Source organism: Hibiscus syriacus, unplaced genomic scaffold (genome assembly GCF_006381635.1).
Source record: "Hibiscus syriacus cultivar Baekdansim isolate YM2019G1 unplaced genomic scaffold, ASM638163v2 tig00010895_pilon, whole genome shotgun sequence".
Lineage (NCBI taxonomy): Eukaryota > Viridiplantae > Streptophyta > Magnoliopsida > Malvales > Malvaceae > Hibiscus > Hibiscus syriacus.
In genome coordinates this window covers 1-57685 of record NW_024062237.1, presented here as the reverse complement: position 1 = coordinate 57685, position 57685 = coordinate 1, and the positions used below count along the sequence as shown (strand labels likewise).

The following is a 57685-nucleotide window of genomic DNA, read 5'->3' as shown; positions in this document are numbered from 1 at the left end:
GAATAGGATTTATGCATCGATGCATAAGGAGTGCATCGATGCATCCCCATTAAATAAAACATCGAATGCATTTTATGCACCGATGCACAAGTAGTGCATCGATGAATACATTCATTGAAAGAGGAAATGAGCTTTTCTCTTAGCCTAAGAAGTGACAGTTTAGAATATATCAATTGGAATATTGATATGAATCTGTGTTGTATAGATAGAAAGTGATCCGTTTCGGGATAATTGAGGAATTAGAATCAAATCAAAGCAAAGCTAAAGTGAGTGCAATTTATTTTGTACTTATTTTATTGAATTAACATTGGCTTGTGATGAGCCAGTGATGGAGTTACTATGGTAAGAAGTAACTTCTAAATTGTTATGTGATTACCATGTATGCATTAATACATAGAAATAGATGGATGCTATGTTATATGATTTATATGCTTAAGTGAAAATGCAACATATGATATATGTTATTTGACATGACATGCATGGTTACATGAAAGAAAGCTATGTGACTACATATATGTGAAAGAAGCTATAAGCTTATGCACATGTGATATATGTGATATGAATTATATGAAATGATTTACGTGAATACTTGTATATATAATACATGTGATATGATATGAGATATATGGTTACACATACATGTGGTATGTGACAGAAGAGAAAGAACAAGTGATACGAAATGTATAAATAAATGCCCATAGTATATGATACGAGAGCTATAGGTATGTTGGCATGCCAAGAGTCGAGGGTTTACCTATGTTGAAAGGAACATATGGATAGTTACCGAGGATCTTTATGACCTCTGGATAGTTACCGGGGTTCTTTGTAACCTCTGGACAGGTCCTTCGGGACGAATATTGAACGAATGTTCGGTGCCCCATGAGGGAATTTATACGAGCTGTGGTGACAGCATTAGTGCACAACCTCAATGTACTCACATACCTCTATTCTCAATAATATACATGGGCAATGAAATTGACAGACAAATGAAAGTGAAAGTGATAAAAGAAGGTAAGTTGCATGTGTGCATGACCTGATTGTATATTGTTATCATACAATAGATTCATGCATATTGATATGTCATGATTCAATGATATGAATGCACATACATGAATTATATGATGTTATGTGTGTTTCTGGTATAGTGATATATGTTATATGATGAGTATATGGTAAGTGAAGGATTATTGATAGTGTTTGCATATGTATGTCTTTTATTTATATGAAATGATATATGGTTATATTATATTTTATATGCCTCACTAAGTCTATGACTTAGCGTGTAGTGATTTACACGTAGGTACCAAGAAACGAGAAGTGAAGAATAGAAGTGGCAAAGATAATATCACTACTAAAAGATCAGATCAGAAGTATTTGATAAAGTATGTATTTGGTTATGTATAAAGTGTTGGCATGTAATAAGTCATTAAGTACGAGCACTCTGATCAAGTCTGTATTTTGTTTTAAATAAAGTTTTAAATTTCCCGGGATTTTTCTTAAGAGTCAAGATTTGAAAAGTCAATGTGACACGTCAGACTTGTATCCGGGTCGGGTACGGGTTGGGGTGTTACAATATCGACATGTAGTCGGTGCAAGGAAAGTGGTCATACAAGGTTGACCTGTGGATCACTAGTGCCATCACAATCATCTTTTCCTCTACCAAAATATGGATCCTCATCAAAATCCAAAGCGCATATGGTGCCAAGCAAAAGGAAATCAAAATCGCAATCAAAATCAAAATCCCAATCACAACCGACTTCACCTTTTGGGATTTATTAACTTAGGTGATTTTTAAATGCAAACGTTGTATTATATGTATTTTATGTGTGAATGCATATATTTTCAGTTAGACATTCATTAGTAACTTGAGTTTGAACATTGTTATGATCTGTTCAATTGTTATCACTTATCAGATTGTTGTCTGTTATCTTTTTGAAGGTGTTTTCCTTGAATTCGCAACTCGAAAGTCAAATTCACGTTACGATTTTTTGTTGCGATTGTTGCGAAAGTCAAATTCGCATTGCGATTTTCACGTTATGATTGTTACGAAAATCAAATTCGAAACCTGAAAGTAAAATTTGCAACGCGAAAATCGCAACGCGTATTTAACTTTCGCAACCATCGCAACGCGAATTTGACTTTCGCGTTGCGAAAGTGTACCATGAACATGTCTTTTTTGCCTTCAACATAATGCAAATTGAATTTTTCTTAAACAACAAATCAACTTTTACAAATCAATTAAACAAGCAAAAAACAATTCTTATTTACACATCTAAAAAAACAAATCAACGGTTGGTTGTTTATGCACAAATACATCAATTTCACGCAGCTCACTTCAGGATCAGGATTAACATGCAGAAACCAAACATGTGCTCAAACAAACACTTTCTACACATTTAAAACAAACAAACAACAAATTATCTAGGTACTTAACTTAACATTTTCAAACCGACAAAAGGTATATATGTTAACAACACTTGCTCAAACTTACCAATTTGTGTTGTTTATGCACACTTTCAGCAAGCGGATGCAGGTAGGCAACGTCTCGCATATATCGTTCTAGCCATAAAATGCTGAAATCACAACCCTACTGCACCTCTATCTCTATCTGTGGGAGGTAGAAACTATTTACTTCCTGTCGTCAAACGTTCCAAGCACATGTATACGAGAGGACCACAATCCCCTCTGGCTCCCTCCATTTGTTGTGGCGCTGTCTTATCTCTGATCATTGTAACTTTGAACTTTTTTGGCTTTTTGTTTCCAGAATTAGTCAAACAATCAATCGCATCCAAGTATTTAGCCAAATGAGCGCTCCATCCCTTACAAATAACATCTCTCAGATCAGACAATGGTATGTAATTCAACATGCTGTCATATATTATTGTCTTTAGGGATGGGAGCTGAAGCTCGACGAGAAGCCAATGGCAACGTTCCATAATAGAGATAAACACATGCAAACATAAATAATAATTCAATTGCGCACATCAAATAAAATTTATGAACACCTTTAAAATATTCAAACATAAATATTAACCTTATCGACCTCCCACCACGCAAGATAAAGTTTAGCTTTTCCATTACCCAGCACATATGAAGCGTCTCTCTGATCCTTCAAGTGAGCTACATAAAAAGGCGAATGCATAATAATCCATCGCTTATTTTTTATTTTCTTCAATTTCCTTATTATCAGAAAACGTGACACCATGCATCAATATGTTGTTTTATAAAAAAATACATATATTAGTGAATTTAATAAATAAAGTTAAAAAACATTAATCAAAATGCAATATAAGAAGAATATAAGACTTACCCCCCATTCGAAATAGCCATTATCTTTAACCCCTAATAACACACCCCACCAAGACCGATTAAGAAACAAATGCATATCATCGTCGAGTTTGCATATTTCAGCATAACACCCCTGGCTCCGCTCATGTAGATAAAAATCAACTGCGGTCTTAGCCCAAAGGGTATTATCCAGAATTGTGTCCGGTAGTGTTCTCCTCTCCACTTCAGATACCGGAATGGTACTGACCGGTAACTCATACGAAAACCAACTCTCATCCATCATGTCGGGCATGTGAGGGGGTTTATCAATATGTCGACATATTATGTCATATGAATCGGGCTCTTGAACGGTGGGAGGGACCTCTTGAATGATGACAAAGGCCTCTTAAACAATGACAAAGGCCTCTTGAACGATGACAAGGGCCTCTTAAACGATAGGAGAGTCCTATTGAACGATGACAGGTGAATCGAGCTTCTTCTTAAAGAGTCTTGGCACTGTTGGGGGTGAATGGAGACGTAATGGCACGTGCACGACGTCTGATGTATGAATCCCATCTTGCAAGAAAAATCTGACGTAAAGCATCTACCTTATCGGGCCGCTAAAAATAAATTAATACATAAATCAATAAATAAACAAATAAATAATGCCGAAAAAAGGTTATTTGCATTTTTATTATAGTATTAAACAAACTTATCTCATTGCGTAAAATATGAACCTCATTCTACAATGATACATCAATCTCACGTAGAGCGGCTACCTTATCACGTAAAGTAGATACCTCATCACGTAAAGTAGATACCTCACCACGTAAAGCACCATTGTCATCGCGTAAAACCTCTACCTCACCACGTAAAGACCGTACCTCATCACGCCATGCACCATTGTCGTCACATAAAGTACCGACCTCCTCACGCAAAGCATTGATCTCATCACGTAACTCCCCTAACTCATCTCGTGGAGGTAGAGAACATGGAGATAAATGTCGTGGCATCTTTGTCGGTCGCCTATCATGAGGTGATGGTGGAGAAGAGGCTCGATGATGTGATGGAATAGGTGATGGCTCTCGTTGTGGAGGTGATGGCTCTGGGTGTCGAGCTGTAGAATCGAGTCGATCAAGTGATGGCTCTCGAAGTTGAGGGTGCTCATCAACCGTGCCATCAAAAAAATGCTTACTAGCTTGCCACCAATCAGTGGCAAGCTCAGCCTCTGTGGGTGTCAGCATCTGTAATGGATAGTTGGCCTCCTAACATTATAAAAGCTCAAACAAAGTTAAATGACTACTAGTAATAACTTGTTTATATATGGTAGTATTTGTGTTAACTTACATCATTCATCGTCGTATATGGTAGTAACTCTTCCCAATCCAACAACCGGATCCTCCTCTAGGAAATAGCCCTTGGAATATCATTTGAATTTTTGATTGCATATGTCTGCATGCTGGGAAAAGCCTCAAATATCCAAATCTACAAACAATATAATACACAAACATTAGTAATTGTTAAATAATTAATTATAATTTTGGAAATATTATATAGAAATTCTTACCTTAAAGGCCCAAATAAAGCCTGTCAAAGTGTATTTGGAACCATGGCCACGCAAACTTTTTCGGTCCTTAAAGGCAGACGACAACTTTTTTAAGGTAGTTTTCCATAGATATGAACCCCACAGAAACACGTTCCATGCATTTAGGTCATCTACCAATAATATTAGGTTCTCAGAAATAGGTTGTCTGGCCTCTTTGCCTAAAAAGCCGGCATGCAAAAGTAATAAAAGGCATACTCGGACAACATCGATGTCATCCATCCGAGTAAAACCATCTTTAACAAGTAATCTTTTCAAGTTGTCGACGTGTAAACTCGGCTTTGCCTTTGCCAGCTCAGGAAAAACCTGAGATAACCATAATGGGTGGGCGATATGACTAGTGTACCGACCTACTTCATCGTGTCCGAAGCGTAGACCAGTGATTAAGCAAAACTCCTCCCGCCCAAAATAAGTATACGCCGGAGGAAAATGAAATCATATCTCTTCATCACCACGTTGTATCCTCTCGGGTAGATCGTTAGTCATGGTCTGAAGGAACAAATGGGTCAACATAGCATCTCCACCTGGATGTTGTACTTTCAGCCATGGCCCGAAGCAAGTATCCTCAAACAATTTTCTTTGTACAGGTGTAAGCGTCGACGCAATTGAAGTGGCTAGGCTTAATTTATTCCTTAAGGTCAATGAAGCCGAAAAAAATTCTAAAAAAACAATAAACATACCAAGTTAGATATACCAAAAACTACAAATTATACACTATAAACAGACATGATATTAAACAGTGAAAACAAATCCAAATATGTTTCAAACTTGCACGGTATTCACCCAAGTCATTATTCTATCATAGTTCACAAAATGCATCAGATAACATTCCATAAGTAAGCACTTATATAAACATTTAAAATGACAACATATAGGTTTAGTGCAGGTTCAAGGACAACATAAAGAGTTGTGAAGTTAGTATTTGTCTTTGTTTTTTGTTTTTTGGTAAAATTAATGCAATTCATTCAAGTTTCAATTTGCAGAAGAAGAATAGTTTCTGAAACTTAAAATCGCAACGCGAAAATGAAAATCGCAACGCGAAACTAAAATCGCGTTGCGATTTTCATTTTCGTGTTGCAAATTTAAGTTTCAAATAGTCTTTTGCAAATTGAAACTTGAATGAATTGCATTACTTCAACCAAAAGACAAAACAAAGACAAATACTAACTTCACAGGGTTAAAGACTAAACAGTTTAGCAGTATTGACAACAACCAAATGAATTTACTAAGCAATCTAAGTGAAATGGTTAATCTATTATTGAAATTACCAGTAAATTTATCATCAATTTAAATATGAAAAATCTAATAATAATACAAAATTTTCAAAATAAAAATAATTAAAAAAATTAACCCTCAGTTGTTGATTTTCCATTTCTGACCGTGAATGCTTGTGAGGGTGGCTCTGAGAGATGGAGATAGACGGATTTCGCCGGAGATGGGGACGGATGTCGCCGTAGAGAGTGAGAGATGGAGATGAGATTGAGTTGTGATTTAGGGTTTTAGGTTATGATTTGTGATTATACTATTTACATTTGTATTGCGAAATTAATATTGTGTTTCGAATTCGAAAATAAACGCGTTTTGCGAATTACAAAATCGCGTTACAATTTACAGATTCGAGTTTCGATTTTGAAAATCGCGTTGCGAATTCGGAAAATCGCAATGCGATTTACATATTCGCGTTGCGAATTTGGAAACTGAGTTGCGAATTTGTTGGTCATTTTCGTAAATCCAAAAAAAGTTTGTTAAAATCGTATATTATAAGACATTTTCAGTCACTTAAATTATTTTCTCTTTTTTAAAATAGTTAAATATTAAGAATGTGAAAGGTTTTAAAGCGGGGGTTTTAGATTTAGCAAGAATATAAAATTTCTAATACAAAAAGTTTATTTAAATTAAGCTATTAAGTGTAACGTTTTTATTATTATTTTAGTCATTATAAATATATACTATTTAAACATAATTATAATATAAATATAAATAAATTAGTGAAAATATCTATGAAAATCATATAACGTCGGCTGAAGAAAAAATAATATGAATTGTTCTATTTAGAAACAATTCTTTGGCTTTCAAATCTAAATTTCACCAATAAATCATTCACATGTGAACGATTTAAAATTAAATAAATAATTTAAATTCAATCGTAATATTGACTAAACATATAAGAAAATGAGGTTTGATGTTACACGTGAGCTTATAAATTGTCGTTTTTAAGGATAAAGTTTGGAATAATTTAGGTTACAGAAAATAACCCCTTTTTTAATGGAAAAAATATTATATTGAACGCGTTGGCAATGCCTGTGAGGGTTCACGTCGGAATCCCCGTTGGAAATTGCCACGTCAATCATTATCTTATTTGCTTTTTCACTTTATAATTCTTCTTTTGGTAAACTACACATTTAATACCTAATTTATTACTTTTATTCCGTTTTTATACCTAAACTTTTTTTTTTTCAAATTCATACTTAACATTTAGTTTAAGTTTCATTTTGATATCATGCATTAAAAATTCAACGATGATGTTGACGTGTCATCAAAAGGTAATGACACATCATCATTGAAAAAAAATGACACATTGTCAATTCTATTAATTTTCTAACAACGAGATACAAAATTTAAACATAAATTAAATGTTATGTATGATTTTAAAAAAAGTAAAATTTGGGTACTAAAAAGGAATAAAAAATAGTTTAAATACTAAATATGAAATTTACCCTTCTATTTTTTATTTTCTTTATTTTATCTCGGTATTGTTGTATGGACATATACTTTGGATTAGAACTTTGACCATAAAGCTTATCGTTGACTCCCAATAGTCGCTCAATGCTTGCCTTTTCCATGCATACTTGGGGTTAACTTCATCATGCACCCTTAAACTATAGGAGAATTTTTATATTAGTCCTTTAATTTCAAAACATTCTAATTAAGCCGTCAAATTAATGTGTTCCTATCAATTTAGTTGTATCTTTACTGTTATTCGCCGATTTAAGTATGACGTGTTTAAAAATATTATGAATCTATATGTTTAAAAAAATAATCATGTCAAATTCAAACGAATTTAATGTTAAAGCTGATGGATAAACTAAAACAAATTATTATATTTTAGTTTAAAAATGCGGTATGTAACACATAATATGGGAGTGTATATATATATATTTAACCCATCAATTGACTCTAAGGGGGTGTTTGGATGGAGGAATGTGGGATTCTCATAGGAATTGAATTCACATTCCCCCGTTTGGTTAGCCCGAGAATCTCATTCCCGGTAATGTAAGATTACCAATAGTGGATTTTTTTAGGTATATTACAGGGAATGTCATTACCTCCATTTTCTTAGGTATTGTTGGATTACCAACGTTTTGGACTAAAATGTCCTTAATTTTTTTTCTTTCAAAAATATCATTCTTCTGTCATTGAATAATAAAAATTCTACGAATGTTAAATTACAAATTTATTCTTAAACTATTTTAGATTTACAAAAGAGGTCTATAATTAAAATTTTATATGAAGTTCAGGGGTTAAAAAATTTACCCTTTCATTAAATATTTTTTTATTTTCAATTTTGTAAAAAAAAATTATATAAATTTTATGAATTTAAATTTTTAAAGAAAATATATAAATATTTTTCAACTTGTTAAAAAAACAAATATATAATAAGGACAATTTGGTCAAATATACATTCCAATAATCTTTTATTCTTTTAATCAAACATGATAATCTTACATTCCTGCTAAGCCAACCAAACACAAAATACAACATTCCCGATAATGATCTTATTCCCTAGTAATCTTACATTCCCACTAGTAATTTTACATTCCGTGAACCAAACACACCCTAATTGTAAAAGGGAAAATTATTCTCCTTAGAGGTACTAAGTTCGAGCAGATGCGTTTGTAGGATATATATACATTACCAATAGATTAAAAAAATTCTGAACAAAAACTACCTTATAATTACTTCATACTATTCAAAAATAAAAACACAAACAATCCAATTGAAATTTCTAAAGTTACAAATCCAAGATGACAACCCCTGATTGGATGAGAGAAAATGTGGGCCAAAAGAAAGAAACCCCCTTAAAATTAGCTGACCCTTTTTTTCCATATGTAATGGGGTAAGGGGGAGGTATGATAGTAGGCTGCCCCCAACGCCAGGTTGAGAGCAGCTTCCGTGGAGACATCCGAATTATGAAATGCCCTCCGTAGGACTCGATCCCACGACCACAAGGTTAAGAGCCTTGTGCTCTACCAACTGAGCTGGACGGGCATTTACCCCCTTGATATATTCAATCCCAAAAAAACAAAATAAAAATTAAGAGGTCTAATTGTGGTTTTAATCTCTCTATTATGTGGACATTGACATAATTTGATATTATACTTTAATAATATTATTAGAGTTAATTATAATATATGTTCTCAAATTATGATTATCATTTTAAATTGATTTCTAAACTTTTGAATGTTTAAGTACCAAAAATCAAATTTTTAATAGCCCTCAAACTTTTGAGTATTCCAATTCCATTCTTAAACTACTAGTATATGCTAATCACATCTCATATTAATAGAATCATTATAAAAAGTGTTAATTATCATGTAAACATTGATGTGTATTATGTGATAATATGATGTGTCACAGAGGATAATTAATGTTGCATCATGTCCTCTCAAACCATTATTTAGAATGAAACTGAAAAGTTCTTTGGTTTTTGTTTTTGTTCCCTCAATATATTGTAATTCTTTATACACATCAAAGTTAAATCGACATTTTATTTAAACTTAATATTAATTATTTATCGTTAATGTCACATCATATTGTTACATGCATCAATGTTTACATGACAGTTAACCATTTGTATAACACTTTTATTAATAAGGATGTGATTAGTATATGATGTTAGTTTGAGGATAAAATTAAGATATTAAAAGTTTATGGACCAATTTAGAATGAAGGTTATAGTTTGAAGATGAAATTGAAATGTTTAAAAGTTTGGACATTAATTCAGAATGAGAGTCATAGTTTGAGGAGGATAAAATTAGAATGTTAAAAATTTTGAAGACCAATTTAGAATGAATGTCATAGTTTGGGAATGAAATTATAATATTTGAAAAATTAGAGACTAATTTATGATAAAAATCATAGTTTGAGGATGCAACTGGTATACTCAAAAGTTTCAAGACCAATTTAAAAATAATCATTGCTTAGAAATAAAATTTAAAAATTTAAAAATTTAAAAATGAATTTAAAACAAAGATCATAATTTGATTTTGTGTATCATAAATACCTTACATTATTACAAGTCCAAATTTGTAATATTATGAGTTTGTTGTCGTTAAAATTAGGGTCGTGGGCAAGGCCCTCAAACTCGTGAAATTTTATTTTGGCCCTTAAAATTCTTTAATTTTTTTAATTAGGCCCTTTCAAATATTTTGAAGTTTTTCTTATAAATATTAATTAATTAATTCGGAATACTTTTTATGGTTTATGACTTTTTTTTATTAATCTGAGATCCCTACGAATATATTGAATCTTTACAGTCCAACAGTATCATCGTGAAGCGTTGGACGTATCACAGCAGGAGGAGTAACAATAAAGTAGAAACAAGACTATTAAAACTTGCACTCTTAGCTAAAGCATCTACCATCCCGACGAATATTTCGAATCTTTACAATCCATTGACGTTGCTGGAGTTACAAAAAGTGTTCATTTGAAGATTAGTGACCTTTGTAGTCATTACCAAGGATATGAGGAGTTTCTAAGTTATCAACTTCAAGAATGATCTGCCTGAAACCAGCATCCCAAGCCATTTTGAAATCAATAATAGCACCTCAAAGTTCGGCATCGACCATCGAGTAAACACCAATGAATTTGCTGAACCCAAACTTCCAAGAACCCGAAGAGTCCCGAGCAACGCCACCATAGGAAGCGAATTCATCTGTCTCGCGACGCGCACCTTTTTTGTGGTGTCATTCAACTGGTTTTCTTCTATTTTCATTTTCAAATTCACAACTTTAATTGAAAGTTTAGAATATTTAATATTAGAATTTATTTCGATTGATTTGTTGGTGATTAAGAAGAAAAAGGCTGTGGCTTATTGAGCTTGGTGGTTGATCTTCGTCGATATAGCATTTTATTTTTTTATTATAATTTTTAATTAATAATAATCATTAACTTTTTTAATAAAAAATGAATATATCAAAATTATTTAAGAGGTTACAAATATAGGGTAGACTAACTTACGTTCTCGTTATTTTTTAAATCAATCAAAATATACAAACTAATCACTAAAGAGTATAATAAGACCATACAAGGATAGATTACAAACTCAACTAAATAACTTAAACAGATGATAGATTACAAACAAACATTAGTATCGACGATGAAAGAAAAACATCATCAACACTAACATAAAAAAACATATAACAATATGCTACATTGACAACTTTATTTTATAACAACTGAACAACCTATCTTTAGTGATTGTTAGTGCCTATCAGTAAAATAAAATCAATTTGAGTGTTTAAAGTAGGAATAGAAATAAAATATGTTACAAAATAGACAAAATTATCCATAGTGATTGTTAGTGCCTATCAGTAAAAGAAGATTAATAAGATGACATCAAATTCAACCCTGAAAAAATATAAAACATGCTATAAGAACAAACAAAAATATGTTACAAAATAGACAAAATTATCCATAGTTTCCATATAAAAAGAACACTAATAAAATAATTTAAACATGTAAAATAAAAATATATTAATGGCAAAATCTTGTGAAAGAGAGAGAAAATGTAAAATAAATCACAAAGTCCAATTTTGCATTTTATTCTACGCCAACTTTCACCTTGTCTCTGAACATATTTCTAATGTTTGTTTACCTATATGCAAAAGAATAGTAGTAGGAAGCAACACAAATAAAAGTTCATTACTGTCCATGTATTAAATAATAATTTATTATATTATAATAAATAATATTTTTAATAAAATGATTATATGTTAGATTATTGTAAAAAACATATACAGTAAGTTTAAAATTTTGAGTTTCTTTCGTATAAAGAAAGGTTCTAAACATTTGTTAATCCTTTTATCTACATATTGATAGAATTATGATTTTACAAAATCTTATTTTTATTAGTACAGTGCTTGTGTATAGCTTTTATAAAACATAATAATATATAAAATAAGTTATATTATTTTTAATAAATTAAACAAACAACAAACATATAATACGTGAACTAGTAGTTAATCAAAAACAAACGATTACATTTTAAATACACATAATGCCTAATGAACTAAACAAATAAACTTGGTTTATATGTTCTTTCGGTGTTCCATTCTAACAAGCGACAAGATCGAATGTATAATTATCTCACGTAATTTTGTTACTGTTTAAAACGATAATTTAAAGTTTTATTTTACTTTTATTCGTCATATAATTAAGGTTGCATGAAAATTGAATCAATTATATGTGTCTATTTTTTCCCTCCCGGTTCCAAGGTTTCGCCTTGATTAATCCGGACCAACCCACGTCGCACACCTGACTTTGGTGGGTGGGTCTCCTAAAAAGGATTTTATACATATACAATGACTCAAACTCGAGACATTACTTAAGGGATATCAAGCTGCTTACCACTTGAACCAACCTTTGTTGGTGAATCAATTATATTAAAATGATAATAAATTTACATGTTAATATAATATTTAAAGCTATTTAAAATTTTTCACATAATCACTTTAATATAGGAACTAACAATTTACAACTTTGGGTCTATTAGTGATATTATAAAAGTAAAAGGATTAAATTAAAATAAAAAGATTAACAGAAAGGACTAAAACCAAAATTAACCCAAATGAAATAAAAACCATAGTGAAAAGAAGATTTCTACTGTTTGATTGATCATGAAACATATTCAATGAGGTTACGTGAAACGAAACGAAATGATTCCTTATTTTTCTATAATTACTATGGCAAATTTGTTGTTTACCCGAGAGGGCATTCACGACCGAGGCACAACCTTTCTTCCACGTCAATGGATCAATCATAAAAGTCCATCCACCATTGAAGCAAAAATCTGGTTCAAACACTCATTGCTTGCTGCGTTAGTAATGATAATTAAGTGAAGGCGTTAGAATCTTTTAGAGTTCGTTGAAAGGTCGAGTTTCATTTAATAGCTCCGGTGGATAGTGAAAGCGACGCAATATTGGCAAAAGGTCCGGCGGTTCGGCAAAAAAAAAATTCCGTCATTAATGGCATCCGACCCTCTCTCTTAAAGGCTCGTGCCATCATTCACTCTTTTTCCTTTTTCTCTAGAAACAAACAACTGCCCTTTTTAGCCTGTTAGCTACTTAGCTTAATCTCGAAGATTAGCGTTTGTAAATCTTACGTCTTTGCTGTTTTTGAACTTATACACATGCAGTTCAAATTAATCTTTTTTATTGGTAAGTTATTAATTTTGGGTCGGCGGTAACAAAGGAACAACATCGAGTGCAGAATCATAGCTCGTGATTGGAGGTAAGAATTTACGAAGAGGAAGAAGAAGAAAATTCAACTTTCCCTTTTTTTCATTTGATAGTAATGGTATTGGAGAACATAGAAATCTTACAGTTCTATTTTTATTTGTATTATTTTCAGATACTTAGCCGTTAAAGTGCTTCATGAGGATTAATTAGCTTTCAAATTACCAATGGAAGCTCAAAGAAATGTGCTACCAATCTTATTTTTAGCTGTAATATTGTTCTTGCTCCAGTGCGTGTTACCTCAGAGAGTTGCGATAAGTTCCCAAATCGAACGGCGGGCATTGCTCGACCTTCGGTCGTCGTTGGGACTCCGAGAGAAAGAATGGCCGATCAAGGCTGACCCTTGCACATCTTGGCTCGGCGTCCAATGTCTAAACGGCACCGTCAGGAACATCATCGTTTCCGGTTTAAGAAGAACCAGACTCGGACGGCTGAGTCCCCGGTTCAATGTCGATTCTTTGGTTAATTTGACCCAATTAGTTTCTTTCAATGCTTCCGGGTTCCCGCTCCCCGGGTCAATACCCGATTTGTTCGGAAGTCAGTTGGCTCATCTCGAGGTTCTTGATCTCCGATCATGCAGTGTCTCTGGTTCGATCCCCGCTTCACTCGGCAACTCGAGTCGACTCGCTTCTTTGTATCTTGGTAATAACAATATCGCTGGTTCTATTCCTTTGGCACTGGGACAGTTAAGCAACTCAAAATTTCTTGATCTTTCGGGAAATTCGCTTACTGGGTCAATTCCTTCAAGTTTTGGGTCTCTTGCAAACATTGAAAGGCTTGAACTTGCTTCAAATTACTTATCTGGGTCAATTCCTCCTGGTTTAGGTTCTTTAAAAGGTCTTGAAGTCTTTAATGTCTCGGATAATAATCTCTCTGGTTCAATTCCTTCTCAACTTAGTAATCTTTCTAGGTTGCTTGAGCTTGATCTTAGTAAGAATTCTTTGTATGGGTCGTTGCCTGAGGAATTTAAGATGTTAAAAAGTTTACAAAAGATGGTGATTGAGGACAACATGCTAGATGGACCTCTGCCTATTGATTTGTTTTCAAGTCTTATCCAGTTGCAAGTTGTGGATTTGAGTGGTAATAAACTTGATGGTGTTCTTCATGGTACATTTTGGTCAATGCCTAATTTGCGCTTCTTCGATGTATCGAGCAACAATTTTACAGGTCCTGTACCTGCTCTTAGTTCTAATCACACTGTTTCTATGGCTGCTGTGTTTAATCTGTCGAATAATTTCCTTTATGGAACTTTGAAATTTTCACTTGGGAGGTTCAAATCCATTGATATAACGGGTAACTATTTTCAAGATAAGGTAGTTGACAACAGTGGAAGAAATGCCACTGTTGATAGGAATTGCCTTCAAGCACTGAACCAGAGGAGTTCGGATGATTGTAGGCTGTTTTATACAGAAAGAGGGCTAAGTTTTGATAATTTTGGGGAAGGAAACAAAATACGACCACGCGCTGCAGAAGCTCGTTTCGAGAGCCGAAAAAGATGGATATTTATTTTGGCAGGAGTATTAGGTGGAATTTGCTTCATCATAATTTTGGTATTGGTGCTAGTACTGCTCTTGAGACGGTATGATAAGGGCATTAGGAATCAAAGAGGGAGTGGCAATATAGGGCCAGTTCCAGAAGGAGATAGCCCTCAACTTCCTAAAGATTCTACAAATGTAGATGGCTCTGGAGATCCATTTACATACGAGCAGTTGCTACAAGCAACTGGTAAATTTTGTGGGACGAATCTTATTAACCATGGCCACTCGGGGGACTTATTTCGTGGTGTCTTGGAAGGTGGTATCCCTGTGGTCATCAAAAAGATCGATTTAAGCTCTTTCAAGAAAGAACTGTACATGACAGGAATGGATTTATTCAGAAAGCTTTCTCACGCAAGATTCGTCCCTCTCTTGGGGCATTGCTTGGAGCATGAAACTGACAAGCTTTTGGTCTACAAGTATATGCCAAATGGGGATTTGGCCAATTCATTTTACAGGGCTACCAACTCAGATGATGATAGTTTAAAGTCCCTGGATTGGATTACAAGGTTGAAAGTAGCTACTGGAGCTGCTGAAGGGCACTAACCCTCCCCTTGTTCACAGGTACTGGATGCTAGAAACTATAAATCTCAAAATTTGGGACTAGAATGTGAATCTATATAATAGCATTTTGAATTTGTTGCTCACTTTATCTTTCAACTAGCTTTATGGTTTCCTTTTCAATATCATTCTTTAATGCTGTATTACTTTTGTGGTTAAAGGGATGTTCAAGCAAGCAGTATCCTTCTTGATGATAAATTTGAAGTGAGACTTGGAAGCTTGAGTGAAGTTCATGTCCAGGATGGGGATACACAACAAAATGTGCTCACGAGATTGCTTTGGAAGCCACAGTATGTATTATATACAAGTCACTCTCCTTTTACCCTTTTCAAGCCATATATTTGCCAGGATGGTTTTAGTAGTTTATATATCCCTTTCTTTAGTACTTTATATATCCGTTCGTTTTTTTAAAAAATCAATTATATTTATTGTCTGTCTTTTGCCTGTGGTTTGTCTATTCTTTTTCGGTCATCTTTGTTGCAATTGCTTTTTAAATATATGGCTTTTATCTTATGATGAAAGGACCGGGTATCATATTGCTTTGCATGCTCCTTTTAACTTAGACAATTTGATACGAAAGAGCCACGGAATATGGCCTAGCGATGTGTAAACTAGCACTTTTGATGCTAAAGATGACTTTTCTTGTCAGATGGACCAGTTCCATATATGATGTTGAATAATATAATCTCACTATTTGTGCTCCCTTTCATTTGCCAGATTTAGTCTTCAACTTCGGTTTATTGTATTAGCACTGTTTAAAAATTTATATCGATGGTGATCAGCCAGTTATACTGGATAAGAATTATAAACTATAAAATCACAAATTCTTTCCAAGGGCATTGGTGTAATGGAATAGGATAACTGAGGAAAATATCTCAGCACATGGATGCAACTTTGAAATTCAATATCGATGTGACCTCATTAGATGTAAATTAATATGCATATGAGCAAGGGACAAGTTCTCTTTTCTGTTATTGTATATTTCGTTCGAAGATATAATGAAATCCCCTTTGTGATGTGCAGGACCTCTGAGCCAGGCCCCTCGGGTTCAGGTATGTAAAAGTTCGATTTCGTGGTTGTTAATATTCACTAGGCTGGGGATTCACTTCATTGATTATCATTTATGCGTATCTTTCAATCACTAAAACTACAAGCTTTTTAAAAAAAAGAAACACCAAAACAAATATATCCTTTGTTTGAAAATGATCCAATTTGCATGTGGAACTATGAGTTATCCTTGAAAATTATAGTCGGGTGTGGAGATTCTGAAATATTAAAACTGTATGTTTTAATATTGAAAGTAAATTATAATTCTTATATGATTCTTTGGAAATGGACAGGCTCTACTTCAGCTACTTGCACTTATGACGTGTATTGTTTCGGAAAGGTATTATTAGAGCTTATAACAGGGAAGCTTGGCATTAGTAAAGCAGAAGATGCATTTACGAAGGAGTGGCTAGAGCAAACCTTGCCTTGCATCAGCATATATGAAAAGGAATTGGTGACTAAGATCATTGATCCATCATTGATTGTAGATGAGGATCTATTGGAAGAGGTATGGGCAATGGCTATTGTTGCAAGGTCATGCCTTACCCCAAAGGCTTCAAAAAGACCCTCAATGAAACATATACTTAAAGCGTTGGAAAACCCTTTGAAAGTGGTAAGGGAGGAGAGTTTCAACTCTGTGAGGCTAAGAACAACTTCATCAAGGCGATCTTGGAGCTCTGCGTTCTTTGGTAGTTGGCGGCAGAGCTCATCAGAGAGTGACACCATTTCAGGCCACCAAAATATAGAGGGTTTTAGTGGTTTCAGACGGTCAGGTAGAGTAGGGTCTCATGGCAGCGGTGGTATCGAGCACTCATCTTCACGTAAAAGGTTATCAAATGAAATTTTTCCTGAACCGGTCGAAATACAAGACATTGAGAGGTTAGATGAAAACTAGTTGATAGAAATAGTGTTTGCTAGTGTGTTAATGAATTTTAAAGGGCTTATGTTAAGTGCCTGCTCGAACATTGAATCCCCATTGTTTCTAGTCAAACACCCTCAGGTTCGAAGGTATTCTTAGGAAGAAATCTTATGGGCGATCCCGTCTGGTGGAGCTGATGCCTAACCACAGCCGAAGCCGGCCATGGAGATGAGAGGGTATACTATCCAGGGAGTGAGATTTTTTTGATATTTCGGAGCTTGTTTTGTAGTTAATTTATTAAAACAACCAAGCAATTGTTCATTGTAATTGGCACCCTCTTGCAATCCGGTCATACACACGGTGTAAATTGCAGAAGATTCGTACCACATCGGTCATAAACTGGTAATATGCTGTAAGTTTCATTTTCATAAAAATGATGTCTTCTTGGCACAGCCGTTTCAGTCCATTTCTGATAATATTGTGTATAAACCAATTTCGATTAGTGCATATTTTTAATAGTTTAAATTAATTTTAAAAGAGAATGTTATTATTATAAGAGGATTCAAGTTTGAACGATGTTTGTAGGGTTAAAAAAGATTGATTTTGACAATGATTAAAAAAGATTTTGAACATATATTATATTGTAAACAAATTAGACTATCCAAATAAAAAAGTAATTTAAAAATAATTTATTTATTTTCTTATAATTACATTAAAATATTGTAATTTTAAAACTTATATCTGTATATAACATATTTATACCTATGTAATTGATGTATTATACATGAATATATAATATTGAAATTATTTGACGTAGATTTCTAGCTAGAGAAATTATTTATTACAGTTTTAGTAGAGTTTTTAGGTTTCATAAGAAACGTCTCTTTACTTTAACTAATATTTGAAAAAAAGTTAATTATACTAGACATCCTCAAACTATGACTTATATTTTAAATTATTCTTTAAACTCTAAACTATTTTAAAAAAATATCAAAATATCAATCAAGTCCTTTGGATACAATGTCATCAATTTGGGCATTACATTAGATCTATCGTGAAACATATCAATAGAATATTTAGTTCAATTGACATTGTTGTTACTGTAATACCTAAAGAGAACAAAGATTTAAATGAATTTTAGTGTGTATTATCTTTCAATTTATAGGTAAACTGGAACAAAGTTTAAATATTTTAGATGTTATATTAATATATATATTTATATTTATCCTATAAAAAATTTATTTCTAATTTTTTAAAAAGAATAAATGACACTTCAAAACTTTAATTAAGGTTGATAAATATTATTAATGAAATTGTGCAATGCATGGTATGTCTTGCTTACGAAGCTATGGTGTACAAATCACATAAAACATTCTTTTGAAGTAGTGGAAGCATATTGAAGGCCTTCACTACATCAAGGAAGTATCTTTTAAAATTAAAAATAGAATAAAAATAAATCCCATCCATGTTTTATTTGTAATTTGAGTATAATTAAAGTTAGCTAAGCCTCCACTGCGCTTAATTTGTTCTTAAAGTGCCTTTATGTAACTTCGTGAATCACGATTGTTTTTCATTTTTTCTTTATAGAAAAGGAATAAAATAAAAAGTAATAATTAAACAGTGATCAAAATAAAGAAAATTAAAACTATAGGATTAAATTGCAAAATATCTATATAAATAGTCATAATTCAAAATATTATGAAATATAAATACTATTAGTGTAATTTAACCATAATTAATAATTTGGGATCAAAATAAAAATTATTAAAATTATAGGGGCTAAATAGGTTATTTTACCTTAAATATTTACTAATAAGGCTAATGACTAAAATAAAATAAAAACAAAATTAAAATGTGCATAAATTGATTTCAGTGACCAAATTGCAAAGTTACAAAATAAGAGGGACTGCGGACATAATTTTTCCATGCTGAAAATTACACAGAGATCCCTCTCCAAAACGACGTCGTTTGGGGAGGGATTTAAATACTCCCAAACCGGCCCTAAAGGCCAAATTTTTCATTTTTTTCATTTTGGCCTCTCTTCTCTCTAGGAGAGAGAAGCTCTCCATTCTCTCTATAATTCCCTCGCCGGAGGGAAGCCGACCATCGTCCGATAGCCATCCTCAAAACAACGACAGCCGCCCACGATGTCCGAAATTTACAAACTTATCCCAAATCAAAGCCCCAGTTACCCTAAAGCCAAATCTGGGATTATCTTAGCCTAAAACCCTACCAAACTTCATAGATCTAGTTTTTTTACCTTCGATATTTCGTTTCTACGACGGCGCGGCGCGTGGATGCTCTGATGACCGTGTAGTTTCCTCGGTAAGGTTCTCTTTTTTTTCTTCTTCTTTTGTTTCGCTGTTTGGATGTTGTGTTTCTCTGTTTTTCGTTGTTGTTGTTGTTTGGGTTGTTGCTGTGTTGCTTTTTTCTTCTTGTTTTTGCAGGGGATGGCATTTTATAGGCCTCGATGATACTGCTCTTAGACCGGTCACAAGAGTAGCCCTCGGTGAGTCACCGAAGCTACGGTGGTGACTCACCATAGGGCATTGATGTGTGTGGCCGTCCTAGTGTCTTCTGGAGGCTTCGGTTGAGGCGGCAACGGCTAGATGAAGCTCTTGGAGGCGGCAGTCGGCGTAGACCCTAGGGTGTAATGAAACCCTAGGATTTCTGCTGGATCATATGTGGCTGTTAGATCTCTCCAGATCCAACTGTTGATGGTGTTAGCTACTGAAAGCTGAGATGATAAAAACCCTAATCGGGTTTGGGTCCTATTAGGTTGTCTGAGCCAGATCGGGTCTAAACCGGGTCAATTACATTTGTAAATGGGCCTCTGGGTCTACTATTGTTAATTGGGCCAGTAATGTTTATTTGTAATTATTATTATTTAATAATAATAATAATAAAAATAAAATAAAATAAAAATGGACAACAAATTAATGTATACATATTCTATGATATTTAATTATTTATAACCAAGAGTATCAATACTCTAGCTTGAGGTATCAATATTAAAATGACATACTAGAATTTCATACACTATTAGATGTTGTTATTGTCTAAGAAAATATCGATACTAAATGAACAATATTGATACTTGTCTTTAAAAAATCTTAATTTTTAAGGCATGTTCATACAATATCGATACTAAAACTCAGAAAATTCAAAAATAAGGTTATGAAAATCACTCTAAACACAAATTTTGAAACCTTAACTGGTTTTTAAAGGTTTTGAGATTATTATTTGGACATTCATTGCCATTGTTACAATTTTATAATGACAAAAGCCGTAAAAATTATCATATGCATGATTACCACCAAAAAATACTTAATATGCAAGGTATCACATTTATGGGTTTCATGAAACATTTTAGAGTTAGAGGTGGTGCGAAATCAACAAAGGAAGCTCATTTGCTAATTTCCCACCATTTTTTCTCAATTCCTTCGGCTTTGAAAGTCTCTCCAACTTTTTTCTTTCTTTCTAATCAAACAAGCACGAAAAAGATTCACACATCAAACCAGGAATTAAGAGGAATAAAATTAAGGATTTAGAACGCAAAAATGAAGTAGAAATGATATAAGCTTTCAAAACTTGAAACCTTACAAAAACCTCTAAATAGGTTCACATTATCTTTTGGAGTAGATGATAATGTTTTTTTAAGCTCATGAAGTGTTGGAGATGGATCTTACGTATATTTTTAAATTTTAGATGAATGGTTAGAATAAGAAAGATGATCCTTTTTGTGCTCAAACTCTAGGATTTTGGGAGAGAAGAACAGAGAAAGAGGATGGAAAAGAGGAGATAGATGGGGTAAGTTCATGCAATCAACTTTTGTCTCCCCTCCCCACGTAAAATTAAGGAGAAGTCGACCTATTTTTCACAATATGATCTATTCAATCATTTGGTCTTTTCTCTCCTTTTAGTTCAAAAAACCATTTTTAATGTTTAATTGAGCTCAATTCTCACTTAATATAAATATAAATATATCAACTTTTTTTAAATTAAGACGAGGCCGAAGCCATAGCTTAAAGGTAAATTTTAACCCAATGAGCTTAAATACTCTAATAAATCTATATATTTTGGAATGTTTAGTGTTATTTTATTTTTTTTAATAATATTTAATATTTCATAATTTCTAAAATAATTTATAATATTTGGTCTTAAATAATTCAATTTTTATTAAAATTTTTAAAAATCAAAGATTGAATTGATTTTTTTATACCCTTACACCAAATGTATCGTATACTAATATTATCTAAAAATAGTGGACAGGATGTCATGAACATATCCAATTGCGCGGGGGGGGGGGGAACTTCTTTATGTTATCACGACAACATCACCGAAAGCAAATTACAGCCAGAAAATAATTCAAACAAGAAATATAAACTCTTAATTTTTTTTGAATAATTCAAGATTAGTATAAAATACTATATATTCAATTTTTTCTTAATCTATTAATAATACACATATGTATTTTTTTATAAAACCGAGGTGAATATAAGTAAATTATGTTTAAAGAATCTCAAACATTTAAAAATAAACGTTCGTACCTTACGTACGCGATGCTCGAACTTGAGATCTAATGATGACAAAAATATTTTAATCATTGAAATCGTTGAAAAACGTTATTTTTAATGTTAGTATTTATGATTATCTTGTTTGGTTAATATTATAAAAATAAATAATTAATAAACTTTTTGAGTGTTCTTAGTGATTAAAAGAAGTCTTATTTTTTCTTAAGATATTAGATTCGAGCAGCTACGTCTACAAAATAAATCGTCAATAATAAAAAAATTATGAACAAATACAACACTATAAAATGGTGAATAATTAACTTAATAATAAGGTACTTATATTATTTCTAAATTATAAAGGAAATAAGATTATATTAGGAAAAACAAAAAATGAATGAGCAGAAAATCCAGTAATTCACCGGGTTTGTCCGCTGTAAAATACAAAAGATGGGCTCAACTTTCATTGATGATCCACTAAACAAGTGACGACGGCACGTGTCACTTCATCGTCGTGGTTTTAGTATAATATTTTGGTGGGGTGGATTCGGAGAATTCAGAACAGAGGAATTGGATTCCCTCCCTTTTGATTCCTCTCTTCCACGTCCCACTAACCAACATGAATAATCCACTTTTGATTCCGATTACAGTTGTCTGTTTACTATTTTTCATTTTCCCTTTCCCCCAAACTAAGGAATTTGTTCAGTTTTAGTATTTGCCTGCGTCTCTTCATCTTCCTCTTGTTTTCCGTTGCAATCTCATTGCCAACTTGTACCCGGATATTTCCAATATTTTTCCTCATAGGAATCAGATTCCGGCTTTTTTTCAATTCCACTTAACTTCTTTGCTCACTCCTCCAGATGCCTATATAATTCCACCATGAGAATTCCCAAGAAGCCCGTTGCTTTTTGCCTCTCCATCTTCTCCCCCGACTTTCCCGCTCCCTGTTCCTCCCGTATTCTTCGCTTCTCCTCTGGATTTCCCGCCAAAATTAAACCCATCTACGCTGCAGGTTACTAGCTCATCTTTTTTTTTATTTTTTAATTTGTTCGTGTTGTTGCATTTATCATTTGCATTGTCGAGTTTCTCCCTTGGTTTGGTTATTGTGGTTGAGGTTAGGGAAGTTGTTTGTTTGATTTGGTGTAAACTTTGGGGAATAGAATGAAATTCATTTAGTTGGAACTGGATTAGTTTTGATTGGGAAAATTGGATTTTTAGGTGTTATTTGGCGCATATGTTGGAAGATTCTTAGGCTTGGAACTTAATGTGGTGCGCTGTTTGGTCTTTTGATTTGACTTCTGAGGTAAGATGTCAAGGTTTTTTGCCTAATTGTCTCCAGGAAATCTTACTGTTTATTTTCCTTAATGATTAACTTTTTTTCTTTTTCACGAGAAGGAAATATTATAATTTATACCTTAAAAATGTTATATAACTGTTCAGATTGAGTAGTAAGAAAGAAAAAATCTATCATGAAGCACTCGAGTTCATATTAATTTGTTCAGTGTAATGCGTTATGTATGATGCTATGTGCAACCAACTAATATGTGTAGTCTGGCTGGTTTGTATAATCTAAATCTTGAATTCTCATAAGAATCTAGTGCAATTGTTAAAGATGACATGAACTTTGAGTTTTGAATATGCCGCTGATTTTAATAATTAGGCTTTATGCTTTCGCAGTTAATAATCCCGATTGTTTATCATTAAAAGCAGAGTTATGTTCATTCTTCTTATGCACTGCGTGTAATATTCATTCTTTTAGGACATGATTCTGTGGTCGCATGAGACACGTGTTAACGGATCAGGAATTGGATTTGAGATCATTGTACCATTAATGCTAACCCCCTTTTATCCCTGCTAATCTATTCAGGGTTTAATCATTCAAACTCTCACTGTTCAAAGGACCATAGTGCTGGGACCATGCTAGGTGACAAAGCATCACAATCTCATCTCATGGCCAACAGAAATGGTGGTGAGGAACCGCGTGTATGGTCGTCACATGAAGGCGGATGTAAAATTGATATAGGGAAACAAATTTTCTGCAACAGGTCACTGAATATGAGGAATATTGTTGCTGTTGGCTTTGATATGGATTATACCTTAGCTCAATACAAACCTGAGACTTTTGAGTCTCTTGCTTATGAAGGCACAATCCAAAAATTGGTATATGATTTGGGCTATCCTCAAGAGGTTTGTCGACTTTCTACAATTGTAAATCCATATAACGAATAATATTGCCAAACTTTGAGTGATGTGTAGAGCCATGCTGATAGTGATAAAATTTCATGCAGTTACTAGCATGGACATTTGATTCAAAGTACATGGTTAGAGGGTTGGTTGTAGACAAAAAGAGAGGCAACATCTTGAAGGTTGAAATGTTCCTTTTCTGCTTTTGTTCTCCCTAGCCAGCTTGACTTAATAATTGTCTGTCTCTCTCTGACTATCTCCGACATCAACTGTGCTTAATGTCATCTGATGGTCATGTATTTTTAACAGATGGATCGACATAAGTATGTTAAAGTAGCATACCATGGGTTCAGAGGGTTGTCCAAGGAGGATAAAGTTGGTACCTATGGGAATACACTCATACGGGATTCTTTTGATGAGCCAGATTATGCCCTTATTGATACACTCTTTTCACTAGCTGAAGCATACATGTTTGCTCAACTTGTCGACTTTAAGGACAATAACCCTGGAAAAGTTCCGGAGGGAGTTGAGTAAGAATTTCAACTACTGCTTCTTCAATAATTTTATAACTCTTTTAGAAAAACTCAAATAATGTTTGGAGAGTTGCAGTCAATTGGGCTGTCATTTGTTTGCCAATTGCCGTTGGTGCGACAGGAAGTTACTGCATGCTACCAGAAGCTTTTAACATGATAATATTATGTTAGAAAGTAGCACATCTTGGTTGAATCTTTTCTATATAGTTGTTGAACAGTAATATAAAAAACATGCTCTGTGGTTTGATGCTTAATTATAAAATAAAGTGGGAACTTTTAGGTACTTAAATGCCGGTTCCTTTTATCAGGTTTTTATATTGAGCAATGCCTACTGTCAATGATGCTTTCAGTTATGCCTGCATGTACAAAGATGTTCGTGCTGCTGTTGATTTGTGCCACCGTGATGGAACTTTAAAGCAAATGGTTGCAAAGGATCCTAAAAGGTATGTTAGACAGTGACATTAATTTTTATAATTTTAGATTATGACTAAATTTAAGGATGGTTGTCATTCAATCCCTATTTGATTTAAAGGAACTGGCAAAATGGAGCTGCTTTTTCTTTGCTCGGACGTATTCTAATAGTGCATTTTGGAATTTTGGACCTTTTTTTGTTTAGTTGTTATCCATTTCATTGTCAGGTATATTAATGAGGACACCTCTATAGTACCATTGTTCAAAATGCTAAGGGATTCTGGCCGTTCAACATTCTTGGTGACAAACAGGTATGTATCTCTTTCTGATTTCAAATCTTAATTGTTTAGGCATGAAGAGTAGTATGGGTTTCGATGCAAATTCTTGTCCTTTTTTCGCATCAAAGGGAATTTGCCCAATGTTGGATGTTTTTGGCATGCATGCTATATATGGTTTCACTTTTGTAGTTGGTAGTTCTTGAGGTTTTTGCGTTTTAATAGAACGTGTGTATATATGCGTCTTTATATTATCATATGACTTCCATTTTCTGAAGGCTGTTTGAACAATCAGTTAATAATTGACATCTCTTTCAGTTTATGGGACTACACGAATATTGTAATGAACTTTCTCTGTGCGTCCCGTACATTGGATGGTAGTTCGACTTGCAATTTTGATTGGCTCCAATATTTTGATGTTGTCATCACTGGCAGGTTTAGTTTCATCCAAGCTCAACATACTGGTTATTAGTTTTAATCTTTCTTTTTATAAATATCTGTAACACTTGCTATCATCTTTTCTCCTTTGATTTCTGGCATTGAAGATGAAAGTAACCTTGCAGTGCAAAACCTGGCTTCTTCCATGAAGACAACCGTGCCAATATCTTTGAGGTTGAACCCGAATCTGGAATGCTTCTCAATACTGATAATGGAACTCCTATGCCCCAGGTTGGGTGAAATATGCTATTTTTATTCTGTATTCACTCAGCGGTACGACTTTGTCTTACGGTAAATTGATGATTTAAACATATATTTGGATAAAAGGTGGGAAATACATCACCAAATGTGTTATCAAAGGGATTAAACAAAAGTTGCCGAGTCTTCCAGGTATTCTGAATTTCTAATATTGGATATTGATAGATTTATCTTGTAGGGAAGTCAAAGGTAGAATTAGATATTATGAGATCACAACCAACACTTTATTTGACCTTGTCAGGGTGGCAATGTGGCTCATCTACATAAGTTGCTTTCTATAGAGTCAAGTTCGCAGGTGATCCTTTTTTTTCTTTTTGATGTGGTGAATCATAAATGACTTGTGGTCTTCATAAATTGTTTTATAGAGATCATTCTTGTCTTTGGCTTGTTGAATTCCACAGTAAATACTCTACATAATTTAGTCCCCAGGTCTACCTTAGAGTTTTTCGTTTTATGTTTTTCTTTGAAAGTCTAATTTGTTGCTTGCTTCTATTAGGTTCTTTATGTTGGTGACCATATCTACGGAGATATTTTGCGTAGCAAGAAGGTTCTTGGTATGAATTATATATTTATTCTTCATCCTCCTCCCTGTTTTCTGTTGCATTTAAATTAGTCATTGATGTTTAATATAATTGTGTGAGATTGACCTTTGAAGTTTGAACCTCTCTGAACGGGTGAATTAGTAATTCTAGGTTTATGGAATATAATGAGGTTTTGTAGTATGCACTATTATTAGACGGAATGTGCACTACAAGTATTAATTTTTTGTTTATTATTTTCCAAGGCTGCAACAATTCAATGAATTATATTAAACAGTTGAAAGGCAGAAATGTAACAAGAGCAATGCATCCACAATGCCTTGTGATATTTTCTCATGGTCTCAATGTATTATTGGGACTTAATCTTCCTTGTGTCATCAAAATATCTATACATATTTGTCATCATTATTTTCATTGATTGTTATGCTATGGTCACTGATGTTAAAATGAGCAAATATTGTAGCTTTATATCTGTATGTTAACATTTGTTTTTCTTTGGTGCATAACTGCTTTTAATTTTGTAATATACCTGTGATTAGGGTGGAGAACAATGCTCATTGTTCCGGAGCTTGAGAGGGAGATTGAATTGCTTTGGGAGTTCAGAGATACGCGAAAGGTGCGTTCTACATGTTGATATGATGCTAAATTGAGATGGTGTCATGGTCTTTCATTCTGCATCATATTATTTGGATAATATTGTGTAAAATTATAATTCATCAACAAGAATATGCTGTAATAACAATTAATTCCATAGCATGGATGATTTTAACAAGTGTTTTCTGGGAATTCAGCGATTAAGGTTGTTGAGGAATGAGCGTGATCTTGTCGAAGATCAAATTCATCATTTGACATGGTCTCTTAAGTAAGTGCTTATTTAATCAGTCAAAACATTCTACTATATGTAACCCTAGATTTGATCTTTTTGAATAATGTTGAATTTTCTAAAAACATTCTTCTATTAAGAGGATAAGGAAGAATTTTCTGCCTTGCTTGCGTATACTTGGATTTTGTTTTTGTTATTACTTTATTAAGAGTTGCATTCCTATGGTCCAGATTTGAGAGACTGTGTGATGATGAAAAACAGAAAATGACTTCAGCTCTGGGGGAACTGGAGGTTAGTCTATAAGTTCCGATCTATTTTATGTGTTGCCATATGAAAGATTTGAAGCATTCTTAGATTTTATGTTTAATGGTTTTCATAACAGTCTCAAAGGGATCAAGTGCGACTTGCTCATCAACAGGCTCAACGGGAGTGTCACCAAAAGGTGAATTTATTTCTTTTTCTTTTTCTTTTTCCCTTCTACATTTGGGTATTGTTTTAAGTTGCTTACAATGCTAATCAACCTAGATAGTGTAAGCAACCATCGAATCAACTGTACTAACAATGGTTGTTTTATCTATTCACATAATAGTTCCATAAGATCTGGGGACAACTCATGAAGACTGGCTACCAAAACTCTCGCTTTGCTCATCAGGTAAGTTGTAGACCTAACCATCCATCATCCATCTGATAGAGGTTTGTTACGACTTACCGACTGGCCGGTTACTCATTTCCTCCTCTGGTTCAAGCCTGGGAGGTACAACTTTGGATGATAAAACCTGAAGGATCCAGTAAGAACTCTTTTGAAAACAATACCGGCTTATGAGCACGGAGGGAATGAGAGTACTTGGTCAGTCCAGGGGTCGTGACATGGTTAGACTTGTGGAAGAATTTAGTATAAAGCTTGTAGATTGGTACATGTAGTAATTTGCCTTTACAATGTGTTGCGTGATGATGCAGGTGGAGAGATTTGCGTGTCTATACACTAGCCAAGTCTCCAACTTAAGCTTGTATTCCCCAGATAAATACTATAGACCAAGTGAAGATTTCATGCCACATGAATTTCATATTCTTCCACTGTGAAATAAATTCTTATTTGGAGGCTTAAAAACAAAGCCTCGACGTATTCTGCTATTCTTGCCCCTGCAATACTGTATTTAGTTTACTCATTTCTCTTATCTGTTGATTGGAAAGGTATATATCCTTCTACTTGTACTTCTACTCATGGGATCCCCATACAAAGTAGATGTATTTCTTTGAACGTCGAATATTTGTCTATGTATTTTAATTTAGGATAAACTACATTAGATATCATTGAACTTTTCCCATTGATCATTTTTTACCATTGAATTTTCAATTTGTAATGGTTAACAATTGTCGATGTGGCTGCTACATCAAAGGATTTACCACATCGGTGACATTCATTAACAGTTTCCATCTAATAATAGATCATTTTGTCTTAATATGAAACCTAGCGGATCAAAGTGCTCTAAAAATAACAGGAATCAAAATGATTATTCAGTCAAAAGTAATAAGTATATTTTTTGACATTATAACTTACTAAAATATAAAAATATTTGATGATATAAGTGAAAGCAAACTAATAATTGTACTTAAAAGTGTTTTTGACCCATTATAAAATTCAGATATTGAAAATATATATATATTAAAAGTTATGTTTACTATTTTTATAACTGAAAAATACTTTTTTAACTCTAAACGAAGTTTTAAAAAACAATAATTATAAACACCCTTAAACATAATAAGATTTTAAAAATTGAAATCTTAAATTTGTTTTACCCACTTCATTAAAACCTATTCATTAATTCCTGATGGAGCAACGAGCATACTGTTTCATGCCAATTGAGAAATGCAGTAAGTTTGGTCTAATGTAACAAGAAGACAAAAGAGCACCTGGAAGGCTGGAACCAAGACTAGGCTGCCCTTGTTTCTTTATTATTGCAATCAACTTGGCAGCCATCTACTACTATCTATTACTCAAAAGCAGATATTAGGACCTTCAAAAGAAGCAGCAAATATTAGGAGTTAGTTTTATATTTCACGTATATGAACTTTTAGATGTCTATAATACATAAATTGATCTCAGTAGTAAAATGAATATTTATTAAGTTGTTTATAAGATGTATGTTGTTCATATACTAAAAAAATTCTAAACATACATTAACTTATAATTTTCTCGGATTATTAAAAAAGAATCTATAATATTAAATCTATTTTTTTAAAATATTTTGCATATATATTATTCAATCTACTTTCAAAACTTTTGTTTTATAATATCTTTACATAGAATAGATTTTCTCACTAATTAAATTTGGATATTTAGCGCCGTTGGTTAAGTGGTACAATTGTAGTTTTAGGGTCTGTTTGTTTAGCTGTAATTGGTTTTTCAGAAAATGAATTACTGGAATTTGAATTACTGGAATTTGAATTACTGGAAAATGAATTACTGGAATTTGAATTCTGGAAAATGAATTACATTTCTGTAAAATGAATTACATTTCTGGAAAATGAATTACATTTATGGAAAACATCTGGAAAACGTTTTATGATGTTTGGAAGATGTTATTTAAACATTTTTTCGGTATATTTTAGTGAAATAAAATTTTATAAATTATATTAATTATTTATTAAAGTAATAGTACTATATTATATTTTAAAAATATTAATTAGTATATTTTAATATCTTTACTAAAATATTATTGAAATATATAAATAATATTATTCATTATTAAATATATAAAAAAATTATTATATATTATTAAAATAAAAATATAATATCTTATATTATTATAATATAATTGATTATTTTATATAATATTAAAAAATAATATTATATTATTATAAATATTAATAAATATATTTTAAATATTTTAATAATTAATATTTTGATGAAAATGATATTAAAATATTTTATTAATATTAAATTCATAAAATAAAATTATTTTGAGTATTTTTGCTTTAAAGTGAAAAGTTCGGAAAATGACTTACGGAAAATGAATCCGTAAGTCATTTTACAAAAAACACAAAGGAAATTCTGTTACTAGGAAAATGAATTACATTCCGGAAAACGAATTACGTGAAACAAACACGGAAAAACGTTTTTCGAAAAACGAATTACGTGAAATAAACACGGAAAAACATTTTCCGAAAAACGAATTACGTGAAACAAACACGGGAATTCGGAGAAAACCAATTCCGTAATTGGAAACAAACAGACCCTTAGTTCCTCTTTAAAAATTAGTCATTAAATTTAGTCCCGTTAAACAAAAGTACATTTTCAGCGCTCTAAAAATTATATTATAATTTTTAAATAATTTTAACACGTAATTATTTAGTTGTATTTTCAAATTTTTGACGTCCACTAAAAATTTCTAATTTTATTCCTAAAGATTGGCAGATAATTAAATTAATTTATATTAAAAAGTTCTAATTTAATACGACTAAATACCGAACCTCCCCATTCAATGCATTCATACTTTAAAATAGCACTGGGCCAAAAGGTCCAGAAGTTGCATCAAAAGGTTTTCTAGGCTGAAAAAAAAATCGATAGTAAATTATTTGAGTTTGATTCAATTAAATATTAATTAATATTAGATTGAGTTTGAATATAGCTTGAGTTTTTAATGAATCAAGACGAATTATTTGATACTAGACTCAAAAAATACACGAAAAACTTAAAAAATAATATCTTAAAATTTTATTTTTTAAATTAAATTATTAATCTTTTTAACTTTTTAAAATTCATTTTTTTATTTTAAGAATAATGGATATGATATTTGTGATTCTCACTCTACTTTAATAAATTGTTTTTTTAAGTTAAACTAGAAAACTTTTTTGTTGAATTCGAGTTCACGAATAATATTTTATAACTTAAATTTTATTTGATTTTTGTGTGTGTTGAGTCGAATTTATAAAATTTGAATCAAAGTCTAATGGAGTCCTATTATTCGAGCTTCCATTTAAATTTAGTTGTAAATATTTATAATGTTATGATACTATTCTATTTCAATTTAAATAGTTTTCTACAACTACATACAATATACATATATATTTCTTCATATGTAATATGCATATATCATACAGAGTTGAAATACTTGACTCAAACTTAAAAATCAATTCACTGTTTACTAAAAATTTCGAGTTATATTTTACAACATGGTTTAAATTTAATTTTTTCTTTTAAGTTGAGTCAATTTTTTTAAGTCTAATCAAAATTTTTGTACGTAAAATTTAATTTACATAAATTGAGTCCAATTTTATTCGACCTCAATCATAGAATGCTTCAAAGGCACAAGTTATTGAGAGTAAAGTATAATAACAATAATAATTAAACTATATAATATAAATCCAATCAAAAATAATAAAGAGATGAAAACCAAAAGTTGTCCATAAAAAGAGGAGTAAAAGACAAAGATTTAATGTTTTCTGAATGTAAAATAACTACGGGGAGAGCTCTGGTAAAACGTCAGCAAAGGGAAATTGCAAAGAAAGATACGTATTCGAGTGGCCAGGCTGTATGTAAGCATGGAATGTTAAAGTGCTGCCTGCTCTCATATCAATTCCAATTCCATTCCATTCATTGTACAGGCAGGTACCCCAAAGCAGTAAACACTGCCCTTGAGCAGATAGATAATTTTGGTCATCTTGAACTCGGTATCCGATCGAATTTCCTGAAACCCAAAACTTTAGAAGACAATTCAAATCCCAAAATCACCTTTTTTTGCTGAATTCTCAAAGGCTAAGAGAAAACCAGGAGGAAAAAATGGCTTCAGACGTGCACTGTTGTGGGGTTGAATTCTCATTGTATCTCCTGATAATTGTGGGATTGGTTTGTTTCGCTGGGTTGATGGCTGGACTAACACTGGGTCTCATGTCTCTGGGCCTCGTCGATCTTGAAGTCCTCATGAAGTCTGGCAGTCCTCAAGATCGTATACATGCCGGTATCCTTATCCCTCAACCCTTTTTCTTTTTTAGATAAATCGTTGATTGTAATTTCCTTGTTTTCCTTGTGTTGGTAGTTAAGTTGGTTTGAAGTATAATTTATGTTTGAAGAGTTGAGGATACAGTGCGCAATTAGCTCTTGGAACTGAGTCGACTCAGTGGGGGCCGTTACTCTTTCTCCTATTATGCGGAAGGGAGGAGGCTGGTTACTGAGTTCAAAGTCTTTTGATGGCTCTGTTTTGTTGTTGTTTTGTCTATGTGCTTTTGATTATTCTATTTTCTGCTACAGTATGTAGTAATTAGTTTCAGGGAGAATTGGATACCTAGTTGAATTCTAGCTGATCTTATCATCATATAGGTGAAATTTTCATTACATTCATTTGTAACAATCAGGGGTTTTGTTTTGGCAGCAAAGATATTTCCCGTTGTAAAAAACCAGCATCTTCTGCTTTGTACGCTATTGATTGGAAACTCTTTGGCAATGGAGGTTACTACTTACTTCATAAATAATTCTCATCAGTTTCTCTCGTCGATGTTGTTGGTTCTTCTCTTTACTTCTTTCCTTTCATGTAGACTCTTCCCATTTTTCTGGACAAGCTTGTGCCTCCATGGGCTGCAATTTTGGTATCAGTGACTCTGATCCTCATGTTTGGAGAGGTTGGTTGTTAACATATTGAACTAGCTATCTTTTTGAGGAAGTTGCAGTGTTCTTGTTAATATGTATTTGTACATCTGACTGCAGATATTGCCACAAGCTGTCTGCACTCGGTATGGCTTGAAAGTTGGAGCTGCAATGGCACCATTCGTTCGTGTTCTTCTTTTCCTTTTCTTACCAATTTCTTATCCAATCAGCAAGGTATAGTCATTATATGAGTTTTCTATTATTTTGTTGCGAATAATGGTATTTGCTTTACCATATCATCATGTGCTTTCTACATTAGACATAGTTGAAACTAAAGTTTGCTAGTATTATTTTCTTGAACATGGGTCTTGTGTTTCATATTTTGTTAATAAATGACATACTTTCAGGTTTTGGACTGGATGTTGGGAAAGGGACATGCTGCCCTACTACGAAGAGCAGAGCTAAAGACTTTCATGGATTTTCATGGCAATGAGGTATTGAATTTTGAAGTTTAGGAGCTGGTGGCAATCATTTGCAGAACTCCATTTTCTATGATTTTGTACAAGCAACATCTGTCAGTACATGTATGCTTTTTTTAGGCTGGGAAAGGTGGGGATCTAACTCATGATGAGACAACTATCATTGCCGGGGCACTTGAAATGACTGAAAAGACTGCCAAAGTTGCCATGACGCCAATTTCAAATGCATTTTCCCTTGATCTGGATACAACTCTTGATTTGTGGGTTTGCAGATTCCAGCATATTGCAACCGTAGGATTTTACTACTACTCTTATGTTCTAAGTTTTTTTGTCTTAATCTTTGCATTTCAGGGAAACATTGAATAAAGTAATGACAATGGGTCTTAGCAGAGTTCCGGTTTATTATGGAAACCCAACAAATATAATTGGACTTGTTCTGGTGAGGTCCTTTCTCTGTATAAGCTATAATTTTCTGATAGTTTCTTGTAGGGTTCTTTATATTTATTTTCCACCCATTCATTTGTATTTCTTGATCTGATTCTGACCTCTCATTGTCCTAATTCAATCCATTTTTGTTGTTAAAAAACGAGAGAGAAGTTGATGAATAAGGTAAAACAATGTCAGTCAGTTGCAGTGGGATGATTAATAGCTACTGGTAATGAAAATGGTTCCTGGACCTAAAAGGTTACGACGGTGTCTTTAAGGAAAATCAAATAAGTATATGCATTAGTAATTTGAAATTGAGCTGCAATTGCTTGTTTATTTTATCGAGAATTCCTTGGATTTGTAGAATATCGCGATGCCCTTTTGGTGCTTTGCTGAATGCCATGAGTATCATGATAACCATGCTGGAGGCATCTTACAAATGCCTTGTCATTTGCTTGCCAGCTCCCGTATCTAGAAAACAGTTCATATTTTGATTCTGTTTCTTCAGTTCATATATTGATTTTGGTCACTTGGAGTCTTTGAGCATTGCATTGAATTCCTTCTGATGCACTTTCCTCTAATTTTCTAAATCTTTTGTCTATAATTCTCCCATCATTCTCTTCATTTTAGTTTGTAATATAACTGAAAGTGTATCGTTCTCTTCTCTTCCACATGGCTTAACTTTAATTTCTTTTTCTGTTTTCCTATCGTTAATTGGAGATTCTTCTTCTTGGTTTGGCTTGAAAATGCAGGTTAAAAATCTTTTAACAATTGATTCAGAAGGTCCAGTTCCACTGAGAAAAATAATCATAAGAAAAATCCCACGGTATAGAATCTCCTCCTTTTTGTTATAGTACATCTTTTAGTTTCTAAATAGGTTGCAAAGAGATAAGAACATGAGAGTTAACGATGGATATATTTCCCTTTGGGGTATCCAGAATCAGCTTAATTTTCCGTCGGTTTATTGCCTTTTTCCCCCCTAGTGCAGAGGAGCTCAATTTATTCTTCATGTTTTTTGTTCACCCTACAGGGTACCAGAGGACATGCCATTATACGATATTCTTAATGAATTCCAAAAAGGTCACAGTCACCTTGCTGTGGTATATAAGGACCTGAATAAGAACAAGGAAAGACTTGAGTTTAAGGACAGCTGTAAGATGCGAGGAGGCGAGCCTGAGACATCAAGAAAAGGTGAGAATATACATAATACAGCAGAATAATTCTCAAAAACAGATTACTTCGCTTGGAAATGGCTTTAAGAAATAAGCACTTGTCAGTTCTCACTAATTTTGCCCAAGTTACGATCCACATTATTAACTAGATACGAGCCAGTCATGATGTATTCCGTTAGGTTGATCGAGCTTATAGCTTCATCAGGTTGCCTGATCTGGTTCTTCTGTAGTAAATATAACCAGTCTTCATTTACTTCTAGATGATCGTAAAATTGGTGGAAGTTCCCAAAGGTTGGGGCTTAATTTGGACTCACTAGATGTTCAAGCATCTGTGACTAACAGTGATGGAGGTCAGCAGACAAAGAAGAGTCCACCAGTTACTCCTGCCTTTAAGAAGCGGCACAGAGGTTGTTCATACTGCATATTGGACATTGAAAATGGTCCTATTCCTGAATTCCCATCAAATGAAGAGGTAGTTGGTGTTATCACCATGGAGGATGTTATCGAAGAACTTCTTCAGGTAAACCTCTGAACCTTTGGATGCAGTACATTGCAACCATGCATTTTGGGGAAGCCCAGGGATCAGCCATCTTTGGGACCTTCATATGGGTTTCTCAGCTTCTACATAATAGCTATACATATATCATCTAGTTGTGGCCTGATAGCAAGGAACACGACCGACATCATGGTTTATAGGACTTGCATGCTAATTTCTTTTGTGATGCTTGCTTATGACAGGAGGAGATATTGGACGAGACGGATGAGTATGTCAACATCCACAACAGGTAAAATTTCACCATTTCTCCATGTTCACATGGTATTGTATCTTGTAATTTTGTTCAAGATTAAAGACTTTCCTTTCGGAAAATTGGAAGATTAAAGTGTTTAGTTCAGCATGGATTGGTCTTTAAATAACCTGACATTGTGTCCCACGGAAATGCGAGCAGTGGACTATAGTCAAGTAGCATAGACGTTTAAATAATGACTTCAGCAAATTCTTGGCAATGCAGGATAAAGATCAACATGCATGCATCTCAGGAAAATGTTCCAAGTTTGAATTCAAAACGACCTTTCACCAATGACAGTGGCATCCCAACCCCTGCATCACCGTCGCCCTCGGTACATTACCCTATACATTCCCCTGCATCCCCCAACTTAACAGCCCCTGGTCCTACTCCAACCCTTTCAGTATCTAGTGGTACTTCAAATACCGGTTCACCTGCCGCAGCATTTCAAGTTCTGGGAGGAGAATCATTAAAGGATAGGTGAAGCTTCAGCTTCTTCTTTTCCCATATGATGTTATAGTTAAATGCTCATAGTAATAAAAGAACATGAAGTTAAGATTTAGTTACTTGGTAAGAACAAAACAACTGACACTACTTGGCTTTAGGCCAGATTGTGTGTAAGATATATGCAGTCGTAAAGAGAATGGATGCTTCTTGTGTTTTGATATATTGTCAAAGAACTCCTATATAGACATCATCCTATGTAGCATTAAAGATAGATCTTGATTCTTTTGCCTAAGTTCGGCTTGCAATCTTCTCTTGTTGAGGTCTAGCGGTGTAAAATAGACTTCTCCATTTAAAAGGAGGGGGAAAAATCAAAATTTACTGAATTTGCGATCTTAATATTTCATTCAAAGTTTATTTTAGTTCCACTCTCATTTTATCTCTCAATTCAACCAAACAGAACCTTAAAATTCTTGTTAGTCATAAGTTGATGTCTCAGTTCACTATAATTTATTACACAATAAGCCGGCGGGTAAATCAACCGGCCGCTGGTGCAAGGCAGATAGGCTCGGGTCTGTATTGCTGGTTGCCAATAGATTGGCGTTGATCATCAAATCCCCACAAAGTGGCAGATTTGGTATCATCCTGGAGCATTTGCTTGGAGAATTCTTCATGGTTGTACTCCAATATGCGCTTTCCTCCAAACTCTGTTGGTAGATTTTCTTCGTCAAAATATGATCTCTTGAGCTCCACACTGTCTTTATTCTTAGGATACAAAAACTTCACCTTTTGGAAGGTTTTGGCATCTAGAAAATACTTTACAATCTGCATATATGAAAGCAAAACAAGCTGGTTAAACTGCTATCAGATAAACTCAGCCTACCCTTAAATTATCTGAATCTGAGTGTCAAACATGCATACAAAATTCGAAATGACCCGAATCTAAAAAGGTTGTAACATGTTAAAGCCTGATTGATCTAACGCATGTAGTAGCAATGCATTGTCACTCAACAAGTTAAGAATTGGAATGTAGTAACAACGCATTTCGAATTCGAACCTTCCAGAATGCTTCGAAAATTCTAGGGGGGCTGTAGAGAAATGCCATGGCCAGCCTCTCCGGGTAGTGGTTCTGTAAAACATTAATGGTGTCACGAGCGGACTTGATCGGAACACTCGTGCTCAAGCTCCAGCCGGTGAAGTCTATTAACCATACCATCTGTTGTTGACCCTGTGGAAGGTTTAGGATAGCATTCTCTACCATGTACACCAAATGGCGCAGCTGATTGGCCAAGGATCTAGTGTTCTGCAACATTTCTGCCATGTTAGTTTCCAAAACTTAAAGTAACTTACAAGCCTAGATTTTGGCTTTGCTTTAACTGAACACATTACCTGCTTTCCTGGGCGCAATATAAGAACAGTCCTACCACTTCGGTCGTGAAAATTTGCTCGATATACTTTTCCGGTCTCACCTTCTACTGCAACTTCATCCTGACAACAAAATATGAACTAATCACAACCATTAACTCTCTTTTTCTGAACATTCCGAGAAAGAAAATATGTTTACCCAACGTATTTCCTCAGGCTTATAGGTCGATCTCCATTTGAGAGTCTCTTCCAGCATTTTCTTCGACTTGTCAATGTTCCAATTCCGTTCCTCCAAGTATCTACTCAAGCAGGCATCGGTGCAATATTTCAAACTGCGATCAGCTAGTGGTCCAAGTGCAGCTCTAAGTTCCTTGACCTGCTTGTATTCCCTGGTAAAAACAAATGTTAACCACAATCTAAAGAGAGAATAAATCAAATTTTCAAAGATATTACTAGTAGGAGCAGCAGAGGGAGATTTTAGTAGACAAACAAAAAACAGAGATTTTTCCATATGGTGAAACAGTTTTATTACCATGGATTCATGCTGCAATGAATCATTCTCTTGGCTATGATGGGAATTGGTCCATCTACTAAACATATTGACTGAACAGAATCTAAAGACCTAGTGCAACCTGCAAAACATTGCATAAAAGTAAATTGGGACTTAAAATTCAGTAAAAAAGCATTCAACATATAATTATCATAAAACACAAAAAAGAATATTAAAAAAACCCTAAAGTTGCACCCCATGATTCCATGAAGAGATGTTTAAAGATTTTGACATCTTAAAAGAGAAAAGAAAACATGCCCCTCCTTGGGTCCTGCCTGAGGAAAGAACAAGAGCAAATACTCTCTGAAGCTGAAGAGACAACAAAAAATAAGGAAAGAGAAAAGGGTAGATCACTCACGAAAGTGTCATGGAATTCTACAGCGTGATCAAACCAGCAGTTAACGAAAGAAAAGACTGAAAGTGAAGAAGGAAAACAGTTGCACCGAGTGACTTGATGGGAACCTTCGGGCTAATAGTGAGTTGTTGGTGGGATGCATTAATGGTTTTAATTCAAAGATACTTTTAAAGTGTAGGGAAAGGAGCAGGGTTGTCGAGGTCATGGGTGACTTGTCGGTTTTTCATACAGGTGTTACGGCCACGTGTTGTCGTTTATGACAAATTGCAAAACCTTATTTAATGGTAAAGAGGAAGATCCATTTCCAATTTTGTAGTAAAGAAAATCTTTTCTTTAGTAGTACTTTGTCACTTACTTCCACTTTTGTTACACGTCAGTGGTGGAAGTCCATGACCCACATGGGGCATTTTACCTATATATATATATACCGAATTTAAAAGTAATTATTAAAAAGAACCTATTCTCAATTATTTATTAAATAACATGTATTTCTATCATATAAAATAAATACATGTTTAATTAATTATGTCTTAACTGATAATTCAGGTGGCACATAATAACACAAATAAAATGACTTTAATGATTAAATGATTTATTGTTATCTCTTGATGTCTAAAATTCAAATATCGTATACGTAAAACTATAGACATTTGTTATTAAATGAATAAATATTTTAAACAAATAATATATTATATTCATCTCGGGTTAAAAAAAAAGAGTAGCAGATAGCAAAATTGTGTTCCCTCACTTTTCAATGAAGAACGGATCGTCTCTTTCTCTATTTTTCCCTCTCAATTTACCTAATCTACTGTTTATTGTTTTTTTTCATTATTATTTTCTCTAAAGAATATTAAATCCCGATAGCCATCTGTAACAGAAGAATCGAACCAAAACATAAGTGTCGCCCCCAAGCGTAGGTTGTCGCCGGCTATCTTGTCATGAACTTCCCATCTTTAAACTTTGAAGAATTTGTGCATTTAACAGACATTGAAGTTCACACTGAACTTACAGCCTTTTATGTGTGGTGTGGGAGCCCTTTTAAAACTGCATCAACTTGATGATGCTGAATCAACCCTAATGGAGATGACACTTGGGAGGTTAGTTTTAAAAAATATCAAGAACAAGTTCACCACAATCGGGTGCGACATCAATGCTCGGGTTTGGTTCGCCAGTGACAGATGACTGTCGGGTTTGGTTCGTTATGAATTTCAACGAAACAAGCAGCAATCATCACTACAATTATATGCTGATAAACTTCAATGTCAAGCTCAAATATAGATTACCGAGAGAGCAAATTATTTGAGAAATACAAAATTATGTATCCAAGTGCATGTCCCTCCCTGCACCTGATCTCTATTGTTAATGTACAAGTTTTAAAATGCTGTAAAACGGAATAATAAATATGCTAGTTTAACCTAATAATGGATTAATTGAACAGACACAAAAATATGCTGTTTAAATAGGTAAGTTCAACGGTAACCATTTATATAACATGTATACTATTTACTTGCTTCGACAATTCCGCTTCCAGGAAAAAAAAGGACAGAATCCACTTAAAACAAAAATCAAAATCAAAATAAGGCATGTGATAACAAATTGAACATAAAGCAATGACCATGGTAGCGATTTCTGAAAATAATATTAGTTTCAAAAAAAATGACCCTACATTAAATAAAAATTGAACATTTGTTTTTTTATTGAATTTAGATAAATCATTTAACAATTTACATTTAATACACTAAAACATATGTTCTTTGTATAAACTAAGCAGTCTCAATAATTAAGAGATGGTTGTTATCTCTAGAGATCATAAGTTCAAGTACGTCGTCTATAGAGATATTAAAGACTTCATTGTTAAATGATTAAGTCTTTTGAATAGATATTACCTTATAATCACATTGGATTAATTTAAAAAATATGTGTTATGTGAATAAACTAGATAATAAAATCACTAGAATTTATTTTTAAAATTTAAATATATTATGCATAATTTAATCTAATGACAAATATATAAAGTAACAGTGATATCTAATGAAACGACGTAACATTTTACCAAACTTCTATTATTGTTTTTCTATATATATAAAAAGTTTTAAATTACCAAAGCCTTTTATTTCTGAAACGAAAAAATAAATGGCAATTAGAGTCGACCATAGAAATAGAAGTGGAAGAGCGAAAAATGAAAGAGACGGAACGCCAACACTAGAGTTTAAAGAGAACTAAACAATGCGAAAAAGGACAGAGCAAATGTTGCAAATTGTGAGAAGATAAGATTGGGTGGTTGATCATGCTGAGGTGAACGGCATCAGATTCCATTCAAAGGAAGAACTACGTAACTCATCAAGTACCCGTTGGCAAAGCATTTACTAATATATATATGACGCAAAATATTACCAAACTATAAGTTGCTTCAATAAAATGAAAACAAGGTTTATATTCAATTATTATGAATCAATTTAACTATAATAATTTTTTATAATATTTAATCTAAATTAATTATTTGATGAGTCAAAATAATTATATTTAGACGTGTAAATAAATCGGGCTTAAAAGAATAAGATTGTGTTCATGCTAGTTTGTTTATTTTTGAAGGTATTCATGTTCATTTCGTATTCGTTTAAATTTGTAATATCGTATTCATATTTGTTTATTTATTTTTAAAAGTGTTAATGTTCAATTTGTTTAGCATTCACGAACATATTCACATAATATTCAACAACCAACCCTATCTTTTTATCCATTATCTACAAACTACAGAAAATGGTACAATGATACTACTAGTCCTTAAGCTCCTTACGCTTCACAATTCAAACTTCAAAGTTTACTATATGTTGAATTTAATCCCTACCTTCACCTATATTTAAGACTTAAAAGAATAAAAGGAAATGAGAACCTAATAAACAAACATATAAACAAGTTTGTTCGTGAACATAAACGAATCAAACACACCTCTGCTCATGTACCTTCGTTTATTAAATAAACATAAAAAAATTATTCATAATTTTTATTTAACTTAATAAACGAACATTGTGCAAACAATTCATCGAACACTCTATTTATTAACACCTCTATTTATACTAAAAATCATATTAGCATGAAGAGTTTTTTTTATTAAAGTATGATGAGTTTAAATAATAATTTTAAATAATTTATTTAAGGCAAAATTAATAAATCTAGTATGATGGTTTAAAACTATTAAGATCCATCGGCTCAATGTTAATTCCACTGGGGAACATATCCCAAAAGTTTTTCGAGCCATAAACAAAGCTCATAGTATCGGACATAAACCAACCTACTCTTTTTTCCCCTTCTATAACCCTACCCTATTAGCTTAAAGCAACAGTACCAGGCTACCTTTGACAATTCAACCTTCAACATTACGTCATCAATGGCATTTTTTTAATTTCACCCTTTTCGCTTAAATTTAACCTTATAATATTTCTTTTATAAAAATACATAAAAAGAGTTTAATTGTATCTTTTATAAAAATACTGATTAAAACATCAACTCTTAATGATATTGACATAACACTCTGCATTAATGCATATTTAATACTAATATGTCACATTAATAAATAATTTAATTTAGCAAAATTAAAATTAAAAAGATTTAAGAATATCATAAAATACATATGAGCCGATATTTCTATTAGAAAAACAAAAGGTTAATTCGATTTTTTTAAGTTAAAGATCATTTTAAGTTAAAAAAATTAAAACTAAATGGATAAAAAATATAAATATTGAAAATTAAATTTATTATAATATAATAAAAAAATTAACTGGGTTGAATAGTAAAGTAATTCTAATGGCCTTCCAATTGATTTGTACGCTGTCCTAATTCATACAATTATGTGCTAGGAAACCTTGTAAATTCCATTTGAAGCCATTTATCGTTGTACACAGCAAAATAAAACAGAAATTCCCTCAACTATCCCCTTTTCCCACCTTCACCAAAATCTTGTTGTCCTGTCCAGTTGAACGCTCAAGATAATTAGATAATAACCAAAAAGTAGACAAGAAAGAGAACCCACCATTAGGAGCATTCAAAATCGAGTACTCGCATTTTCTAATAGCTGAAATATCGGGTATTTAGGATTTTCTCGTATCTCTACCCTTTGAGTACTCGATTTGAGTGTCTACATTTTCTAGTTATGGGTACTCGTAAAATCTAAAAACTTGCATTTTTCTTTAAATTATATTATTTTAAAAAAATCTTACATATAAAATATAAAATTTAAAGATATATAATACATAATCAGCGCATAAAATTTAAAAAGATAAATACATAATTAAAAGATAAAATTTAAAAACATAATTAAATTTAAAATATTTTGAAGTTAAAAAAATAATTTGAGAAATAATTTAGATTGTTAGGGTAAAATAATTTAAGACATTAATAATTTAAAATGTTATGGTGAAATAATTTAAGAAATTAGAAATTTAGAATGCTAGGATAAATAATTTGATAACCAAGAATAAAAAATCTAATATAAAATAAAAATATATAAGGAATCAAATATCGGGTCAATGAGTACCCAGTTAAAAGATATTTTGTGATTTGAGCCTGACCTAGATACTCGAGAAAAACAGCGGGCCGGATACTGAACCCACAAAATCGAATATTTTCATTATAAATACCCGATACTTTTTAATTAGGGCGACAGATCGGATCATGTATTTTTTAGTATCCCTACCCATCACACAACATATTTAAATATATTTAATTTTAAAAATTAAATATATCCATGTTAAACCTCGTACGTAAAAAAATCACATAAAAAGTTAAACCTTAAATCTAAGTTAAAAAATAAAACTTTTGTGTTGCAAATTTGCATATCCTACGTTTAAACTCATCACTCAGATTAATTACTTGACACCCTTCCCCACCCAATTTTGTTTCTCTTATAACGGTGGGGTCAATTAAAAGCTCCCAAAAGAGTCGTCTCTCATCTCTCCCACTAGATTCTCCCTTGCTACCACTATCTTAAATTTTATTATGTTATTTTTCAACTATAAAGTATTAAAGCAAAGCAAAGCGAATGAATAGCTTCAATGCAAAGTTCACAACTTTGTGTTGCGGAAGACGACTGTCGTATAGAGTAAAATCACAACTGATAATTTGAGAAAATAAAAATGAAGATAAAAGAGACATAAAATTTACGTGGAAAACCCCTAAATAATATAGGTTAAAAACCACGGGCAACGGTAAAAGAATTTTACTATGAGAAAATAAAAATTATAACTTCTCTCGATGACAATTCTCTCTTGATAAAAAGGAGAAAACAACTATCAAGAAAACTCTCTAAATTCTCTAGTATTGGGAGAAAGCTAGAATGATTTGGGATTGTTTTGAAGCTAAATGAGTTAGGGTATTTATAGTTAAAGCCTAAGGACTAATTTGTAAATATCATAAAGTTTAATGATTAAATGTTATAATTATCCCTTGCATAATTCAACAAAAATAATAATTAAAAAAACAAAAGCAGCCGCCGGCTGCTATGACTTTCCAGCCACCCATTTGCTTTTATCTTTCAACAATCTCCTACTTGAAGATTTGATTGGAACAAACATATCTTCACACCACTCTTTCTACCTTCTATCTTCATGTTGCTTACGTCTCTGACAGGCCACAAGAGGATCGACACAAAGTAAATTTATCAGCACTGATCGCATTCGTCATGAAATCTGCTATGTTGTCTTTGGTATAGATCTTCTGCATATCTATCGTCCCTTCTTCCACCTTTTCACGAATGAAATGGTACTGAACTCGTATGTGCTTTGTCCTTGAATGAAATGTTGGATTCCTTACTAGATGCAAGACGCTTTGACTGTCACAAAACAGATAGACATACTCTTGATTGTGTTCAAATTCCTCTAATAGTATTTTCAACCAAATTGCTTCTTTACTGGCTTGTGTAGCTACTACATATTCTGCCTCTGTTGTTGATACAACCACAACTTACTGCAATTTTGAAACCCAGCTTACAACTCCACCAGCAATTTTGAACACATATCCTGTAGTAGATTTGCTTTTATCCAAATCCATTGTATAGTCAGAATCTACATACCTATTGATTAGTAAGTTTGATCCTCCGTAACATAATGCAACATTTGAGGTCCCTTTGATGTATCTCAGGATCCTCTTTACTGTATTCCAATGCTCTTTGCCTGGATTCGCCATGTACCGACTAACTACTCCCACTGCTTGTGCGATGTCTAATCTTGTGCATATCATAGCGAACATTAAACTTCCCACTGCTGATGCATACGATACTCGAGACATCTTCATCCTTTCTTCTTTACTGCTAGGACTCATACTGGAGGATAATTTGAAGTTAATAGGAAGAGTGGTAGAAATTAGCTTACAATCTTGTATGTTGAATCATGACAAGATCTTCTTCAAGTAATTCTTTTGTGAAAGTCAAATCTTCCTATTACTTCTATCTCGGTGAATTTGCATCCCTAGAATCTTGTTTGCTGATCCCATGTCCTTCATTTCAAATTCTCTAACCAGTTGTGCCCTCAATTCTTCAATATGATCTTTGTTGGGTCCTGCAACCAACATGTCATCCACATAAAACAACAATATAACAAAATCGTTATCACCAGACCTCTTGAAATAAGCATAAGGATCTGCATTAAGTATGTTGTATCCAAGGCACATAATGAAGGAATCAAATCTCTTATACCAATACCTCAACGCTTGCTTTAGATCGTACAGAGATTTGTTCAACCTGCAAGGCAAGTTCTTTTTTCCTTTTTCTTCAAAACCTTCAGGTTGGAGCATGTAAATTTCTCTTTAAGATTTTCATGAAGAAAAATTGTTTTAACATTTAACTGATCTAGATGTAAGTTCAATGTAGCACATATTGCCAAGACTACTCGAATTATTGTTAGTCTAACCACAAGAGAAAAGATTTCATTGAAATCAATACCTTCTTTTTGAGCATATCCTTTGACCACCAGTCTTGCACGATACCTCTCCACTTGATCGTTACTATTTCGCTTGATTTTGAAGACTCATTTGTTACCAACTGGCTTCCTTCCTTGTGGTAGTGGCACAAGGTCCCATGTATTATTTTTATGAAAGGCTTCAATTTCTTCTTGCATCGCCATCGTCCATAGTGAAGAATCTAAACTATTTATTGCCTCCTGGCATGTTGATGACTCACCGTCCTCTGTTAAAAGGCAGTATGCAATATTTCCTTCTATAACATAATCTGAGTGCCAATTGGGAGGTCTTCTCACACGATTTGTTTGACGAGTTGTTGGAGCTTCAGAACTCTTTGGTTCTTGTTCATCACGTGCTGGTTCTACTTCAGAAGAATCTCCTTGTTCAAACTCTTTTTCCACATGTATTTGCATAGTCTCTGGCTTTTCAGTACTATCATCTTCTTCTTTTCTTTGTAGTTTATCTTCTACAAAGATAACATCCCTGTTGATGATCACTTTGCGGGCAGTGGGATCCAACAAGCGATACCCCTTTACACCATCAGCATACTCCAAGAATTTGCATTTCCTAGATTTTGGATCCAACTTTGAAATTTCTTTGGAGTTGTATATCACGTACACAATACTTCCAAATACATAGAGGTTTGATTAATCAGCTGGTTTACCAGTCCATGTCTCCATTGGTGTCTTCAGCTCTATTGCAGTTGATGGAGCTCGATTCACCAATAACAGGCGGTATTGACTGCTTCTGCCCAGAATGATTTTTCTAGGCATGCATCCCTCAACATTGCTCTTGTTCTTTCTAATAAGGTTCTGTTCATCCGCTCTGCCACTCCATTTTGTTGAGGAGTGTTCGCCACTGTGAATTGTCTTTTGATGCCTTTTTTCCTGGAAAAGTCATCAAATTCTTCACTTGTGTATTCTCCTCCATTATCTGTTCTGAAACACTTGATCTTGTTTCCAGAATCAAGTTCCACCCGCGCTTTGAAGTTTTAAAATTTGAAAACACATCTGACTTTTTCTTAATAGGGTACACCTAACATCTCCTGGAGTAGTCATCAATAAACAAGACAGTATTTTGCTCCGCCAAAGGATGTAACTGGTGCTTGCCATACGTTAGAGTAAACCAATTCTAGAACACTTTTGTCTTTAGAATTTGATGTGTTGAATTTCAGTCTGTGCTGCTTACTTGTTATGCAATGCTCACACAAAGTAAGTGATACATTTGTTAAGCCTGGAAGTAGTTTTTGCTCCACAAGGACTTTATTCCTTGTTCTGACATGTGTCCAAGTTTCTGATGTCATAGCATTGCAGAATCTGAACTACATGAAGCAACAGAGACTTCTACTTCTAGCAAAGTCTCTCCCTTTAGTATGTATAAGTTTGTTGCTATCTTTTCGCCTTTCAGTACCACAAGCGCTCCATGGAACACCTTCATGATTCCTTTCCGTGTTTCAATCTTGCTTGCATTATTATCCAACAATCCGTAGGATAATAAATTTTTCTTCAGGCCTTTCACGTGTCGCACATCTCGAACAATTTTAATTATTTCATCATACATCTTCAATTTGATGGTTCTCACGCCAACGATCTCTAAAGCATGATCATTACACATAGATTCTCTTGAGACAGATTCATACTGATGGAACCATTCTCTTCTTGAGGTCATGTGATATGTTGCTCCCGAATCAATGAGCATATATTTGCATATCTCTTTCTACCTTCCAGGGGTGGTTGACGCTTCACAACATAGAGCATCTCCATCATCTGTAGTGTTTGCGTATTGCCTTGTGGATTGGAGTTTTTATTTAGACTCCAACAATCATTCTTCAAGTGACCCTTCTTTCCACAGTTGTAGCACTTTAAATTCTTCTTACTTTTCGACTTTGATCTACCATGTTTATGACTACTCTTTGGTCACGTTCCGTTGATCTCCTTCTCATCATTGTTAACGCTTCTGCTTGTTGCAGATTTACTTGTCTGTCTTCCTTTTTCTTGCGCCAATTTTCTTCTTATAGAACAACAGCTGCAACGTCATCGAAGACTAGCTGGTGACATTATTGTTTGTCAAGTTGATGATGAGTTGATCATATGAATCAGGTAGACTTTGAAGTAAAAGTTCAGCACGTTCTTGTTCTCCTATTGTACATCTTAAGGATGTAAACTGAAAAAATAACGTGTTCAGTGTGTTTAAGTGCTCCGTCACTGAAGTAGATTCTGACATCCGGAGAGTATACAATTTCCTCTTAAGGAAAATTTTATTGTACAACGATATGACCTCGTACAGTTTGGTGAGATGATCTCATATCTCCTTAGATATCTTCTTCTCCTCGATGCTTGACAATACTACATCTGCTAATGCTAGATGAAAGTTTGTCATAACATTCTCATCTATCTCAATTCATTTGTTGTCATCTGTGAAATCTACTGACCTTTCACTAATAGCTGCTAGGCTACCGTCTTTCCTCATAATGGCATTCATCTTCAATTTCCACAATGAGAAATTTCTCCCATTGAACTTTTCAATATCAAATTTCGCTACCATAACTTCTATTACGGATAACTCACACTATTTCACTATCGTGAATAATTCTCTGGAACCTTAAAAGAATGGGTAATACCTTCTTACTTTCTTATGTTGGAAGATCCACCTTTTGGTGGCAACCACAAAGACAATAAGTAGATATTACACACTCAAATCTGGCTCTGATACCAATTGTTACGAAAGACTGTTGACGGATAGAGCAAAATCACAATTGATAATTTGAGAAAATAAAAATGAAGATAAAAGAGACAAAATTTATCTGAAAAATCCCTAAATAATATAGAGTAAAAACCACGGGCAACGGTAGAAGAATTTCACTATGAGAAAATAAGAATTACAACTTCTCTCGATTACCAAAGAGAAAACAATGACAATTCTCTCTTGATAAAAAGGAGAAACAACTCTCAAGAAAACTCTTTAAATTCTCTAGTATTGGAATAAAGCTAGAATGATTTGGGATAGTTTTGAAGCTAAATGAGTTAGAATATTTATAGTTGAAATCTAAAGACTAATTTGTAAATACCCTAAAGTTTAGTGACTAAATGTTGTAATTATCCCTTGCATAATTCAACAAAAATAATAATTAAAAAAACAAAAGCTGCCGCCGGCTGCTATGACTTTCCAGCCACCCATTTGCTTTTATCTTTCAACACTTTGTATTTGGAGTGTGGAGAGCAAAGAAACATTAAAGATAGTGAATGAATGAAGAGATGTAGACTTTGTTTTTCCCGTAGAATTCTAAGTTCTTCACCAAATCCAAGATTTTGAACGCTGAGATATGCCTATTGACCATTAGTTGGATGCAAAGGAGAGGGAGTTTGGCAAACAAAAAAGGGGAAAATACTGGTAAAGGCTTGGGATGGAAGCCCTTTAAATGGAACCTTTTTGTGTCATTGCTTGAATTAGAATCAAAGTCGGGAAATGCTTACAGAGACCCTCTAGATAGAGAAAGAGAGCTAACTTTCACGTCAACCTATCTAACATAAAATTTTCAAACTCCTATTTTTATTTCTAGCAAGACTAGACTCCTCAACTTACCCAACTTTGAAAGAACTCTCCCAACTAAGGAGAAGAGGGGAAAAACATTCATATTCTCTCTTTTTTCTCAAGAAAATAAACATACATATTCCTACTTATTTCTAAAAGTGTAATTAGCAAAATACAAATGTAAGAAAATTCTATCTTTATTCTAGCTCAAGGAGAGTTAAAGGGTACCTTCTTCGAATTCGAATACTAAACATGGCAAAGAGATCAGATTTTGCACAGAAGCTGTTAGATGATCTTCGTTCGAGGAAGGAGCGGATGACTGCCTTTCAGAACTTAAAGGGTTCAAATCCAATGGTTGCATGTGAGCGTTTCCTGAAATCTCTGCTAAAAACACACTTTGTTGGGCATGAATCAAATAATTCCATTATCCTCCAAAACATTAGTTAAAACCCTATGAATGTGAATTAAGTTTTTTATGGATCACGGTTCTTATTCAACGTCTTCAAGAAGTTAGAAAAAAACAGGAGGTATGGCTAACTGCTGCACTTTTGTGAAACTAATTAATGCAAATTAAAAAAAATACACACAAATATACAAATCATGCACATACATTCGGTTGATGAAATGGTTCGTTTTAGCATCAATTACCATTTTTTTTTCTCTTCTTTCTTCCTGGAGATACGTTTTCCCATCCCCTGCTACCATCCAAGTCTCAAAGCAGTTGATTCTATTCTCTTACCTGACAAAACCAACCACACAATTATGCAACAATTATTCTCTTCTGGTGACGTTGATCAATGAACCTAATAGGGTGTAGAATCCTTTGATCTTTTCTTTTTAAGGCAACCTAGCTTTGTCTAGCATATGTTGTGCAACATAATTGCTCCACTTTGCTAACTCTTACAGACTAATCGTCTCCAACTATGAATCTGAACCATTTCACCTAAAGTAAAACTTAAAAACGAGAACATTTACTGCATAGTATGATATAGAGGAAAGAATCTCTGAATGAGTTTAAAATAATACAATGATATATGAAAATGCTTGCTCAGGAGAAGTTATCAGTTTGGTGGCGCTAAGTAATTGAACCCCGTGTAAGGCTAGACTCATGAAAATAGAGCTTTAGCGCTAGCTAATGAAACCCCATCAGCAAGAAACTTTAATGTATAATTTGTCTTTTTCTTTTGTTGCGTGTTTGAGCAGATACATATGCTTACTCCAAGGCAACCTATAAATCATCCAGGGACCCAAAGGCAGTCAAAGCTGTAAGTTTCCCCGTCTAAAGTATAGCCTGGTCATACAACAAGAATAATTAGATAGCACAATTTCATTTAGTTCAATGTTTGGCTTCCTTCAGACTGGGCCTAGTGGAGGAAGGAAATCATTCAGCACTAGCCAGGCATCGAATCAGATTGTTCCTTTTGGGGGAGGGAAGAAACCAGAACAAATGGGAGATCTGTCGAAGGCCCTAGCTTTTGCACTTGAAAATGGAGGAAAGATAAGAGCAGAGTCTTCAGGAACTAGTTCGATTTTCAGTTTTCTACAAAACTTTGGTAGGAGACAGATATACTACAAGAACATGGAAGGAAGAAACAGAGCAGTAAGCAGGTATCAACCTTCAAGTAGCCAACTCCCTACTCTCTCTCATATCCATATTGAAGAAATATCAAGGGGTGTACGAAAGTTAAATCAGATCCTCCTGGCCTGCTCTAATGGCCTCAACTTTGACAGATATTCAATAGAAATTGGAAGGGAACTGTTGAAAGGAGCAATGGATTTGGAAGAGTCTCTAAAGTTGCTTGTAAACATGCAGGAAACTTCGGATTATTTGATAACGCCGCAGAGAAAAAGTCGGTTAACATTGCTAGAGGAGGATGAAGATGATGATAAGAACACCGACACAGTAGCCGATCAGAAACAATTGGGTAGGCCAATATTTTCTTTTGATAGACCCACAAGAAATTATAAAGACATTCAAGAAGTTGCAAGAACAGAACTTAAGCTGAGGTTGGCAGCTCTTACCTACTCTTCAGAGGTTACTAATTCCAAGCATGACAAGAAAGTTGGAGCTTCCCCAAATTTACATTCTCACAAACGATCAATTAGCTATGGTCCAAACACTAAAACTCTCACTGCATTCTCAGAACAAACTCACTCAACTCCATTGCAGTCTAAACAAGAGAAATCCAGAATTCCAAATGTAATCGCAAAGCTGATGGGGATTGATGAACTTCCGGGAAATGTAGATTCAAAAGTCACCAAAAAGGAGTCTGGAAATAAAAAGTTAGAAGGGATAACTGCAAAGATACCTGCACAGGAAAGCATCAAGAAAGCTGAACAAAGGACAAAAGATTCCACAACCCCAGTTCTCCCACCAGCAAAACAAAAGGAAACAATAGCCAGCAAGATTCCTTTGGCTCAGGATACAGTTACATCACAAGCAGGAAAAACATTCACAACTAGAAATGGTAGCGCAAGAGTTGATGTTCGTGACAAATTACCACCTCGAAAGGGATTGGAAGACTTAAATTCTGTGACAAGCTTGAGAAAGGCCATAATTAAGATAGACAAACAGTGACGTTGCCCAGTCGAATCATAGCACTGGAAGTAGAAAAGAAAATCAGGAGGAGAGAAACAATGATGGTATAAAGCACAGGGAACATAAGGACACTGAAAGAAGTGAAATCAAGGAACCAATTTTCAAGGATGAGATGCAGCAGATGATACCACTTGTACATAAAAGATCAGAAGCTGCACTTACAGCCAAAAAGCCAGAGTATAGCAAAAGCATGCTTCATGGGGAAAATAGTTTTGCTAACAAGCTTCTCCTAAGCAGTCAACAAAAGCTGCAATATAATCATGGGTTTCAACAGGTTCACATGCTCCAAAAATCGGAGCTTCGACAATCAGAAGAAAGGGAGCAACAGAAATTGAAATTGCAGGAGAAGAAACAAAAGAGACATGAACCAACATCAAGTAGTATCTCCAAACCAATATCCGGTGCAACCAATTTGCAAAAGAAGCAGCTGCAAATGAATCAAGCAGCAACTACTAGGGAAGGCTCTACCGAACATGTTGATGCAGCGCAATTCAATGGACTAGCAGATAGTAGGCACCAAGAAACTCCAGCCAGCGATAGGAATTCAATAATTTTAAATTTCAGAATTAAAGATTCATTAAGCAGAAACTCCGGTTTGCATTCTTCTCGAGGGGATAAAGAATCTGAATCAGCAAAAGCCCGCATCCCATTTGCTGTGGATGAGAAACCCGTTCAAGTTCAAACAATGAATGCGAGAAGTGCAAAAGGGCATAAACTCGGGGTCTCTGGAAAGATTAATGAAGTAATGACCAAAAAAGGTGCAAATGTTTATAACATGCCGAGGACCATGAAGCATCAAGGTTCCAATTTGCAAGAGAGGAAACAGATTAGGCAGGAGAAACTTGCTATCACCCAAGAAGCAGAGAAAATGAAAGCCAGCAGGTCCGAAGACATAGAAACACAGATCATTAGACCCAATGTGTCAGGAGCAAACCTACAATCATCACACGAAGCCCGACTGCAGAAAGAAGCACAGCAAAATCCAACTTTGTGCTTTAACCTAGAAGATGGATGTCAAAGCCAAAGTGAACAAGCTTTAGCTACAAAAGACAGCGTAAGATCACACCATAATTACAATCATTAACCAACTATATTAGACAAAGTCACTCTCATAATTCTGAGTGGAACACAAATAACTGTTTTGATCTTATTCAGTGTGAGAATACAATGCCAATGGCTACAAAAGAACAGCAAGATCAAGAACCTGATTCCGGCAGAGACAATGAACATGAGTTCAAGGATAGTGTACCTGATCCACAACACGGTAAGTAAATTTTGCAGTTCCTATGTATTTTCTCAAATTTTCCATGGAAGGTTTTTCTTGTTTGCTGAAGGGTCTAGAAAGATGAGCCTACACCAACTAAAATTTAAAATAGGTGTTTATGAGCACAAATCAAGACAAAAAAAATATAAACAAACATGCTTGAGTTTCCCACTTCATTATATAGAACCGAACCCTAAAAAGTCCACTCTATATATATATATATATCATCTTAAGGAAACCCCAGTTTCTCCTAATCATTCTATCAAATAAGGCATGGTAGTGGCAGTATCAAATGCTTTCTTTTTTATTGCTTTTGAGGAATGGTTTTAGGGAAAACGGAACTTATTTGCTTAAGTTCATTGTTTTTTAGGAACTCGTGAAGAGAACACAGAAACCTCTTATATCCCACAGCCAGAAAATCAAAGGACTTCTATGCCAGAGCCACTAACAGAAAGTGAAAATCACCTCAAACAGATAATTATGAAAAGCCAACTATTTATGAACACAGCAGAGGCACTTTTCAAAAACATCCCTATAAACATTCTTTATGCAAACAGTCATGACTATCACGACCAAGATAGCAAGCCAGTTTTAGACACTGGCTACGAAGTAATGAAAAGGAAAGGAAGAAGGCAGGAAGTAAGTGTTCACCCATTTCTGAAAGTATCCATCACTTCATACAAAGCAAAATCCTTGGATGAGTTGGTCGAGCAAATGTGCAAGAACTTTGAAAAATTGAGGTTATATGGAGGGGACGGGAGGGAAGATTCTCCTTTCGAAGACTACCTACCAAAAATGCTTGAAGCCGATGTCTTCAACAGGGAACCAGATCTGAATTGTATGTGGGGTTGGGTTGGAACAACACCATGGTTGGGTTTCATGAGATAGAAGATGTTATAAGGGATGTGGAGAAGTATGTGCTTAATGGACTTCTAGATGAGATTGCCAGAGATCTTTTCGCAAGTGTGTGTTACAGTTTAATTGTAAATTTTAAAAATAGAAAATAGCCAAAACTATTTAAGCGTAATTTGTTTAAGAGATCTGTCTGTATCACCGAGAAAATTTTTCCACATATTTTTCTTTCCCTGTAAAGTACCTAAAACTGTGATTCTTATTTCCGTATTTGTATGGATTTGGTGGTTAGATGATTTAGGAATTAGGTTTTTCAGTAAATTTGAAGTCATTTTATCATAATGTTTTAGCTTAGGATTAGGGTTATAGCTTGTATTTAGGTGGTTTTTGTTGGGATTATAATTTGGGTTATGTTGTTTCCTGTAGTGGTTTGTAATCCGTGTTATGAATTGCAGATTTATAAAGAAAGTTGAGAATTCGTCTCAAAATAATAATAATAATAATAATAATTTGCATATTTCTAATTTTCAGTTGTTCTGCATATAATTAACGATTGATTCATCCCTCACTCTCTCCCTACTTCCCTCGAAACTGATGTTGTATCTACTTCCATATACATTTTAAGGCTACTTTTATCCAAAATCTAAATGCCTATTATTAATAACCTAAAGAAACGTTTAAATCATTAGGGGGGAAAACTGATAGAAAAAGGATTAAAGGATCATAATAGAAAAACGGTGAAGCTTACCTGATCTTGATCTAGAAGAAAATGGAAGATCGATTAGCTGCACCCAAAATCTGCTCCACCAGTGGATCCAAATCCACCAGCTCCTCTAGTAGTAGAATCCAAATCCTCAACTTCCAAAACATCATACGTCATTATATTCTCAATAATTAACTCGACAATTCTATCACTCAGTTTCACTTCAAAATCAATGTTTGAGTGCTACTGTAATCAACGTCGAGCCATACATCGGTGCTACAAAAGAAACAAAAATTAGAATCAAATATTTTATACAAGTAGAACAATCAAATCATACCAAATCAAAATACACGACTTAAATTCAAATTCAAGAATAATAGAAAATTTATTCCAACTCGAGCGTGGGTTCCTACGGGTATTGAAATGCTTAGATCAGTAGCAACCATTACTTTATTGAAATGCTTATAATATGTGTAATATGGTTAGCAAAAAAAATTGTAATATGGGGGAAATGTTTCCCGCCATTTCCTTTGGGGACAATTGCACCACCATAGAGAGACGGTGTACTTTATAACGACGAGTCGTGGATGCTGGGACTATCCAACTAACTTAAATCATTGGAATAGTTTTTTTAAATATTTCCGGTAGAACAATACTTAAAATGTTATTTTTTTCTATTGAAAATGTTAATTTCGCTACTTAATTATCGAAAATGTTAAAAAAATATTAACATTTTCAATAACGTCTTTTCTTAACTTTATATTATTGTCGTACATTAGAACTAACAAACCATTGGATAGTCGTCCCTCCCATAATTTCATCCCTTTTAAATTGACTTAAATGTTAAAAAAATATTTCATCTTAATTATAAAAAAATATATTATTTTCTTAGAGGAAAATTTTTGAACAAAAATTATCTTATTATTAATTAAAATTATTCAAAAATAATAAATAATAAAAAACCTCATTTAAATAATATTTTTTGGATATATATATAATAAAAACCATCTAATTTATATTTTAATTATAAATTACAATCCTTTGTTTTTTATTAATTAATTCCGTTAGTAATTTGTTAAGTGATAACATAGCATTTAAGATTAAAATTTGTAAAAATGATACTATATATCATGTATTATAAATTCTATGAATTGTAAGATTCAATTAGCCTTTAACTTAATGTTTAGAGCTAATTTGGAAAGATTTTTCAAGATCAAAACTGAATATTTCACATTATCTAAACACATATACAATTAAATTTGATCTGTTATTAGTCCATTCAACAACCAAAAGTTTCATATGTACCCCACGAGAGTAATCTACACATTCAAACTATATTTGTATTAATATGATTTAATGCATCGAATTCACTAATAGTTTCAATGATATAAGAGAATATCGATCTTTTTAAAAGTCTTGAATTCAAGCAACATTGTCTGGAGAATGTATAAATTAAAAAGATTAATACTATTTTACAATCACTCAAATTAATCCAACCCATAACCGATTGGAACATTTATTCATAAATTAATCATATATAAAGAATTAAAGATCAGCACTGCAAAAACACGTCGTTAATCAATAGTAAACTTCATATGTCGAGGAATAACTAAACTTTGCATAAGAATGCAACTGTTACATCAGCTTTAAAACATGAAGTTGGAATTAAAACTCAGAAATTCCACAAGTGGGAAATTGCAGACATACAACGTGGCATCAGATTCAGACCGCCCGTCTGCTTCTTCTCATCATCAATTCACAAAATAAAAAAAGGGGTTCATGTTCGGTTGAAAAAGAGAAAAAGGCATCAGATAATAAGCTGGGTTTGTTAGTCTACATTCATATTTCAGAATATAAGCAAGAGCTTTTACATCATTTGCCTTCACTTACAAATTCAGAAGAAATAAATTAAACCAAATCAAATGGCGTCATAATACCAATAAGCGAAAATAGAATCTACAAGGTTCATCAGAGTGTAGGATAAGATGAATATTCATCCCTCGTCATTAATAAAATCAGAAAAAAAATAACAAATTTTCATTTGAAAAAGGGACAGGGAAAATATGTAGGTAAGTCCATTTGACACCAAGGAAAACAAACAGAATTCAATGATCTGGTAAGCTAACCTTTTCACTATCTGCATTTGTTATTTCTCCTTCAGCAATTACTTTTTTTTTGCTACAAAGAGAAGAGGATGAACAGATGCATCCCAAAAGAAAAAAATACTTGAAAATTTGCATTTTGATTCGAATTTCGAAATAAGAAAATTGCAGGAAAGACTGAGATTTATCACAATCAATCGATTCGGAAACTTTTATAAGGAGAAAACGAGAGAAAAAAGCGAAATCCTTGAGGCGTCAACCTGAATAAAAAATTAGAGTTCTAAAAGAAAATTAAGCAAACTATGGTTTTGCTTGGCCTTTTATTTGAGTTTGCTCATGGGCTTGTCCATTTAGAATCCAATTCAGTTTTATGATATGTTGTTAGGAAAGGATGGTAAAAACAATTACGGGCTTCAATAAGTTTTCGACATTCAACTACGCTTATTAGTTTTGATTCGTGTTTTTATTAGGTAAATTATTTAAATTTTTTATAATCTTCTTCATGTTACAACAACGTCTTTCAAATTATATGATTATCACTTTGATTTTTTTGTTATACTTATTTAAATTTTAAAATCTTTGAATCACGTCCATTTAAATATGTCAGTGCTAGTTTTATCGTAATCTTTTAGTTCTTTTTTAATCTTTTCTCATATTTCTTCGTTAATAAAAAAGTTATCTTCTCATCATCACCGTTATATTCAAATTATTCTTATCCAATATAAGTTTCGTTTTCTAAATCATCAGTGTAATAATCTTCATTGAAACTATAAATTTTCAACTCCTTGTTCTAAGTTTTTATTTCTTGATCATTTATAATTTTAATAATCCTGTAATTTAAGGTAGATACTAACTACTGTATCAGTAACCAAATCACAAAAGGGATGAAACTATTGAAATATCATCGATAAACTACAAATTAAAATCTAACGACTGAAAATACTATCTACGAACGCAAATCGCATATCCAAATTCAAACCAATGGTCCAAAGCAGGGAAGATCAGCATGATAACAAATAAACGTTATCTTGATCAATCGTGGCGAAGTCAAATTCAACCATGGAAAAAGAAAAGAAAAACGAAAACAACAACCAAAACAACCGAAAATGTATCATAAAGACAGAGAAAAACGTGTCATAAAATTAAAAATAAAAATATGTTATAAT

The 57685-nt window shown here is 33.4% G+C and overlaps 5 protein-coding genes, 1 non-coding gene and 1 pseudogene across 9 annotated transcripts; 5 read left to right on the top strand and 2 right to left on the bottom strand.

Moving 5' to 3' along the window:
- Positions 1-13070: 13070 nt before the first annotated feature.
- Positions 13071-17748, top strand: LOC120204434 (annotated as a pseudogene).
- A 4804-nt stretch (positions 17749-22552) lies between these two features.
- LOC120204433 (5'-nucleotidase domain-containing protein 4-like) lies at positions 22553-28621 on the top strand. 4 transcript variants are annotated; one of them, XM_039204530.1, is made up of 18 exons: positions 22771-22911; positions 23118-23202; positions 23767-24086; positions 24188-24265; positions 24393-24613; positions 24967-25059; positions 25255-25338; positions 25621-25766; positions 25866-25981; positions 26068-26130; positions 26240-26293; positions 26495-26552; positions 27077-27153; positions 27329-27399; positions 27591-27651; positions 27743-27802; positions 27950-28012; positions 28318-28621. In XM_039204530.1, the coding sequence occupies exons 3-18, from the start codon at positions 23817-23819 to the stop codon at positions 28438-28440; spliced, it is 1638 nt and encodes a 545-aa protein (XP_039060461.1). In that variant the 5' UTR covers positions 22771-22911; positions 23118-23202; positions 23767-23816; the 3' UTR covers positions 28441-28621. The 4 variants fall into 4 exon arrangements, with proteins under 4 accessions (XP_039060458.1, XP_039060459.1, XP_039060460.1 ...); XM_039204527.1 differs by lacking the exon at positions 23118-23202 and having other exon boundaries at positions 22553-22911; XM_039204528.1 differs by lacking the exon at positions 23118-23202 and having other exon boundaries at positions 22557-22911; positions 25621-25737; positions 25855-25981.
- A 3343-nt stretch (positions 28622-31964) lies between these two features.
- LOC120204431 (DUF21 domain-containing protein At1g47330-like) lies at positions 31965-34700 on the top strand. Its single transcript, XM_039204524.1, has 8 exons — positions 31965-32318; positions 32730-32806; positions 32893-32976; positions 33062-33175; positions 33349-33435; positions 33541-33680; positions 33772-33859; positions 34599-34700. The coding sequence occupies exons 1-8, from the start codon at positions 32141-32143 to the stop codon at positions 34698-34700; spliced, it is 870 nt and encodes a 289-aa protein (XP_039060455.1). The 5' UTR covers positions 31965-32140.
- Positions 34701-34874: 174 nt separating this feature from the next.
- LOC120204432 (DUF21 domain-containing protein At1g47330-like) lies at positions 34875-36633 on the top strand. Its single transcript, XM_039204525.1, has 4 exons — positions 34875-35037; positions 35279-35538; positions 35757-35803; positions 36029-36633. The coding sequence occupies exons 1-4, from the start codon at positions 34890-34892 to the stop codon at positions 36285-36287; spliced, it is 714 nt and encodes a 237-aa protein (XP_039060456.1). The 5' UTR covers positions 34875-34889; the 3' UTR covers positions 36288-36633.
- Positions 36634-36784: 151 nt separating this feature from the next.
- On the bottom strand, positions 36785-38267 carry LOC120204436 (phosphatidylinositol transfer protein 3-like). The gene is made up of 5 exons (XM_039204532.1): positions 38145-38267; positions 37812-37988; positions 37637-37735; positions 37305-37550; positions 36785-37072 (listed from the first exon to the last, which is right to left on the bottom strand). Exons 1-5 carry the CDS (start codon positions 38208-38210, stop codon positions 36785-36787), a joined length of 876 nt encoding a protein of 291 aa, XP_039060463.1. The 5' UTR covers positions 38211-38267.
- A 2577-nt stretch (positions 38268-40844) lies between these two features.
- On the top strand, positions 40845-52470 carry LOC120204435 (beta-taxilin-like). The gene is made up of 4 exons (XM_039204531.1): positions 40845-40849; positions 50623-51484; positions 51567-52340; positions 52399-52470. Exons 2-4 carry the CDS (start codon positions 50771-50773, stop codon positions 52468-52470), a joined length of 1560 nt encoding a protein of 519 aa, XP_039060462.1. The 5' UTR covers positions 40845-40849; positions 50623-50770.
- A 3747-nt stretch (positions 52471-56217) lies between these two features.
- LOC120204437 lies at positions 56218-56301 on the bottom strand. The gene has a single exon (XR_005523934.1). It is a non-coding gene; the product is annotated as a small nucleolar RNA R16 (small nucleolar RNA).
- Between the last annotated feature and the right edge of the window lie 1384 nt (positions 56302-57685).

What these genes read in the sequence shown, in the direction of transcription:
- LOC120204431 (XM_039204524.1), top strand. Translation starts at nt 32,141, where the DNA reads ATGGCTTCAGACGTGCACTGTTGTGGGGTTGAATTCTCATTGTATCTC. An exon ending in TTTCTTATCCAATCAGCAAG is followed by an intron (nt 33,176 to 33,348) that starts GTATAGTCATTA and finishes ACATACTTTCAG; the next exon opens with GTTTTGGACTGGATGTTGGG. An exon ending in TGGATTTTCATGGCAATGAG is followed by an intron (nt 33,436 to 33,540) that starts GTATTGAATTTT and finishes TGCTTTTTTTAG; the next exon opens with GCTGGGAAAGGTGGGGATCT.
- LOC120204433 (XM_039204527.1), top strand. Translation starts at nt 22,779, where the DNA reads ATGAGAATTCCCAAGAAGCCCGTTGCTTTTTGCCTCTCCATCTTCTCC. An exon ending in AAAGTTGCCGAGTCTTCCAG is followed by an intron (nt 26,131 to 26,239) that starts GTATTCTGAATT and finishes TGACCTTGTCAG; the next exon opens with GGTGGCAATGTGGCTCATCT. An exon ending in GCGTAGCAAGAAGGTTCTTG is followed by an intron (nt 26,553 to 27,076) that starts GTATGAATTATA and finishes ACCTGTGATTAG; the next exon opens with GGTGGAGAACAATGCTCATT.
- LOC120204435 (XM_039204531.1), top strand. Translation starts at nt 50,771, where the DNA reads ATGGATTTGGAAGAGTCTCTAAAGTTGCTTGTAAACATGCAGGAAACT. An exon ending in ATGGTAGCGCAAGAGTTGAT is followed by an intron (nt 51,485 to 51,566) that starts GTTCGTGACAAA and finishes TAATTAAGATAG; the next exon opens with ACAAACAGTGACGTTGCCCA. An exon ending in TCTCTGGAAAGATTAATGAA is followed by an intron (nt 52,341 to 52,398) that starts GTAATGACCAAA and finishes TGAAGCATCAAG; the next exon opens with GTTCCAATTTGCAAGAGAGG.
- LOC120204436 (XM_039204532.1), bottom strand. Translation starts at nt 38,210, where the DNA reads ATGTTTAGTAGATGGACCAATTCCCATCATAGCCAAGAGAATGATTCA. An exon ending in AGCCTGAGGAAATACGTTGG is followed by an intron (nt 37,736 to 37,811) that starts GTAAACATATTT and finishes TTTTGTTGTCAG; the next exon opens with GATGAAGTTGCAGTAGAAGG. An exon ending in TTTTCGAAGCATTCTGGAAG is followed by an intron (nt 37,073 to 37,304) that starts GTTCGAATTCGA and finishes TCATATATGCAG; the next exon opens with ATTGTAAAGTATTTTCTAGA.
- LOC120204432 (XM_039204525.1), top strand. Translation starts at nt 34,890, where the DNA reads ATGCCATTATACGATATTCTTAATGAATTCCAAAAAGGTCACAGTCAC. An exon ending in GCCTGAGACATCAAGAAAAG is followed by an intron (nt 35,038 to 35,278) that starts GTGAGAATATAC and finishes ATTTACTTCTAG; the next exon opens with ATGATCGTAAAATTGGTGGA. An exon ending in TATGTCAACATCCACAACAG is followed by an intron (nt 35,804 to 36,028) that starts GTAAAATTTCAC and finishes TTGGCAATGCAG; the next exon opens with GATAAAGATCAACATGCATG.